Below are 59,672 nucleotides of genomic sequence, written 5' to 3' on the forward strand. Positions count from 1 at the left end.
GCAATATGACATAAAACGCACCTTTCTGCAGTGCTGCACCTCTTTGTACGTTACTGCCGTTAACCCTTCATGACAAGGGGTATTCTACACCTTAAAGACTCAAGCTTGTGTGTTTAACCATTATTATTACTCGTAAAGATCTGCAACCCCACTGCCTATATTCTGCCATTGTGAATCTGGCACCATACACATTCCTGTGTGTGGGGGGTTATACGGTGAATGCTATGCTTCCAACTTTGTGGGAATAGTTTGGGGAAGACCCTTTTCTATTCCAGCATGACTGTGCCCCAGCGCACAAAGCAAGGTCTATAAAGACATAGCTGGATGGGTTTGGTGTGGAAGAACTTGACCGGTCGGACAGATCCCTGACCACCTTTGGGATGAACTGGAATGGAGATTATCAACCAGGCCTTCTCGTTCAACATCCCTGCCTGACCTCACAAATGCTTTACTGGGTGGATGGGCACAAATTCCCACAATCATAGCTACCAACTACATATTAATGTTGATATATTTAGAATGCAATGACATAAAAGTCTCTGTTGGTGTAATGGTCAGATGTCCCAATACCCTTTGGCTATAAAGTGTATGTCTTGTCCCAAGGAATATCTAATAAATTGCCTTGCCACCTAATGCAGGTGCCTATCTCATTGTTCCTGTATTTGTAGAATGCAACTGTTTTGGGTAAGGTTAGCATAATACCAAACACCATAATTACCACTATCGCAAAGCCACATTGGTTTCAATTTTCTTTTGTTCTACCCATAAGGTCACGAATGTAATGAATGACTGCCTTAACAATTACATCATTTAGACATTCCAATTTATCCTTAAACCAATTTTAGAATCAACTGTTGCACTTATGCTCCTATTTACAACATTGTATTTCATCACTTAAGTAACTTAAGTATACAAAATTACCTCTGATATTGTCTCTTGTCCTCTGAGTAGAGCCACCAAATTACTGCTGCATCACAGGTCCCAAGCTACTGCCTCACCTTAACGTACTTGCGGTAAACGCACAGCTGTAACACTACACACTAACACAAGTCTTCTAAAGCAGTGCAGGATATGTTTAGAAACATAGAACTTGATGGCAGATAAGAACCATTCAGCCCATTATTGAAACCCCTTTTAGTCCTTGGTATAGTCCCATGGTGAGGATAGCTTCGCTGAGGTGACCACTAAGCCTCCGAAGCTCCAGTTTTAAAAGAAGACTTCTTGCCTCTTGTACTTCGTTAAATCCATTTAAGTATGTTAATGTTTCTATTACACCTCCCTTCTCTCTTCCTTCCTCCAAGCTTTACATATTAAGATCCCTTATCCTTAGGTCCTGCAAACCACATTTTGGATCCCTTCTCTCAGTTCTTATTGTGAAGTGGTTAAATGCAACAGTATTGCCAGGAGACTTTGATGCTCTTTTAATAACTGTGGGTGTATCTTAATATCTTACTATATAGTATATATGGGTGCAGCCCATCTCTGCTATAGAGTCTGTAGCCGACTGCAAATTCTGCCTAGTCCCTCCTTTCTACATGACTTTCACAACAATGCATGATCTAGCTAAGCTCCCTGGTGTGGGACGTGTTAAATGTAATTTTTCAGATCAGATATGATAGAGCTGAAAAGTACAAATCTGAGCAATTAAAACAGAACTATTGGCGTAACTGTGACTTGTTCCTGGCTCCTCTTAATGTTTCAAAATTGGATAGAAGGGCCCTTCCCACCTGGACCCCACGATGCGCTAGCAGCCGCACAGGAAGCTGCTGGAGCAATGAGAGGTAAGTGGTTGTGGGTGGGGGTATGTGTGTTTAGTTATTTCTATGTATGTATGTGAGCATGAATGTCTTAAGTGTGTGAGCATGGATGTCTAATTATGTGTTTGTGAGCATGGATATTTAATTGTGTGTGAGCATAGATGTGAAAGTGAGGTGAGATAGAATGTGTACATGTGTGTTAGTGAGTATGAGTAACTGTGTGTAAATTCTGTAAATATGATTGCATATGTGTGCCAGAGTGTATAAGGGGGAGCAAGGGGTATAGAAGGTACAGCCAAGTTGTTCGGGGGGCAATGATGGCACAAATAGGCTGTTTGGGGGATAAGATGGCACTAAAAAGCTGATTGGGGGAAGGCACTCAAGCTCTTTGGGGCAAAGGTGGCACTGTGGGGAAATTTCTGTACCAGGGCCCTGTGGTTTCTAGTTACTAGTGAACTAGTGACAGTCATAAGCAGGTAATTACAGTGCAAAGCAAGTTTTAGGCTGACATTTGTGCACTGGTGTGCTGTCCCACCACTAAACTACAAATCATAACACCAATTATTATTGAATTTAAAGGGGAAGTCAGTGGAAAATAATGTATCTCCTTCACCATAGTCCAGTGATGCATACTGTAATGTGGGTCGGCATTGAAAAAAACTGTTTTTTATTTGTTTTTTATTTCTTCCAATAAACTTCCTTTGTATGCAGGCCTAGAAGATGCCATCAGTCATGTGATATTTTGGGTGACTTTCCCTGCACAATGCTAATGAAGTCCATTTCTGTGTCCAACTGGGTGATTAAAACTGAGCAATTATATTGCATACCAAAAGCAGTATGATAAGGAGTCAGTGTGTTTGTCTAGTAGATTGGGCTAAAACTACAGAGCTAGAAGACAAACAAATGGTTAATATACAGCTGCCTGAAAACATTATTATCTGATACTAGTAATAAAATACATGGTGGGGGATCAATAAAAATTCCAATACGTGTTTTAAAAAAATCCCAGTGATTTCATCATGACATTGTTAGGGGTTCCCTCTAGTCCCTGGGGTCTAGAGACCTGTAAAACAAAAGTAAGGAAAACAGTGAAAAATATGATTACAATACCATACATACCATGCTATATTTGCATATCCTTGACTTTTGGTGTACTTGCATCTGGCTCTTCGAGTTCTAGGGCCTGAACTAAGGTAGTTTTTAATTATGGCTTTGTTTAGATGTCACAGTTCCTCGTTAAATATCTAATCTGTAATCTCAACTGCACTCATTGTAGTCCATTTAATCAGTGAAATATATCTGTTTGAACTGTTACCTACGTCTTGGGAAGTACCATCTTCCTTAAACAGGTCTGGCAGACAGATAGTTCTCAAGTTGTTATTGAGCTACTGTGATTGTAATTTAGCCTTTGGCTAGACAGAGATTTGTCTGTTTGTGCCCTTATTTTTATGAGCAACAGTCCCTCTTTGGGAACAAATCCCCCCCTTCCTTTCCCTGATTTTAACGTTCTCTCATGTCTGTACATATGGTAATTCTCCTTGTTAATTAAATGGGGATAATAAAATACATTATTTTTATAATATTTGCTGACATACACTCATGCTAACACCATGTACTAACACACACACGCACAATAAGACCATACAGTAACACACACACATGCTTATAGTACAGACTCACATATATAAAACCAAATGCGCAACACCATACATGTGACAAGATCCATATTTAAGCGTAAAGTAATCTTCTTCCTGAAATATATCAGCTCGGTAGAATAGGGCTATCCTGCTATGATCCTTTCTGAAAGTTCCCATGGTAAAAATATTTTTCTCGACAAAAAAACATCGTTTTATTTTATTTTGCGTCAACAAATTTCCATAGAACCGGAGGCTGCGACTGTTGTCAGTTATATAATATCTTGGGTGGCTTTCTCTGTTCAAACATCACTAAATGCTAATGAAATCCTGCTTTTACTATAAAAACCTTTCCGCTATAGATTTTCGATTTGTCAGATTCGTTAGCAATTAAAACTGAGCTATTCTATTGTTTGCCACAAGGCAGTGTGATAAGGGTTTGCCAGTAGGTTAGGCCAACACATACAAATCGCTAATATCCAACAGCCTGAAAACATAATATTAGCCAAAAATAGAACTGTAAACAGCAAAAAAAGCTTTGAAAACTTACTTTGATACTAGTAAAAAGAATGGTAGGAATTTCCCTTTAATATCCCCCAAATGTGATAAATAACTGCATTTAATAAAATAATGAAACTTTTATTATGGTATGACTTTAAAACAAAATGGTCTAACATACATAATTTTGTTTAGGTTTGGCAAATAACCACACACAGACAAATCCGTGCACTTGAAGATACAAATTCTCAAATGCTTATAAATAAACATATTAGAATGCAAAGTGACATTCACCCGGGCATTCAAATTTCTGTTATTGTTACGCAGTGGCCTTAACTGCGACAGTCACACCTATTAACAGTGTTTCATCAGAGTCCTACGCCTATATCACCCTGCACATGGCTTCCGAGGGACATTCTGCATGTACAGGGTGATCAGGGCAAAACCTACGCAGGTACGGGGGATGATTGACAAGTGTCTGGGGGGGGCCATCACTGCTTGATCTGCTCTGATTTTAAGATTTTGAGCCACTGCCAGAAGTCTGTTTTATTTGCATTTTCACCTATAGCCGCCATGAGGTCCAGACTAACTAGGGTATTATGCAGTCCATATTTGCAAATATGTATTGGACAAGCCTAGAGCTCAACATTAGATAACCTTATACACATACACTACTAAACAATTACACTATATATGTTGGACATATGGAAACCCAGACTTAAGGTCATATAGATACACAGCAATTCAGGACAAAGAATTAGAAAATTATCTTTCTTGACTCAAATTTGCATTCAGACTCAATGTTTCCAGCCTCTCACCATATCCAAGTTCTTCCATCTCCATTCATTTTGTGGCTGGTCTTTACTTTTTACTACTTCACAATCAGAGCCGGCCTTAGGCGTTGTGGCGCCCTGTGCGGACTACTCCTCTGGCGCCCCCCTCACTACCCCCCCCTCTGCCCCTTCAAACTACCCCTCCACTCTGCCCCTTCAAACTACCCCACCTCTGCCCCTTCAAACTACCCCCCCTCTGCCCCTTCAAACTACCCCCTCTGCCCCTTCAAACTACCCCCCTCTGCCCCTTCAAACTAAACCCCCCATGCCTCTTAAAACTTCACCCCCCTCTGCCCCTTCAAACTACACCCCCCCTATGCCCCTTCATACTACACCCCCCCTATGCCCCTTCATACTACACCCCCCTATGCCCCTTCATACTACACCCCCCCATGCCCCTTCATACAACACCCCCCCATGCCCCTTCATACTACACCCCCCCTATGCCCCTTCAAACTACACTGCCCCCCCCCCACTTACCTTGTTGCCGGAGTCCTGCGGTGAGAGCGGGAGGAATAGTCCGGCGCTCAACATGAGATGCCGGCACCGCGACGGAGTCACGGAGAGTGAGGGGCGTCGATCGGTTGCTGAGAACTTCACGAGCAACCGCTAGGCGCCCCTGCCCGGGACTTAGATTAAAGCATCGTTTTTTGTTTTTTAAACTTTATTTAACATGAATGATGTTAAATAAAGTTTTAAAAAAAAACAACAAAAAAAAACGATGTTTTAAGTTAGGTCCCGGGCAGGCGCCCCTGCTACCATGGCGCCCTGTGCGGTGGCACAGGTCGCACACCCCTAAGGCCGGCCCTGTTCACAATAAAATATGACAAAAACTGCACTGTAGAGAGATCCCCTAGAGCAGACTAGGAGGAAGGGGGCACCTGGGGAAGGTGAAAAGGAGAATATTGGGTGGGTTTGCATGGCTTACACAGCCCACGGGGTTCAGGCATTTAGGATAAAGGTTTTTAAAGGGCCCTACAAGGCAGGGCTACTTGCTTTAAAATTATTTATCCAGCAAGTTATCCTTGCCCACCATCCATGTTGTACGGAAGTTTTTATTTTTCCACAGATCAAAACACATAGCAGTGTTTCCTAAAACCCTGCAGCCTTTAAAATCCAACACTTTTCTCTGTGTGGTTATTTCGCTCCCTATTTCCGTGGTTATCAGTGCAGAAGTCATGACTTATAGGGAACTCAAACCACCCGGTCCAATATTGTTTTCAGAAAACATTATCCTCAGATTTTGTCGGATGACACAATTGGAATCCAGTGACCCGTGTGAAAAGCCACATATTGCTAAGAAGACTTATATTCAGTGATATGCGGCTTCACATCTGATGTCAGCACAAGGTAGCACCAAACCATTTATTCCTGTGATGAAAATGAGTTACTCCAGGCTGTCAACATGGAGGGAACCAGAAACTGAGGACACAAATACCTACTAAACACACATTTCTAAATATCCTACCTACAACATAACTATACCACTGATAAACAGAATGAAGAGTTTGAGAAGAGGCACGTAAATATAGTCTTCTATCAATGAATAGCCCTTCTTATATATGATACAATCTTACTGGCATCTGGCAAATTGCGCATTGCTGCACAGTTCGTTGTCTTCTATATCCCCCAAATCCACTTATAACAGAATATGCTTACTACAGAAATATACTATTTGTGTGTTGAATGTTGATTTTTGTTCCCAGCATTCTTAGCTTTGCATTAGATCTCATCTACTATTACCTTACCCAAATTACCAAAATGACCCATCTGGAGATAAGATCGTCTTCAGAATGTATTGACCTTGCAAGCCTTTCTGTCACCTGTAAGCACAAAAACAAAGCTTTTATTGACCTTTAGACAGAGCCCTGAGGGCACTATTTACTACTTTTGTTGACTTTGAACATTTTTACCACAAATCTGCTCGCTCTATTGTTTATACACCTATCAATCCAGGTACACATTGTTTCTTGTGCTCGACAGGCCATGATTTGTACAGTATCTTTTATGTAACACAATAGCAAAGAGTAGATATGAAAATAATTTTAATACGTATTCGTTAAACCAATAAAAAAATGACCTTCAGTAGAAACTGTAGCTCAAGAGCTGCAGCGCAACACTTTCTCCCTGATTCAACATTTCATGAGACTCATTTGCTTCTTGAAGAGCCTTTGGTGAGCCAGCACTGGAGCGGACTGGTGGTGAGTATATGACACGGCAAGAGATGTGTTTGCATGAATTCATTCATGCAATAAACCCTATATCTTTGACAGAGGTGTGTTAGGGTTGGGCCCTGTCCTAGGCCTGAACTAGGGCAGCATCCCCAGGACCTCCGCCCATAGCTAAGTTCCCTCTAGTAGTCACCAAGATGTAACATCAGATTCATGTGCTCCTCGTCAGACGTTTCCAAAGCATCAGAAAAACATACCATGGAGGTTGTGCCAGCGAATGATTAGATATTAACTTCTGTATCAGATATGATGGGAGCATATATCAAGAGAGAGAGCAACACTCCGGCAGGGTTTTTCCGAATACTGCTTCTGTGACCAAGTCAAATGGAGTTGTAAGTAAAAATGTGTGTAAATATGTAGTGTATGAGCTATACAATGACAGAGTATAGCATATGTTTACAGCAATTAAATCATGTAAGATATATTTATTCAGCATAATGATCCTTCTCGTTGACCCTGTTTTACCAACCCCAGCCTTCCATCTGCTTGATTTGTATCTCTCGATAAAGATAGTAGGACATCTAACATGTAACAGATTGACGTGTTTAAACAGTGGTTTTTATTTCACTGGTGTTTGATTTTCCCAACGCTAATTGGTGGATAATTTATGTATCTATAGAAACATCAAACACATTTCCTGGTTAGCGAATGTTTGATTGGTAGTTGGGTTTCTTCAAGATAAAGTGATGCGTAATATTTATAATTAGCATCTTCTAAGGAAAGACCAGTGTTGTTTTGATGAAACAAAGTACATTTAGAAAGACTTTGTGTAGCTGGAGGTGCTGTTTCTTTTAAAGTCAACTTTGTAGCTCTGCTGGAGAGCGCTGGTGAGCGCTGGTAAGGGAGGCAGGGGGACAAATGCCACATAAGCCTTTAGGAAGAAGCCTTTATGCCTGTACCAGATTTTTTTATAGCGACCAGGATGTCTACAATAGGTGTTGGCAATATTTAAACCCCAGCTGGGTTGTTTCTATGCTCCTTGAATGGGGTTATACGAAGAGCCATTTAGGAAACTCATGTCCGACAGAGAAGGATAGTGTGTGTTTGTGTGTGTTGCCTGCCAAATATACATGGGGTCTTTATATTCTAAGGCCGTTGGACGGGTTTACCAACCAAGGTGAAAACTGTAATCCCTTCCCTGAAGATCTGGCATTTTTTTGTGTTTCAAAAACACACAGATAAGAGTTAGATAAGTGGGGCAAAATGTAATATGATTAAAGAACTTCTTTTGGGCACTTCTCTGCAGATGGGCTTCAGTCAGTAATTATCATGAGGCGTAATTCCTAATGAGTTAACAAAATGCTCAATGAAAAAAAGGGTAGCAGGGAAGACTGCAGGAATTATAGGCCTGCGAGTCTTATTTTAGTAGTAGAAAAATTAAAAGAAACGCTATTGAAAGAACATAAAAAGTATTGCTTACCTAGTATTATAACTTACTCGGTGCAGCATGAATTTACTACAGGGAGATCATGTCAGACCAATGGTATTGACACTGCAATGAAAATACTAGATAAAATAAGAGTTGTTGTATATATTGATTGGAGTAAAGCATTTGACACTGTCTCACACAGTAAGTTAATTTTTAAACAATGCATGTTGTATTCTTGAGGCCTTTTCTTTTTGATGTATTAGCCAGATATACTACAGGTGGTCTTCGTGGGACGTTATGCATATATTGCAGATTTGCAAAGATTTGTGAGAGAGTTGACACCCCAGGTTAATTTAATCCAATGAGAAATGATTTAAGGACGTTAGAAGAATGGAATAATGTTTGGGTCCTAAAGCTTAATCCGGCCATGTGTGAAATAATGCTTTTAAAACAGAATACAGACTCAATGGTAGTTTGCTGACATCTACATCAGAAGAATAGGGCTTGGGAGTTGTAATTTTGGATGATGTAAAGAGGAGCGGGCAGTGTAGCGAAGCAGCAGGAAACGTAAATGGGGTACTAGGCTGTATAGGAAGAAGTATCGGTAACAGGAAAAGTGACATAATAATATATCGAGCATTGGTGGGACCTCATTTAGAATATTGTGTCAGGTTCTGAAGATCATGGCTTCAGAGGAACTTAAATAACTAGAGAAATTAGTAAAGAAGGGGAACCAAAATATTACAACAGAGGAGCTCGAGAACCAGAGGACAGGATTTGAAATTCAAAGGTCTGGAGGTAGTACAAGCTTTCTTTCTGTCTTTCTTTCTTTCTATAATTATTACTGTATTGGAAAATTGGAGAAGCATGTTGTACAAATACTAGCCAATGCTTTGCCCTGCATTTAAACGACAATCTAAGAAATCTCTCGGCCTGAGGGTTGGGAGAGGGATTATATAAACATGCCGTCTGACACGTTCTTTCTTCTATGTAAACAGAAATTAAACAAAAGACAATGCATTTCTGTTTGCGGTGAGAAGGGCTGTACCAGTATCTGCTTGATACAGTGCAAGGAGGCACTGAGGTGTGGAGACAGCGCAGATCATCTGAAACCATATTATTATAATATAATACAGTATCTTTTTAAAATTTGGATGTCAAGCTTACTCCGTAACCCTGTAGTGGGAGATTATAACTACATCTGTGCAACTGTATACTCTAAGTCAATATACTGTATATAACACCGCATGGCTGTAATCATATAAACAAGAAAGTTGAGTCTCAATAATTCAGCTTCTTTGTAAGCAACATAGCCAAGTAAAATTAGATCAGACTCGCGTAAATTGGGGTACTTTGATGTAGTGGTAGGCTAAGCAGAATGTGGCCTTATCGTGTCATATAATATATTTATCACACTATATAATAATGACTGTAGCAATTTGATATTGTGCATATCGATCTTGATCGTCGTGTAATATTGTTCGCCTGAAATAGTTTTGGTACTGGAATAAATAGAGCTCCATTATATTGTATATATTGTAACTATGTAACTATGATTGTATCAATAACACTCAAACTTTGTTAACACCTAAACACTGTTTTTAGATTTTATTACTGTGGTGATACTGATTACTTGTGACATTGAACACCTTGAGCACCAAGGACATTGCACGGCTGTAATGATACTTGTCCAGTATTTCTGTGGCCCGTTGTAAAATACTCAATCTGTAACGTGACCCTGTAACAGTACCTGTGACACCGAATATGTTAAATTGTGTCATTACCACTGTGACATTCTGTCACTGGGACACCAATACATTTAAACACACAGTAAAAGACGTGTGAGGTTTTATGGAGAACTGGCATGCAGGGCGGGACAGGTGAATTTATAAGGCCATGTAAAGTCTACACATAAAACACACACAGGGGTTGTATCATAAATATAAAACTGTGAGATTCTGTGCATTTTATTGTCATTTCTCAGTAGAGATTTGAAGTGGCTATAAACAATATAATAATATATTACGAGCAAAAGAGGACAGAGAACAACATTCCTGCCGTAAAGAGGCTGCAGACTACGCCAAGGGCTGGGAAACACCACCACTTGACCATAAAACCTTGACAGTATGGAGAAAACTATCAACGCAATCTTTTTTGGGAATTAAAGTGATAGTTAGTACTTTCATTTGCTTTTTGTGTGCGTGGAGTGGAAAATAAATAAATCACATACCTTTAGGAAACTTTAACAGGAAATCAATGGGAGCATTTTCCATGCAAGCGCTCGGGGGGGTCTCATAAATCTCCCTGAAACTCTTGCACGAGCCATAGCTGGAGCTAAGGAGCTGACTCACCGTGCGTATAGCGCGCATACGTTGATGGGCAGGAAAAAAAGAAATGCATTTGCAAGAGGGACCAGACAGTAAATTAAAGGGGACCCTCAGCTATTATATTCGTTAATTTTCATGTGATGTCTGGAAAGTCCCTTTAATTCCATTTCCTGCTTGCTCTTGTCTGTCCTTTCTTGTACCTTTCTCATTATGTCCTGTGGCTTGTGTCTGTATCTACCTGTATTTACCTATATCAGGACTGCTCCTACCATTCCAGTCAGGGGAGAGGGTGTGTCTGGAAGCAAGTGTCCCAGAGGCCTGGTTAAAGGAGAAACGAATGAAGAAAGAGGACACGGGAGAAAAGGAAGAAAAAAAAGAAGAAGAGGCTAGAGAAGAAGTGGAGCTGTGGGTAAGGAGACATTGAAAGAGAGAGTGAGATCATTAGAGAGTGAGTAAGAGTTAGAGCATCTGAGAGAGTGTGTGAGAGAGAGAGAGCATATGGGTCGACAGAGTGTGTGAGAGAGTGTGCGAATGAGAATATGAGTAAGAGTGAGTTAGTGAGACTGAGTATGAGAGAGTGAATGAGAGTGTGAAACAGCATCAGTGAGAAAATGTTAATAAAAGCAAATGAGAGAGAGCACTTATTGTAGGGGAGGTGGGCAGGGAGCAGGGCATGCCGCAACACCGATCCCATGACCTGGAGTTTCCCAGCGGAGACACGGAAACCTGGAGAAGTGTCTATTCATCCAGTGTCTCTGGTATCTCAGATATGATGATAGGAGTCATGCTGTATATTTCATCTCAATGACAAATGAGTGCGGCCCACACATACGTTTATGATGAAGTGGCCTACTGCAGAAAAAACTCGTTCGTACTCATGTTCTGCTGTCCTTGTATGTAGGTGACTATGGGACACTAAGTTGACATTGTTGGGAAATATTGTTCTGTGGAGATATTTAGTGATAATTTCAGGTTCTACAGAGTACATAGAATGCAGTGGGATTCACAATAACAGCTCTCTGCAATACACAAATCTGTATAGCAGACAAAGTAACACAGCATTCTTCTGGTACTGAGGAAAGCCTTGTTAATTGTTTAATATGCCAATATTTTGTTTTCCAATGTATGACACAAAGCAAAGAAAACACAATTGCAAAGAATCTAGGTCGCATTATAGTGCATATTAGCCATCCCATAACGCACTAATGAACAATTCAACCCTATTCTGCAACAAATAGAGAACACAAAAGGACGAATGAGTGGGCATGACCACCATATATGAAACATGGAGCCCCTATTTCCACAGAGTCTTCAACATCTTGAGAAGGTTTAAGGAAACAAAACATTATGTCCACCTGCCTAATATTTTGTAGGTCCACTTTTGCCCCCAAAACAGCCCTGACCCTTTGAGGCATAGACTCCACTAGACTTCTAAAGGAGTGCTGGGGTATCTGAAACCAATACGTTAGCAGCAGATCCTTTAAGTCCTGTAAGTTGCGAGGTGGGGCCTCCATGGATGCATACTGGTGCCATGTGTTCTCCACCTGGCCCTCCACGTGGTTTATCAGCAGGCCACCTTCTTCCATTGTCCAGTTCTTATGCTCAAGTGCCTATTGTAGGCACTTTCGGCAGTGGACAGGGCTCAGCATGGGCACCCTGACTGGTCTGCGACCCCATATGCAACAAACTGCGATGCACTGTGTGTTCTGACACCTTTCTATCAGAACCAGCATTAACATTTCCAGCAATTTAAGCTATAGTAGCTCGTCTGTTGGATTTGAACACACGGGCCAGCCTTCTCCCCCACATGCATCAGTGAGCCTTGGCCGCCCATGACCCTGTTGCCGGTTCACTGCTTTACTGCTATTCACTTCACCTGTCATTGCTCATAATGTTATGGCCGATTGGTGTGAAATGGGGGTGTTTCCCGCTGCCGTCAGGGGGAACACCCCCAATGTCAGCGGGACCGCCCGCTGACGTCAGTGTGCAGTCCTGCCCGCGTCCCGCAAGGGAAGGCTCTGGGTAGCCGGAGCCGAGAAGTTCCCGGGTATGGGTATAACAATTTAGGTAATTTAGGTAGTACCTAGGCTCTTCACTAATACCTTAGCATACACTTTTAAGTCACTGTTTAAGAGTGAAATTGGCCTGAAATTATAACAGGATTAGATCAGGGGTTTTACCTGGCTTGGGCAGGGTGACTATGAAGGCCTGTATTTTTTTTTAATAGACCCTGAAGAATTTAAATGACTGAAGAGACTGCAATGAGGGAACAAGGCAAAAGGCAATTTAATTTAAAATATACATTTGAGAGGCCATCTGGACCAGGGGCGGAATTAATTTTTAACTGGCATATCATCTGCTTAATCCCTGCACTATCAATGGGAGACTCAAGCACTGTTTGGGCCTCCATTTCAGGTTCTTAGTTTAACACCCGGACCCTTAAAGGGAACATATCATTAAAACCTTTTCATTATACCTTTAAGAGTATTTTTTGTAATAACAATTAGGCATTAAGGGATTTTTCATACTTTTATCCATGAAATACTTCAAACTTGCATATACTGTGTCTATTAAAACACCTTGCCCATTCACTCATTAAGCTCAAACTGTACTAAAGATAAGTTTCTTTAAGACAACAAGATAAAACAATATAGACTATCTGTAAATGCATGTAAAAAAGATAATTGTCCTAAATATGTAAAAGCTATAGACAAGCTTTTGGCAGAGTTCTCAACTCATGTTGTCTGTATGTGTTAATGTATATTTGTTATGTAAGTGCTAACCACCCCATTTAATTTGTACAGCATTGTGTCATTTGTTTGCACTTAATAAATAAAAGGTAGTAATAATAATAATAATAATAATAATACAAACTGTGCATGGTTCTTTTACAGGAGAAACGCTGTACTCTGCTGCCCCTGTGTGTTAAACTGTAATAATGACACTAGGGAAAAGTAATTACCTGGGCGTAACCACTCACTGCAAATGTATTTCTCATTAAGAGTAATTTTACTATTTGTTAGTGAGTTGTTATGATAATTACACTTTAGGGAAAAACCACACACAGATGATATACCCTGCAGATAAGGATGGATTCATAGAAACAAACCATCTTCCCATAAACTGCTGAGCAGTGGCAGCATCTTACATGAGCTGGTCAGCAATAAGTAAGATATATACTGGACTTGCAATGGCAAGGTGGGTTAATTAAGAGAGCAAATGAGTAAATGAATGAATGTATAAGTGTATAGGAGCAGAAATGAGAGAGGCAGGCTGTTAAGGAGGCAGAAATGGGACAGGCAGGCATGCTGTTAAGGGGCAGAGGTGGCACAGGCAGGCTACTTAAGGGCAGATGTGGCACAGGCAGGCTGTTTCAGGGGAAGAAGTGGCACAGATAGGCTGTTACAGGGGCAGAGGCGCACAGGCAGGCTGCTTAAGAGGCAGATTTGGTACAGGCAGGCTGTTTCAGGGCAGAGGTGGCACAGGCAGGCGTCTTAAGGGGCAGAGGTAGCATAGGTAAGCTACTTAAGGGGCCAAAGTGACACATGCAGGCAGTTTCAGGGGCAGAGGTGGCACAGACAGGCTGCTTCAGGGGCAGAGGTGGTACGGGTAGGCTGTTTCAGGGTCAGTGGTGGCACAGGCAGGCTTTTTCAGGGTCGGAGGTGGCACAGACAGGCTGCTTCAGAGGCAGTGGTGGTACAGGCAGGCTGTTTCAGGGGCAGTGGTGGCACAGGCAGGCTTTTTCAGGGTCGGAGGTGGCACAGACAGGCTGCTTCAGAGGCAGAGGTGGTACAGGCAGGCTGTTTCAGGGGCAGTGGTGGCACAGGCAGGCTTTTTCAGGGACAGAGGTGGCAAAGGTAGGCTGTTTTAGGAGCAGAGGTGGCACAGGCAGGTTTTTTTAGGGGTAGAGGCCTACCACATCAATGTCTGGCTTAGAATATAGTGATGGGGGTTATGCTGCACTACCGTCAATGTCTGGCGAGAGCTGGACTGAGACAGTTTATCACCTATTAACCTTTTCATAATTAATGTTTTCTTTAGCCTGAAGACCAGAGCTTTTTTGCTATGTTTGTGGAACCAAGATTCTGCATTTCCATGTTTAGGGTATCTAGACATATTATACTTTGTTTTGCAAGAAAAGTCAAATTTTGTAAACCACATGAATACATATAATGCTATATTTATTAACACTAAAACATGTTTTAAAATGCAAAAAATGTAAAAAAACAAAAAAGACTTTACGACAGCTGCTGGAAAAAAAATATTTTCAGCAACACTCCCTAAGTATAGTAGTACCCCACATACATTTTTTAATATTTCATATACTTAACTAACTTTTAGGTTAGGATCAAAGATATTTTTTTTAATTTACATTTCTAGTGGTAGGATGGCAGTAGTGGTATTTATTTAATAAAGTATGATATCCAAAATAAGAATATTGTATTTTGTTTACATCATTTAATTTGTAAAATCACTTAATGCTTTTTATACACATATTTATGAGACTTAATGACTGAAGAACACAGTGATACACTCATACCCAGCAAACATTCTGAGCTGATAGAAAAGAGGGACGTCAGGGCATGAAATCAGGTCAAAAGGAATTGGGTCCCTGACAGTGACACTTAGGATGAATGCCAAAGTATGTTATGTTATGAGTTATTAAACACTAAACAGAAAAGAGAAGATCATGAAGATGAAGGAGAAGCTAGAGAAGTGGCGGTACTGTGAGACACAGAAGTGGTTGGTATGGAGAAATTCAAAGAGTGTGAGGGAGAAAGTGAATGAAAGTGTGAGAGAGTGAGAAGGAGTGTGAGAGAGTGAGAGTGAATGTGGACGTCAGTTTTTAACGAATTTAAAAAAATAGTTTTTTTGTCAGAAACAAATTTATTGTCCAAAAACGAACCAATAAAAATTATCCTGGTCATTTTTTGCCACATTTGGTACAATTTTCTCTACAAATTAAAAAAGAAATCCCTTTAAGTAAGGATAATGAGAGAGGAGCAGCAGCAGTAGGGAACTGGGCCTTGACAGGCAGGAACTGTCAGATTATAGACACATGTAGCCCCTTGGGTAATAGAGGGTGGGTACTCTGAGTGCAGATGATGGCTGTGTCAGTGGATATCCCAAACACACATCGGCTCTGCCACACCGACACCCAAACACACACACCAGGACAGGCTCTACCACAGTGACACCCAAACACACACATGCTCTGCGACAACGACATCCAAACACACACACCAGGACAGGCTCTGCCACAAGATACCCAAACACACACACCAGGACAGGCTCCGCCACAGAGATGCCCAAACATACACACACACCAGGAAAGGCTCTGCCACACAGACACCCAAACACACACACACCAGGACAGGCTCCGCCGCACCGCCACCCAAACACGCACACCAGGACAGGCTCTGCCACACCGACACACAAACACACACATCAGGATTTTAGCACCATTACTACAAACCAGCTCAATATGGTGTTTGAGCAGGGAACGTTACCTGACAACTCACATGACTGAAAGTCTGCAGATAAACTAGGTTTATTGGAACAAAATTAAGTGAAACAGTTTTCTTCAATGGTAAACTACATTACCGTATACAGCACTGTATTTAAGGCTCAAATAAACATATCTATTTTCCATGGAACTTCTCCTTTGACCTCTAAAAATCCTAACTTAAAACCATAGAACAAAATAATATGCATTAGACATGTGCAAATGTGTCAAAAACAATTCGGACAAATATTTCTGTTCGTTTTTGGCCCATCATTTTCCACGCAATAAATTTTGTCACCTGCCCATTTGCTCCGCAACTTCCACCATAACGGCGGAGAGGACGTCACCGCAAGCACCGTCATTTTGTCATCACGTGAACTGAGAGAGTAAATGAGAATGGGAGAGTGTGGGACTGAATGTGAACCCGTAAATTTCAGATGGAAATTCTGAGCTTTTTGCTTTGTTTTCGTCTTGCTTTGGACGAATCGCAGATTTTACCAAAATGTGTTTAATTTGCAATTTGTACGAATTTGAATGCACAAGTCTATTTGGCATTATCAATCAATATTTTGTGTTTTATTCCTACTTCACACATGATGTTATTATAATAACCACTGGGTGGTGCCATACTCCCCCATGTTATCTTGAATGAACACCTACTTTTTATATAGCCAGGAACTGCATCCTGATCATAAAGCTGCATTTCATGACATCACTGATGTGGGAAACCACTTTTGGAATTCTGACACACACACAGCTGTTATTCCACTAGAAACACTGACTGTTCTCTTTTTCTTTCTTTTCATAGTGAAACACACACAAAGAGAGAGAGTGGATGTGTATGACTATGAAGAAGATCTCGGTAAAGTAGTTTGTTGATCTGGATTAAACTTTCATTAATCTAGTTTTTAATTTCATGGAAAGTCAATGAGAGGCCCAAAAAGACCCATCTATCACTTTGTAACTGAAGGGCGTCTGTATCCATCCTCTTTTCAACCCTACAGATAATTGGAGTAATATACTAAAGCATGTGTGAAAGTAGCCATCAGTTATTGCTCCATCCCATGAGTGAGCAGTGATAATCTCCTCTCGTTACCCTATAACCCATTTTATATGTATTTTATATGCTCATAGCATTTAAAGCCCAATATCAGTGCTTTCTGATAGCCTTGTTGAAATCTCAAATCTCAGTTGTAAAGTAATTTTAAAAATAAAAGCTAGCTTTAGATGGCCACAGACAACATTTTAGATGGCCTAGTGTGATTCTCTCTCACATAATATCCCTCATTTCTTGGAGCCCAGAAGTTTTTAGTTATGGTATGAGTATGTGACTTTTAAAAAGCTCAAAATCCAGATAATGTGCGTGTAAGGAGAATGAAAAACACTGTAGATTAAACTGCAAAAAAATAAAATGTTTTTTTCTAAATACATAATTAAAATTTTATAAATGTTAGTGAGTCCCAGAGTCCTCCAGGCCACAACCTGTTTGGCCATCTGAAATGTTGTGGGGGCCACTCTTATCTTTAATTAATTTAAATTCTTCCATGTTAGGTTCTTCCTGACACCAGGGGAAGGGCTTCAGTGGGTTCCCTAAAAGATTCAGCCCTCCCTTGGTCTTGAAGGGGTTGCATATCCCACTGTGTGGAATATAGACTTAGGAGAAGGAGATTGGGGGCCTGGTTGTCCCTAACCACTGTTCACCTTCTTTATCGACAAAGGAAGCATGAGGTACCTCGGGCATCGGAGAAAGAAAAAAAGTAGGATAATCTGGAATGGGACGTTTCCCCTTTAAATGCTGCCTGGAGAATAAACAGTAAAAGGAGTATTGTAGCACTTCTATGTGTGCGTGTGTACTTTGTCATACAATGTTGGATCTATGCGCAAGAGCCAATTTTTCGTTTGGTAGGCGCCCCTTGCAAATTAATTATTAATTGGGTAGTTGAGCTCTGCTAACACGGGGTGGATGTGTCCCTTGTCTTCTGTTTGGGGACAGCCAGGCATTGCAGGATGGCTCCGACAGAGCGTCAGGTCAATGGAATTAAGTCTTTTGGCTGGAGAAAAGAACAGAGGCCAGTGATAGGGATTATGGGAAAAAAAAAGAGTCACAAGGTCCTCTGCCAAATTCTTCCAAATCTGTCCTCTCAGCGGGGACAAGGCACAATTTGTGCCTGGCCTGTAACCATTTTTCTTTAAATGTAATAGTGAAAAAAAGGCAAATATCTTATTAATACGCCCGGGGCTCACATAAAGGTTGTCTACGTCACATTCTTGAGGGTCACTGAATGGGCAGTTTTGAAACTACCACACATTGAAACACTTTGCAAGAATAGCATTACCACTTAAAGCGGCCCATCACGTTCTATACAGGAGATACACATATGTAACTGTGTTTTAATGGGGCATAAGAAGAAAGGAAATTAATCAGATGATACTGGCTCTGTCAACTGCTGCTGCCTCTCTCTTGGCTCCCATGAGGTCAGCTTTTACACTAAATGCTGATTGACAAAGTTTGAAGCAAAGAATTTGGTCATGGTAAACACTTTCCTTTTAAACCGGCTGTTTTTCTGAGCAGTTGCTTTCCTTGGCATTTTTGTAGCGGGCAAATGACTGGCTCGTGGACTATCTTCCCAACCCCATTTTTACAGGACAACCCAATAAACCAGGCATCAAAGATAGCGACTTGAATGCAGATGGTTAACTTGTATGCCAATTCTGTATACGGTGACTGCTGTAGTGTGATCATCCTTTGCCTTCACAACAGCATCAATTTTTCTAGGTACAGTTGCGGTCAGGGATTTTGCAGGCATATAGGTAGGTGTATAATTAAACAATCATACCATGCAGGTGCTAATGATCATCCATTTACACACTAATGAGGTGAGGTTGCTGAAGACAGTTTAATGTCTAAAGTCATACACCATGGCAAGACTGAGCACAGCAACAAGACACAAGGTAGTTATACTCCATCAGCAAGATCTCTCCTAGACAGAAATTTCAAGACAGACAGGGGTTTCCAGATGCTCTGTCCAAGGTCTTTTGAAGAAGCACAAAGAAATGGGCGAAGCCGAGGACTGTTGTTGGCAAAGGAAACATCATGCTTATTTTCCTTCGCAATCGGAAGATGTTCATCATCACCATCAGCTCACCATTGGCAGAAAACAGTGGGACCTCAGTACACCAATCTACTGTCTGTAGAAGTCTGGTCAGAAGTTTACTTCCTACCTGTTGAGTTTGTTAAAAAAACTGAGCAAATGTGTCTAGAAGAATTGATGCTGTTTTGATGGCAAAGGGTGGTCATACCAAATATTGATTTTAATTAGATTTGTGTTCTCTTCCCTCACTTTTGTTAAATTTGTTGAAATGGCATTCACTGTGTGTGTTTGGGTTGTTTGGGTGTCGTTGTGGCAGAGCGTGTCCTGGTGTGTGTGTGTTTGGGTGTCGGTGTGGCAGAGCCTGTCCTGGTGTGTCCGGTTGTCCGGTTGGTCATCTGTTTCCTGGCAATTTACTTATAGTAGGAATAAATTGAATTATTAAATTTTTACTAATCCAGAGATAAAACGCCTCCTGAATTTGTAGTCACTTCAGAGGACAAAACTTTCTAGGCCCAGAAATCAGTGAGTGTGTTATTTACTCTATTTCAATCTGCATATTTTATTAAAAAGGATTAGTGGCGCTAAACTGTGACATCAGGTGTATGATGACTTTTTTAGTGTAGTGATGTACTCCCAATCCCATCACATAAGATTCTATTTTATACTATCCGCCCAGCTCTGATGTTCTCTTTATCCAGTACACATGGATGCCGAGGATTTAAGATTCTGTAAAGGCCCGCCAAAATCCTCAGCACCAGGCCCATGATGCTATTAATCTGGCCCTACATTAGGTAGAGAGGGCCCTGTGTAGTTAACTTTATTTTTTCCACAGGTTTAGCATTAGCTCTCACAACCCAAATTACCTTCAAAAAGTTACAAATGCAATACCCAGGATGTTTTTTTAATTACCACATGTAAATATTTATTTCATTTTCCCATATAAACAGTTCTCCAAAATAATAACTAATTAATCATAATTTAAAACAGTATTTATTCTACAAGTGAACTGCACAATCATATACCCTCCCTCTCACCCCTCTCCTTGTTTTGGAAAGAAAGGTGGGGAGAGGTTCTTACTGTCTAATATTTTTTATTACAAAGTAGTTAAAAATAGTGAAAAACAATAACACAAAAGATAAATTAGGGATTAAAACATTGTCATGGTGATGAGGTCATCGAGCGCCCAGCTTGGAAAATGGAAGCAGGGCTGTGGAGAAGAAAAACAAAAAATAATGCGCCCCCTCCCACACTTAAGCCCACCAGAACCATGTCATGTCAAGTACAAGGGATTTAACCCTTTTGTTTGTTTGTGATCTTACACACAATTTCCTTAAAGAATCTCTGACCTCAGAATGGTAAATTGACACATCTATTCTTCCTGGCAATGAAAAGGTTATGTGGGAAAGCACACTCATTTTCCCCACTTAGCTATATCAAGACAGAGACAGCCGCAAACATATTAAATGTAAAAGATCATTGTGGGATTGTCAAAATAAGACAGCAGTGAAAGGGTCAATGACTAACTTGAAAGGAGGTTCAGAACATAAATTGTACCTGGTTGATTGGATTGGAATGCTGTGTGCGTGTCCCACTATTTATTTATACTCCTACGTATACCTGTGGCCAGTCCCATCACATAGGTGACCCTAGTTCATAGGTGACACCGCCACCAGTTTTGTTGGTGGCAAGTGCAGACAGGAGGGGTCACTGGAGATCTGGTTCACTGTGAATCCTGGGAGCGATCCTGTGTACACCCATTGGTCTTCTGCTGGGGTGTGTGGAACTAAATTCATTTCTCAAAGGTGCTTCACCAATCCACTGCAACTACCAAAATGGAACTGTTTTCCCCCATTAACAGATTTTAGCAGAAAGTAGATGCCCCTGGCCCTCCTCTCTTGTCAGTCTCTAGTACGTTAACCCCCCCCCCATGGCACTCATACTTCTCCGCAGTAATGTGCAGAATCTAAATTGCATGGGACAAAAAGTTTTTGTTTGTTCTGCTGAATTTCGTTAAGAAGGTGCGTGCTTGTGTCACGCTGTCCCAATGATTCACTGAAAACGAAAGGAGGCTAAATAACAAAGCCCGCTAGGATGCTGTCACCAACAGTGGACGTGACTTGATTTAATATCTGCCAGGCATTGTTCTACATTAAATGCCCACCAGCAGCTTCTCTAACTTTTAACCCCAGCTTTTCCGTCCCTGCAGGAGTCCTTCTCCTTTTAGATTTCCTAATTTTTAAAAGTCTTTGTGCAAACAATGAGCCTCTGATATTTCCCCTAATTGAATCTGAGATCTGATCCCCTTCTCCCTTTCACACTTCTCTCCCACACTATGTGGCCAAAACATTTCATTCCCTCCTTCTGTCCTGATTTACAATGGTCTACTATTTATCCATATTTACCCCTCTGCAGAACACCCCACATGCCTGGAAAAGGAGGTGCTCAGTATTGACCCTTTCACTGTTGTTTTTTTTTGTAAGATTAGTTTATGAAATCTCTTCTGTTTAGTAAATTGCGGAACAGATATGGCGAGGGAAATGCAACATTCGCCTCTGGAGAACGGGTCCTACATATTTACTGGCTCAAGCTGCATGTTTCCACGAAAACCAAGTTTACAAAAAAGTGCTAGATCACTGAAATAACCACCCCTCACACATACCTTACGGTGTTACAATAAAGAAGAAGACACACAGATTACCCTCTTACCCACTGATTCTTAGTCTCAGCTCCTGCAAAACGAGTAGGGAACGCGTCATCCATTCCCATTGCAGGATGGCAAATGTATAAGGGATGCTGATTCCTCTATTAGGCGAATAAATATGTTACCTCTGTATTACCACATCACCAGGTGCACAGGTGTTAAAGCCACACAACTGAATTGCACATTGTAACACCTTTCCAGAGGAACATAAGAAAAACAATATCCCACATGCCGACTGTGACTGTGATGTGCCAGCAGCAAAGTCACTTAATAGTGTGAGGTCCCAGGGTAAGATAAGATGGGGGAATGGTGGTGTTGGTAGTAAGGGTTAGTGGCTACCACTGCTTTTACTGCTTCCAGTTGTCCAGTCAATGATGATAAAACTTAGACTCATGATCATGAAAAGAACTCCCAAGCCAGCGAAACAGGCAGCCTGTGAGACAAAAGGAAAATAATTAGGGACGTTGTAGGGCTTTGCCAGAGGATAGGAAGTGCTATCAAGTGGGCAAAAGGACAAAAAGGGGTATTTTTATAGAAGGAAATTGATGAGCAAATATAGTAACGGACATACCAGTATCTTTGGTGTGGACTTCATAGGCTCTCGATCCTTGGGCATGATCCTAATGTAGAAGATGGCTGGGAATATGAAGATCAAGCACGGAGCAGATGTAGCACCTGGAATGGGAACACATAGTAAGTTAACGTTTTGGGGCTACAGAGGGAAGGGAGAGAAGGACAGAAGCTAAGCAGGTACAAACATTGCAGCTAGCAAAGGTGAGACTGGCAGGGATAATACAATCGGGGTAGGAGGAAAGCCGGTGAAGGATTAGACAGGCAATAGGAGGTGCCAAACTAACCATAGCGGAAGTGCATTCTTACCTATAATCCCAAAGATTCCTAGGATGTTTGGAGCAAAGATAACGAGCAGATTAATTAATGTGAGCAGCAGAATGGCAATAAGCGTGTGTCTGACCCAGCTGAACTCCTTGTTTTGGAAGAGCATGTGATGGATGGCACGGCGCACCTAATGAAAAACAGTAATGAGATTACCATGAAGGCCATCGATTAAGGAACCATTCACATGACATGCAGCACCATTAGTTCAGAGGTATTAGTCTTACGGTAGGTGTCTGTCTCTTTGCCCTCTGCATGGCATGCCCATGGCACAATTATCAAAAGAATAGCAATTAACCTAAAAGCGGCTTTACATAGCTTTTACTGTAAAACGTGGGTTCTGGGAATAGCGGCCAATCTACTTTGATCACATCCCATGGTATTTTATATACTGGAGCTGTAGCAGAAGTAAGCATTCATACCGGGAAAAGTACGATGGGCACTGTGAGTGTGACGGCTGTGAGTACAGCCACTCGCACACAGAGAATCAGGATGTCAAAGGGATCCACGTAGCTGTACGTGTGCAGCAGCTCTGACTCCACGTGGCCTGTGGAGAACAACAAAATGGAAATTATAGTGAGTGATAGGAGTGGTAAAAACGAATGATGTCAATGATGTGCTTTTGTTTTACAATTGGGGCATCTGAGATATTTAGCTGAAAATCTATTTTTCCTCACAAAAGCCAAGGTATGTGGCTAAAGCTGGCAGAACTAGCACAGTGATGAAATATTTTTCTTGACGTGTCAATTTTCCCTTCCTACCCTAAAAAATGCAGCCAGAACAGATCAGTTGCTTAACCAGGAATAGTATTCCCATCATTCATGAGAAGGAATAATCTAAACCTAGAGAACATGGCCCCCATGGCATCCACACAAGGCGAGTATATATATATATATATATATATATATATACACATACATACTCAAACACAACCAGTCATACAGATACTAACATACCCAAAGACACATGTTCACATACTGACATACCCCCTGTGCATACACACGCAAACATACCCAGAAAAGAACATGTTCACACTATAAAATATCCCTTGCACATACACACACTCACAGACACACATGTACTAACATACCCAAACATACCCAAAGACACAAATTCACACACTAAAATACCCAAGTCACCAGAATCAGGAATCTGCACTCACTCCCCACAGGAACTCAGGTGCTTAGCTGTGCCAGGAAGGGCCAGCTCCCCAGTAAATCAAAATAGAAAAAGGCTCCAGGCACTCAAGGGTTCCATCAGGCAGATTTATTGAAAGAGACGAACAACAACGTTTCGACCTCACGATGAGGTCTTTATCAACACTAAAATACCCAAACACACTAACATACAGGCACACACACTAACATACCCAAACACACTTTCACTAACATTCCCAAAGACGCATGTTTACACACTAACATACCAAGATATACATTCACCCATTCTAACACACACTAACATCCACAGGCACACACATGCATACACTAACATACACGCGGTTCCTCGCAAAGCCTCAGCCCGGCCGCGCTACTCCTCCTGGAAGCTAGGGAGATAAAGAGGTAAGCCCATGCTTCCGTCTATCTTCTATCTAATTCCCCCCATGCACCAATGGTCTTATATGCCTCCCATTTCTGGAACATTAATACACAACCAGAAACGTACCATGAAAAGTGAGGTATCCGAAGAGCGCAGCCAGGAAGTACATGCAGTACATGACAGCGATGGAGATGTTTGACACACGTTGCATCTTCTTTTTGGTTGCACTGGAAGAAGCAGTGGATTAACCCCTTCCCGTGTCAAATATTTCATACACTACTAACAGTTCAAAGGATTGCATAAAACCACAATAACAACTATATCCATTTTTCCTATTAGCTAATCCCACACTGCACAAACCAGTCCTATTAATCAAGATAACATCAGTCAATTCCCTCACTGCTGAATAAAGTTTGCTACTTACTCTTTTAGCTCAGTGTATATGGGAAGGACCTCTGGATGGCAAACAAAGGCAAAAGCCATAATGGGGATTGTATATGCTGTCTGCATAAAGAGTGAGAAAAAAAAAAGCATTGAATATATGGACATGGGACAAAAGGGGGAGATGTAAGCATACCTGAGAACTCCCAGTGTTGCCCCATTCTCATGGTCTCAGGATGAAGAGGCAGATTCTCGGGGTTACATTGTCTGGAGCTGACTCCTTCCTATTTAACACTACTAGGACTTATTCTCCCTGTCTGAATGCACGTAAATCAATTAAGTGTATCCTTTAAATAATGTCAAGGTTTCCATGAGTACCGGTACTAGAGCCATTTGGGTAACACATTTGGAGAGTCCCTATGTAGAATCTTCACGTTGGGCTATTAGAGGCTTAATATTTCAAAAGTTTCAGGGTGAGCTCATTTTAGGTTCCCAGGTATGTATGTAGGTAATGGGCCAGAAAGATAAAGAAAATGGGGAGAGATTTAAGAAAAGCAAATAGATGGAGCAAAAGAGGGGAAAACCAAAGGAGGGGAAATATAATATGAAGAAATAAAAGGACAACCTGTCAAAGTAACAGTTTAGCAATGTGTTATAATTATTTTATTTATGGAATATATCCTACTGTGTAAAATGTAACATATCAGAATTGTAAGGTATGGGCATGACTCTTAGTGTATTGGAACATCTCTTTCTTACCTGGGAGTTTATTGTGAACATCTTTGGTGAACATTCTGTAGATTCAATCTCTGCCTCGTGGCTCTGTCCATTCTGATAGGTCAAGCCAGCCGTCAACAAGGTCATGTTGTCAGCCATAGTGTAGTTCATGTTACTCCATGGCACAGGGCAAGGGATCTGGAATTTCTTGTATATTACCTGAAAAACAGATGTAAGATGGGCACAGAGAACAAGACAATAAGCTGGCCATAAAGACTTTTTAATGAGGCTTGTCCTCTCAAGAGTGTCTTCTTCATTTGCAAAATGTTCAGCTGCCTTAAGACCGTCACCAACAATGTCTATGCAGACCTGTTTTTTATTAGAATCTACAATGAAGCTCTCCAGTTCTGCCTGAGGACCATTCTTAACTTAAAATACTAATTTGAAAGCGGGAGGAGATCAGGAGAAAGGGTGAACTTGGTAAACAGTGGAAAAGATGGACTTTAATGACAGGAGTATTCAGATGAATAGAGAATGTAGGCTAGTGGGGTACATGCATTAGTTGTTCTGTACACAGAGATATTATGAGGTAGGTTTCAGAAGGAGAAAAGAGAGACAGAACGCTAACATGTATGTATCTAGCTCCAAAGAGAGAACATCAGCTACATGGCACAGGGTTCAAGGAAACATTGATTCAGGCAGCAGGTTATAACGGGTGAATCCAGAGGGGAAATATAGGTGACACTCACTGAGCACAGAAAGAACAACATACAGCTGAGGGAGAATCCACTTGCATATCCCAGGTATCCTGTGGAGAGAACGGACACTTAAAACAGACGGCACTACAACTCCACCAAAGCTTGCTGTGAATTATGGAAGCTGCAGCTCTAATAGCTAGAGTGCTACCTACTGATTACATAAGGCCTACAGAGGTAAGGTGAGCTTTGCTAATCAAACCACCCAGAATGCTGTGTATACACTGACAACGTGCTACGTGACTGTAAACCCTGAACCTACAATTTCAAGCAAGCTGCTGTGGGTTCTGAAGCTCCTAAGTTAAGATGCATCACTGTCACTGTCTATCTGCAGTATATTCTAGACCAGAACTCCAAATCGAAGCTCCAAGACATACAGATAATTGCCAATTACACAAAATGTTGTTTGTTTTGTTGCATGCTTGAAATGTATTGTGGGTATTGTAGTAATCAGTGTACAATCCATACGGTCAAATAAAAAAAATCTAATCTAGTCTATTTGGGTTCCAAGAATTCATGATAACGTTATAATACATTCTCCTTTTGAAACACCTGTCACACTCACCAAGTTGTTTCATCAATGCCAGTGGAAGGATTACGCATGCAGACACCATTATCACTAGATAATTCCCATTCATGTACCAGTCCCTAGAAGAAAGTCACTGTTAAGTTGTGTGCTGGAGACGGTGGCAGAGAGGACTCCTGCTGTTTCACAAAATGAAAGAGGTCAAGCTGCAGGCACGCGCTGCAACAGGACTAGGGTAGAAGTGCTTGTTGTGACAATACCAAGGGGACAGACATTACGAAAGCAGGTTTATATGTTAACTATACTGGGACAGGACATTACGTGGCTACGGTTTCGGCACTGGGTTGTTGGGGTAAGGAAGGGACATTTGATGAAAACGGGGTATCGGTTTGACTAGTTTGTTAACATGGGAGGTGGAATTGCTATGAACATTACGTTCTCTATGGCGGTGGGCTACAGGCAGTGAAAAGGTAAAGAGGAGGCGCCAGTGGGATGTATGTCAACCGGCCCACTTCACCCACCCTCCACAAGTTCCTTCCAGGCTTGCTGTTTTTTTCCACTGCCTCCTTGCCTCGTGCTGCGTTATTTTTAGGTGCAGTGAGTTAGTACAGTGCTGGAAGGCCCAGCTATTTCTCAAAAAGGAGACATAGGAGTCTGGGTATAAGAGAGGCAGAAACAGTCATATATAAGCATGGAACAGTGGTTTTAAGAGGGCTGGTGGAATGAGTAAGGGATACAAATGTATAGCGTAAGGCCAATGCAGAGAAACAGAAAAACTCAAATGAGTAGGGGGTTGGGAGACTGAATTAGAGAAAACACAGTGTTGATGGGGAGGGACAGAGACATGAACGGGTTAATCGCTGCAAAATATTAGACTCCCCAGGGACAGAGAAACATAAATAGAATACAGTAGAAAATTACAACATGTAGAGGGTGAAAAAATGAGAAGACATTGGGGTTAGGGAGATAAATAGTTGGAAAAGAGAAGCATCATTCAGGAAAAAAAGAGATATTAAAGGGCAGCAGAGAGAGAGAGAATGTAAGAATGCAGGCTGTCTTGTGCATTTGTTTGCTGATACAATATTGTTGTTCTGTATTTCATAAAGTGGCCCAGTGATAATGAGAATGTGATAAAGTCCCAGGAATTGTGAGAAAGAGATTAGCAGTAGAGAACAGGAAAAAAATAAATAAAAGAGGACAGTCAGGGCATGGAGAAAGAGACTAGTCTGAAAATGTAGAGAGCGAAGAGGACAACACAACACTGAATGGAGAATGTTAGAGAGGGAGAAGAAGAGCGGAGAGAGAGTTTCAGGTCAGAGCCCCGCGTCACTTCCAATAAGGGAGCCTTTGAGAACAGGCGGACGTGCTGGGGGCTGTTTATGTTTGGGGAGGAGGGTGAACAGGAGACAGGCTCTGTTTATAGCAGCAAGATCTCTGTATCTCAGTATTCTCAGTAAAGGTGTCAGAACACAGGGCAGCCCACGAATCAGCAAAATTGACTCATTTAAGAGGGGAAAGGTGGGCAAGTCCACGCTGCTGCTTATTAAAGGTGGTCAAACCATTGGAATATTACCCCAGGAAGCTGACACTCTACTACTGAGCTGTGAACACATAGTGTTTGTGCATTATACAGCATGATTAGTGAAAAAAAATGACAAAAGGAGTAGAAAAAATATAAGCTTTATAAGTAAACCCATACATGACTTTGTGGGTATATATATATATATATATATATATATATCTCAGCCCGTGACAATGCATAAAATCAATTAAATGGTAAATGTTGTAGTCCAGGTATAATCTGTAAGTGTGTTTCTTAAATTTAGTGGGGTAGTGTGTTATTTCCCATTATCATACATGCATTATTTTTTCCATAATTTACATGCCGAGCTATACAGAACAGACTGCAGTCAAGATGCAGTTCTAGCAACTGAACTGAACGGTTCTTAGCTCTGTCTTAGTAGGATGGCAGCTGCTTAGTGGAGGCAGAAGGGATAACATTTTTAGTTTACATTTTTTTCCTTTGTTTTATAGCTTTATTATTTATATTATAGGTATTTTTTTTTTTGCAGTTTTATTCATTTAAAATTCGGGATGGCACTAGATCATAATTAAAACTAGATCATAATTAAAACTTCAGCACAAGTACAAAAGGCTGCCTGTTCATCTCCGACAAAGGTTTTATGTGGCATTGTCGTGCCGTACACTTCCTAACATCTCCATGTAACGCTTGCGATTTTTGCGGATAAGTCCTGCCAGGAGTTGCAGACAAGAAGCAGCGCAGTGGAAAATGTCATAAAATTGCTCACAGGGATGTTGCTTTAACATTGTCAACTATGTAATAGAGGAAATTATCATGGAACACGCACTAGAGACAAAGGAGGAAATATCATATAACTTACGATGTTTTCTCATTAAGGTTGAGGAATGTCTGGATGACGAGAGGCAGCTCAGACTTTACAATGTACAGATAACTGGACATGGCTGTAGGGTAAAAAAATCAGACAAAAGGGTCATAGGAAGAACCACAATTATGATACTAAGGTAACCAGTGGGACTGTCTGCTTTCCTCTTAGGTAATTGCCTAAGGCTAGGCACCTTCAATAGGATGCCTGACTACCAGCTGATAAAATATTATTTTTTTTAAAGCTGATTTTATGTGTTTTATTTTTATGGGCAAACTAGCTTCTTAAATCAATTTTTTTATGTTCAATAGTGATGCTCTTTTGGTTCATCTGGATGTAACTCTCACCTCCAATGTTCTGTAGGGTGATGGCAATGGCAGCAGCCAGTTTTCCGGGGGTTCCAAAAGCTTTGTAACCAAGCTGCTCATAGGCACGAATACCTACGTGTGATACAATATGTCAGTCACAATATAGAATGCTATGAAATGAGGTTATGGAGTCATTCCACAGGTACAAAACGGCTATTGAATTTAGGTAGTGGCTCAGTGATACATATGGAAGAAAGTTATGGAGTCTGTGCCTCTAAGTGACCCAGATAAATGACTAAGAAATTATTTTACTAACCTACAATTCCTGATGATATCAGTAGTAAGTGGATGGAATAAGTGGACAGCAAAGCCACACCAGTCAGCAGAAATCTGCAAAAGTGATAGACACATCAGTGGCAGCATCAGTGGCAGCATCTACGATACCGAATACCAAGCCAATAAATCTACGCAAGGAATGATGTAGCTGTGCGCTACAAATCCCAAGTTACACAGTTGGCCTTTTTTCTGGTTGTATAGCAGTTGTATTCTATATAAGAATGTGTTAAAGAGATATTATGCTTTAATGATATCCCCACTGCAATTTTGATTTAATAGCACAATAATAGTATGTTGGCTGTATATGCAGGCACACATATACATAAGTCATGAACACGGCATGCAAGACATGCACATGTATCACACCGAGCTGTGTTCACCACAGCAATTTACACCATGTGTAGTGTCCCTGAGCCATGAGAACAGCTGCAGCTGGGTCTGACAGGAGGAGACTGTAAGAGCAACTCTCAGCCAAGCCAGTTTACAAACCAGATGTGATATATCACAGACATACATATAAAAAAACAAAAAAACAACAGTGCCTGTCCCTTTGCCCATGCCCCCTATTCACCCTGTGAGGATACTGCTTCCTCCTCTATGTATTATTCTCTTTTCACCGCCTCCTTCCCATTTGGTGACTGGGAGAGCTGCAACTCACACCTCTCCTCTGGTTATAATTTATCCCACTTATGGGAATGCCAACCCCTCACGTCCTGCCCAGCAGTGTGCTTAGCATACGAACCATTAATCCCTACGCTGTATGAATAATCTGTGCCACACTCTGCCTGCTGAGGTTAGCCACTGACTATACTCTGATTTAGTGCAAGGTGCCCTCCTAACCTACACTCCACCACATTCTACCCCTCCACACCACATAATTACGAGTGTTCCTGCCAGCATCCCCAGTCCAGACTGGCAAAAGATTTCTCTGGCAGAACCTGTTTCTCTCTTGCAGGCACAATGCCCAATGTTACTGGGACACAGGTTACAGAGAAACTCTCTGTACACCGTTTATTAATATATCAATTCAAGTAGTTTAGATCTTCTATAGCGATAAAACCCAGGAACAGGTTTAGTGGTGCTGTGTTCAGCATGACTGAATATTGACATAATACACAGTTTTTCCCTAATGCTAATGGAATTTTAAATTGTTAAACTAATTAGGTAAGAAGTTAACAAGCAGGTGTGGAGTCATTAACTTATTATGTGCCTAACCCTCAGACATGCTAACTCTGTAGTCAGGTAGGTCATATAAGATAGGTTTCAAAAAATGATGATGATGGCGAGAAATATTAGTGCTTTGGGTACACAGAGCGAGACAGCTGCATTGATAGTATAGGGTTGGGACTTCATGGAAGTTATGATGGCTAGAGACATTTGTATCGGAGACAGAGGGGGTGAGAGGGTTAACCATATGCCTATTACATGAATAGAATGATGGATACATATTGTAAATTGAGCAGATATGAGACAACTCTTTTTCTGCAATTAATGGCTTATTATTTGAGTTGTTCATTCCATTTTTGACCATGATACCAGCAGTGATCACAGGTACTTACAGAAAGAGGAGTATTCCAGTATTAGCCATGGCATAGGCCAGTCCCAGGATGCCACTGCCCATGATGGCATTACTGAGGTTAAACACAGACATGCCAAATGACGTCTTGCCCTCAAACTGTGAACATAGGAAACCACAATCAGATCTCACATTAGAATCAGTTCATCCTTCATTTTACCCTTCACCAACATCATCGTGAATTTACAAGCTTAATGGTTTTGTCTTGGACTTTGTAACCTGGGGAATATTTGCCTTTAAAAATGTCTGCAATTCCTAATAACAAAGTGCTGTTTAATGAGAACTCAGCCTTGATCCCTGGAATGACGAACTCCCTCACTCACGTCTGTAAATCGTGGCTTCTCCTTCCCGGGTGCGTGTGGCAGAAACTCCTCCAGCTCCTGGTTCTCAGCTCCAGTAAAACTGTGGGAAATGGGTATTAGAACAGGGCATGGGCAGCCATGGGGTAAGAGGTACCACAGAGGGCAACACAGTCGCAAGTACAAAAAATACAGACTGTGAAGAATAGGAAGCTACTGGGAGGAAAGGGGGGAAATAATGAACAGTAGCAAATACCACAGGGAGCTGGGCATATGGTGCCAAGTGGGATCAGGGTGATAGTGCAGACATATAAATTAGGTATTGAATTATAAGCCAGTTAGAGAAGAGGGTTTAAGGAGAACAGACAGCCACAAAAAAGTACAAGGGATCACAAGGTAAAGAAAATACAATATAAGATCAGGATGCATATGCTCAGCATACACAAAGTGCGGTGGTATAAAGTTACAAAGAACGAACAGAAAATTCAGAATATTATACATCAGAATGCAATCTCTGCAGTATACCTTGGCTCCGGGGTCTCTGTTCCCAAAGCCTCTGCCTGTTTTCCACTGAGGCACATGTTCACCATCTCTGTCTGAGCCGGAAACTCCATCATGGGGGGTCAGACTCTCTTCACTGTAAGACACAAAAGGCAAATTATTGCCTGCCACAGACTGGCATGGGGCATCAACTACAACAGTCAAATGTAGGGTTAATGTAGGGTCTTCAAACTGTTCTAGTTTTTACATAATATATTTTTTTTCAGACAGCCTGACACTGTGACTAATGAAAGTCTATAGAAAAAAATTGATTTTTTTGCATAAGCAGGACTTGATTAGAACTGACGTAAAGAATCAGCTCATTGTGGTGTTTGAGCAGGGAAAGCCACCCAAAATATCACGTGATGGAGAACAATGGCAGCCGACGGGTCTGCAGATAAAATCAGTTTCATTAAGCTTTTGTCAATGCTGGCCAACATTATCGTGTAAGGCAGTGTATTTTATACTCAAGGAGGAAAATATATATATTTTTTCATCTGACTTAAAAGTAAAAGTCAATCCATAATCTTTTGTTCATATGCAACTATATCTGAATCATACAAACAATAGCACATAAAGCCTAAAAGTGTTCCATTAACTAATTTACTAATACATGCAAGAAGAAACTGTTCCCTTGCTAACCAAGTTTGGGTTTAATAATCTAAACTTGCAAATATTTATAAAGTATTATTTTATCAGTAAAAGTTTGTATATCCTCATTTCTTGGTGAATACAGCTTTTAACGTTCCAGAGCTTTGTTACAGTTAATATTGCAAGAATACCCAATTCAGTCAAGGTATGGAAATGTTTACATACTCAAGGCAACAAATTCTTTGGAAAACCTGTATCTTATCTTTCTTTTTAAAAAAAAAAAAAAAAAAAGCTCTAGTAAAAAAGAGGATTTCATGTTCAATCACGATGTGCCAGAGGAAGGACCAAGTTTCTAGGATGTCTATAAGGAACAAAACTTCTTTAATACAATCTTAAAGATGAACATCTCCCCGGCAGCTTCTGGGATGATGGTTTCTGAGATGAGACCAATACTGTTAAATAGAGGGCTGACGTGTCATAAGAGTTTATTATCTTTGGAGGTAGTTAAAAGGTGTAGAGAATCTAGTGATAGAACATCTGCTACATTGTACTGGTTTTCTATCTATACATTATGATACAGCATTTGAAAAGAATCAAAAGAAATGAGTTTGCTCCTCTCAAGAACTTTGGAAATCTATCCCTAAGAGAACACTTCAACTCTCCAGTTCCATGGTGCTTAAGGAGAGCCAATTATTATCTGCATTATTCAGATATATATTTGCAAGATCCGTCAAATGTATTCCTCAATTCAACACGATCACTATAATTAACCCCTCAAATTAACTACGGGTTATGCAAGGTTAGCACAACCTGTCTTGCAGGAGAAGCTCACTGAACGTTGGATCTTCATTGTGTATAGTGAAATATGTGAGTTGCAATGTTGGGGTCTTCTACAAAGTCCCAGTTCAGTAAATACACCTCTCCGACTGCCCCTATTAATAACATTTTGTACATATTATGGTGGCTTCAAGAGATGTCCCCTTTCAATGAAATGCATCATACAAGGCAATATTGATACTAACACAAGAAACATCCGAGGGTAGAATTGTTAAAAAAAACTAAAGCAAGAAAAACAACACATGTAGTACCCTAACGGCTGTTTATAAGTTTGTCCTGTCCCTTTAACGCCAATGTGTGTTTATATCTAACCTCTTTGAACCTCCTGCTCTTTCCTGCTCCCTGAAAATAAACAGATAAGTTGTGCAAACGCAAGAGAGGTTGGGAGGGAGAGGCACACACACCCATAACGAGGGAGAAGTGAACAGGTGAATGAGAGCGGTACATTTCCATGTGTTTACGCGCGTAATGTGTAGATAGGTTTGTGACCTCGAGTTTAGAATAGACAAAATTGCTTTGCATTTATTTATTTTTTTCGAAAAACAAGTCTATATTTTTTTGTACACTTAACTAGGTGTGTTTGTGTGAAAGGAGGTGGGAGCAACAGACTTTGTTCTGCTATAAAAGAAAAATGGAAAAAAACCACTTGTGCCTACTGTACAGTAGATTTTATAGTGTTCTTACCCAGGACTCATCACCTTGTAACTCAGTGGCTAGCTCAGCAATATAGTTTTTCAATGTCAATATCATGTATGCTTAAAAATGTATAGGTAACTGTGACTGCGCAGCCCACTGTGTTCAAAACACATTGGTAAATCGTTATAATCCACAAGACATTTTTAATGGCATCACTAAGAATTGGGTTTATGGTTCACTGTGAAATCAAAAAGATAGATTGTCCATCTTGATGATCTCTTGTTGGCTACACACAGTTCTTGGTTACACTGGTATATACAGGCTTTTCCAAATATACAAATACATGTAAACAGCAATGTTAGGACATGTATAATGAGAAATGGCAGGAACCCATACTCAGCTCCTTCCTTATTTAAGGTTTTAAATTATTCGAAGTAGTCTCACCGGTGAACTCGTGTCTCCAAGCCTAACAAGCTTATACACATTTAAGTGTAAGTAATATTTATCTCCATGTCAACTGCATCTGATGAAGGATTTCTGTGGCTGAGAAAGGTTCTCTGTTTGCCCCTCCACTGTTAGCCCACTTTTGTCTGATTCAGAATTCTGATTTTGCTATTTACCAGAAGGCAGTTGATAAATGGAAATTCCCGGCCTATGGCACATTATACCCCTAAGGCCTACCAGTGTGTAATGGAAGGCATGCTGGGGTTCTACTGTGGAAACATAAGGTGTTAATGCTCTATGGGATAATGTGAGGAGTTACATGGGATAAAAAGCGGCAACAGGTCTTACACAGCAGTGATTTCCGATTTTCTTTTCAATATTAACAAAAACATATCACTATTTGGCTTATATACGTGCTATATATGATGCAGTAGGAGGAATTATAAGGCTTTAATACACAGTGTAGTAGGAGTTATAAGACACTAATACTTGGAACAGCAGTCTTTATAAGACCCTACTGATGTGTTAAATGTCGAGCACAGGGGAGAGTTTCTGTTGGCCACTAAAGTATGAAAGATGTTAGTAGCCACACCATTTAGTAGTGTTCCTGCTAACGTTATTTTTATAAATCAGCAGATGACATTGTGTTCAATGCAGTCATTTTCTCCTCCTTCCCACCTATCTGATGCTGTGGTGCAAATCAGCGCACTGTGAGGGACCGCTCAGGTCCCTGAAGGAGCCCACTTTGGGGTGGGCTTGTAGAGGGCCCATTAAATATGTCCTTACATGGAGTAGTCAACAGAAAAGAGCTATAAGACACTACTACAAGCAGCAGTTGGAGGAGTTATAAGATGCTACAACACAGAGCAGGGCATGGCGTTATAAGTAGTTGGTAATGGTAGGAGTAGGTCTAAGACCAAATTTCAGTACAAATAGTTCTAGATTCAGATCACTTGAAGAAATATGGGATTTCATAGGCAGTGATTATACAAAAAACAAACAGGCAACATGGACCAATAGAAGGAATTATAGGATGAGTTGTATTGACGGTTTTCGGAAACTGTTATTTGTGTGCTAACCCATTATGTTTCAAAATGTAGTCTGAATTCTCTCTTCACTTTTTTGCAGGCATTTAGCCTTCCTAAAAGTGATGTCACAGTCAACATGAGAACGCAGTGTCCCAGAGAATGACAAAATAGTTGGGGATTGTGAAACATGGGCCCCTGAACTTAGCCTGACCCTCTCCACCCCCTAAGACCTCTTGTTTCTGTTTGCCAAGAGGAGCCAAATTATCTGATCAAAAATCCTCCTGAATCTGGAAAACCAGGCGTCATCGAGCTGGCCAGCAATGTGTGACGCTACATCACCTGACTTTCTTTGTGTTCCTGTACCTGTACGACAAACACATTACTCTCCGAAGCTATAAAAGAAGTCATGCTGTCATTTAGAATGGGATGCAGACTTGGCATTTCTATTATACGCGTGCAGTATGCATTTTTAAAATACTTTAAAGATTTAAATGTTAATCTGAGCTCTTTAATATTTATAAGTCAGTATTATTAAATAAGCCATTTGATCTCCTAACCAAATCTGTAGTAACTTTGATCAGAACACCCATAGCTCGTCTCAAAGTTGAACTGTCAAGAAAATCACACAAATATTTACATTAAATAACACAACTAACCTGAAGTCATGACAACTTTCTAAATAATCTAATGTTGGCAAAATACAAAAAGTAAAGAGGAACTTCCAGCATTTTTATATTACTAGCATCAGATTAAAAATTAGTTTGGAAAATACTGTGCTGTTTTCTTTTTCAAACCGGTTCTAGTTTTTAAATAATATAATGTTTTCAGGCAGGTGTATATTAGCCATTTGTATGAGTTCTCACTCTGTTATCTTACTCCAATCTACTAGACAAACATCCTGACTCCTTATCATACTGTACTGCCTGTGCTAAACAACAGAAATTGGCACTCTTGTTAATGAAAGCCTACAGAGAAAAAGACTTCATTAGCATTGCCATAAAGAATCAACTCAGTGTGGCGCCTGTGCAGGGAAAATAACCCAAAATATCGCGATGGACAGCAATGGCCACCTCCAGGAAGTTCACTGAAACAAAATAAGCTTAACAACATATAGCAATATATTTTATGCTCAAAGAGAAAAAACAACAGCATTTTATTATCCAAAAACTAGAATTGTTTTAAAAAACAAAGAAACAATACTTTTGAAAACTTATTTTTAAGTATGTATTATTGTTTAAGTAACAACAGCATTTGGTGGGAGTTCCCTTTTAATAATAGATTGTTATTTATAGATGTTTGCGTGTATTCTTGTAGACAGATTTTCTGTACAACCATGCAGCCTCCATCTCGCTCACAGACACTCTGACCTAATTTAACCCTGTTATGGTTGTAGGTGGGTGGGGAGTGGAATGTGAGCTCTCAGTACTGACCCCATTCTGTATTTATAGGACATAGGCCGAGGGGGGGGGGTACGTCGCCCTATCTACTGATGACGCACAGTAACCAGAGTACAGTAGCTGTAACATACAACTACAGGCAACTGTTGCGTTATGTATCTATGTATGAATATAAATATATATATAATTCAAGATCTTGTAAAACGTTTGTACAGTAAAACAAAATGTACAGAACAGTAAATAGTCTTGGTATTTCTTATTATTTTTTATGGAGATATATATTTATTTAAAAGGTGGATGGCCCTGCTAGCTGGATCTTACAATCAATCATAGATGAATTATGTGTACTGACCCACAAACATAATTTAGATTACGTGCAGACAAGTTCCAATACATGCTATAATTATAGAATTCTGCATATAAATGAAATGGTGAAAGGATATGGAAGAATGCTAAGGATTCGTCACACACATCTTTATATTTATGAAATATGCAGTAATTAAAACGTTCCTAGGGAAAGTTGCCAAAGCCAAAGCAGGTACCATGCTGGCACACGATGGACCTTTCTATTCCTGTAAGAGAGGGTTATTGAGCTCAGTTTTTAACCACTTGTTCCTGGCTAAGCTCAGTTGTCAGCTAATGAGGAGTACTTCTGTGTGTTCCAGGAAGATGACCTCTGGCTTTTTGATTAAAGTCATTCTACATAAATAACCACCAACCCCCTGGGACTCACATAATATCCACTGTTCCTCTCCAATGACCTATGGGAATACCGTGAGCTATAAGGGCAAGCTCAATTTAAATGTCAAGTATCAGCATTGGGGCTATGACAGGCCAATCATTATTCTTCTTCAGGTTTCCATTTTTCTTGTGAAATAGTTCCACCTCTGTTTCCAACCAGGATAAGCATCCACAGGCAGTCTAGCTTGTGTGGAGACCATAGATTATAGTAAGGGGAAGTCTAGAGGTTGCCTACGCTGATGATGATACCTACCCTTGATACACAGCTCTACCGCTTTACTCAATCATCTTTGTGTTATCATGTGCCACATGAACTGTGGTTGAGCACCACACATCACTATCTTATCTTCTTGGAATGACCAATGCACATTTTAGGAATTGATGGCTTGATAAGCCTACATCTTATGTTGGTCTTCTTTTTTCTCCCAGTTACTGTTGCTTGTATTGCTTTCCTAATACGACAACAATAACTAATCTTTCCTTTGTACATTCCTCAAAATGTTGCGTGTAACACTAGTTAGATTTACCTCCGTGCTGCTTTGTGTATGCTTATAATTCTCACTTCAGTCCTGTAGAAGTTACTCTTGTGGTATGTTAGGGAATGAGTTAATACCCGATGCTCCTGACATATAATGATTAATGTTCATTCTTCTACATATGGGCCTGTGAAGACTTGTTTGCACACAAGTGTGTTCCTACAGTCTACCCCTCCACAATATTCCCTCATCGAGAAATGCAATAACGTCCTATACGGCTTTCATCGCTTATATTACTACAAGTGATATCACTTGTTGAGTTTCTCATGGTCTTCATAGTAATGCTTTAAAAAATCTGTTGTTTAATACAAAGAATTCATAGTATTTATTCCTACTGCTCTATCTATTTAACTCCTCCTGTTGCCCCATATAACACCAAACAATAACTCATTAGACGCTATACAACTTCTCCATATAACATTCTTTCTCTGCCATTAGTTATTGGGTCACATAATCCCCTTTTCTAACATTCCGCTTAATAAAAATATGGATCTCAGCACCCAAGATTACCTGTTTACTACATGGTAACAAATGAGCTGCAACATAATGGGCGTTGGAAGATAAGTTGTTCACACTAACTAAGGGAAGAAAACATAGGGGAAGTATTTACAGCTGTGGAAGAGGAAAAATGGATGCTGGGGTGAGAGGGGGTGTGGGGCAGCAGATGGATTAAAACTACAGAGGTCTGTTGGGCAGAAGGGGTCAGGGGGCACAAGCAAGTAGTGGGGGAGGAAGGATTAGGCTTTGCAGTTGCCTCTCCAATTATAATAGGCTTCTCCAAGAGTGGAAACAGAGTAAGCCCTCACATACCAGCAATTATTCAAAAATGCCTGCCAGGTTTAGATCCAATAGGCCCATTATTGATGATACATAAATGATTTGCTCATTTGATTATGTGTTTGTTCTACCACGTGACAACGTTTCCATCCAACCATAGGATCTTGTTCAAGCCCGTATTTGGATCGAAACGGTGCACGTCAATTCACTTAGTTCTGAGTTATATTGTTTTATTTTAATTTTGTTGTCTTGGATCAGATGGAGTCCTGCTTGGGCACCAAGAATTTGAGTGCTGCCTGACACAAGGATTGTCTCATAAATCAGTCAAACTGTCCTAAGGAGTACACAGAATAAGCTCAACACTGAGAGAAGCATCACTAAGGGTCAATCTGCAACAAGTGAGGCAGCTGCTGCGACCACAGAATAAACTTCTCTCTTTGTTACATTTTATATTACATCTTTATAAATATTGATACTTCACATGCAGGACAATCCCTCCATTGTAAGTCGACACATTTTGAATGGTAGTACACTACTGTATTATACAGGGACATATTTAAATATTATAAGAACAGATTAAATAATAAAATGATCAAATTCATAATGTAGATGCATAATGTTAAATAATTTTTTTTCTGTAACGGTAAAGCTTGACTAATTTTGGAAAGCTGTTAGAATGAACAGCCATGTCTGTGCAATGCTTTTCAGAAAGAGATACATTCTACACCAAGCAGAACCCTTACTATGGCACAAAGGACCTTACTTTAGTCAAACTGTATTTAATTCTCATACATTTCAGTAACATGATAATTTCCCTTTAAATGAAATGTTTGTCACTTGTGACATATTGACATCCATGAAATACCTGCCTGAACAGCCTTGGATTGTGACACACAGCATGTAACTACCGGGCAAGACTTGTACACAATAGTGTGGCAAACAGCCTAAATCCTGGCCAGAGACCACATATTATCCCACTGTGCTCATCGGTACATGTGCTGTTAGGAAAACCACAGTTTTTAATCACAATATTTGTATTAAAAATAAAAATGTGGGGTGTGGGGTGAATAGGAACAGCCCCATGCGGAGAAAATATCTCTGTGATCTGGACTCATTCATGTAACTAACGGAACTACAGACCATGTTTGGATTAAAGGGACCTTACAACAATGAGAAAGAATCTCTGTGTGCCTAAATGTATTTTGAAAGACAGGAAAGTAGCTTAGTTCTGTTAAATATACTTTTGTTTTATTTCCACTACATGCGCAGAACACAATTCATTTACAACCAAACTAATTGTGTGACCTGCACCTGCCTGGTCTGTACTAAACTATACTTTGCAGCTTTGTTTCTTAAAGGGACAGCTATAATGAATTTATTTTATGGATTGGTGAAGCATACTGTGTGCCTTCCGAGCCCTTACTGTCGACACATGCAAGCAGGGCTTGCATGAGAAACTCTGCTTTGTTTGCTTACTTACCACATCTTCCTGACGTCGCAGGCCCATTAAATGTCAGGGCAGGGCCACCAGATTGGTCATTTTTTCCAGGAAACATATCATTTTTCTCATGTCGCTGACCAGCACATCTAAAGTGCTACCCCGTAGGGTGATCACCCTATGCCTGGGGCGCAGGCTGCCCCAATTATGCGTGCCTCTGGTTCCAGGGGCGTAACTAGAAACCTCAGGGCCCCGGTGCGAGAATCTGTTAAGTTCACAAACAATTTGCCATGAAGCCATTTTTGTGATCATCGTTGATTTATTTAGACTTATTTAGATGAAAATGTGAGAAATCCTCTCACACTGGAACACGTATGGAAAATGTAAGTGGCCGACTCCATTGAAATTAAAGCCCCTGTGTCCCTGGTTAAACGAGGTCAACCTAACCCAAAATACAATGCAGTTGGCAATATCTGTAGTTACGTCAGGTCAGCAAAGACTCAGTAAAGGCAATAGATGCTTTTGGAAACATCTCAATAGTCCAGTTGTCGGAGACTACAACGCCTACCATGCACAGATTGCCATGTGCCTTTTGTGCGAGCCTTGTCAGCGGCAGGGATAAAAGCAGGATGAAACAAATCACAATGCAAAAACATGTGGACAACATGAGTGGACACTAATGAATGTATAGATGCATGTATGGATCATGTAAAGTATAGTACAAATTAACCAATGCATGATCCCAACAACAAGCAGATATTTTAATCTTTCTTTGATGTTGCTCTTTCCATTGCAAATAGATATGGTTTAGGGTTACATGGGGCAGATTCATAATGTGTTTGTGCCACACGATGGAGTCGATTAATACTGCCAAACCTTTGTGAGAGGTTTTGAGTGGAGTCCTCACCTCATGTCAACCCAACTAGAGACAACCCTAAGTTACTGAGCGTTTTCTCTGAGTAAAGAAACTCTGGGAATGCTTCCAGACAGTTAGTGAATTGTCCTGAGATTAAAATTCCATCTTGGGGCTCACCCTAGGCAAAATAGGCCAGTGAAGCATTCATTTCTCTGCTTGTCTGTCTACATTTCTAGAAAAATATGGAACACCTTTCCACCTTTCTTTGCAGAGTCTTTTACCACTTTGTAAAACCATTGCTGAAACAAACCTCTAAAACAGATCAAGCTGTAGTCTCTACCAGCAGCAACAAAGAAACCATAGGTCACATAACAAGTTAGCAGGCTAGTAAAAACAAGAAAAAAGACCTATACATTTTCATGGACATTTTGTTTTTTCTCTACCATGGGCATACAGCGGTAAACATTATTCAATTCTAACTACGCTATGCTGGTTTTATTGGCCCCGGTCGGGTTAAATGCTGACTTACAAGTTATTTAGCCATTCTTACATCGCATAACTGCCCTTGTAACATGCAATATACAGCATGTCATATAACTGGTTACACATTAAACCTTTTCACACATACACAGAAGTAGTTACAGCTACCGGTTCCTTTCGCTATAAATACAACATTTTTGCTTGTATATTATTTCTTAAAAATCTGGCAACTGTTAAAGGGATTGTGTTACTGTTAATATTTCACATTGTAAAAAGGTGACTGAATCTTTCCAGCTTTATAGAAAAACACTTTTCATCATACATATCCTTTTTTGTTCTTTTTGTGTGTGTTTTTTAACCTTCAATTATTTTCTACATCACCGACCAATAAGTAAATTGTGTTTACCCCGGGCTACTTGCTCCCCACCAAAGAACCAAGCAGTTGTTTGACTACAGTACCAGTTCCGTTCTAAACATAAAAAAATATTTTGCTCTCTTTAGAAACTGTCCCCAGTACTGCTGTGTATTTTCCTGTTAAAAGAAGAAGTCCTATGGCAAAAAGGAAATAAAAATATACGCTAGAGGAAGTTTTGATAAGCAGAGATATGTTAAGGCATCAGTCCCACTGTCAGGTATATTGTGGCAAGATAATGACTTGAGATCTTTATCAACATTAGATGAGAGAGCCATACAAATAATAAAAGATAGAAGACAGAAATAACTATGACGTTTAGAAGAATAGTATGATTTCTAAAACACTGTTCACTAAAAATAGTGAACTTTTCATGAAAAAAATGTTTACAGCTGCTAAAAAACTGCTTTAGTGCCTGTGTACAAAGCTATCTCTGTAAGCAAGACCTTATCTGACTACTTTGTGGTAGAAATGCTCCAAAACGGCTACCTGATAAATGAAAGTCTACTTAAATGGACAATAAGGGCACATAGTGATATTTGAAAGCAGGGTAAGACAAAGCACAAGATAAACGAAAAAGGGGGAACACCAAGACAGCAGATAACATATGATGTAATAAACAGTGAGGTGCTGCCCTTGGTCTGAGCCAGGACAGCTCCCTCTGTGGATACCATCCTCATTGTTGAGTGCCAGGATATGTCGTCATGACCCAGTGCTGTGTCCCCCATTAACACTCAAAGCCCTATGGAGGTTGTGCCAAGAACATTCTTTCATAGTATAAAGGGGCCGGTTGGGATGATCAAAGAACCCCCTTGTAATCGGCCCACTGAGCAGAGGCAGAGAAGCTGCCCCCCCCCTCCAAACCTGGCTCTCTAGGCTTGGCCAGAATATGTCACTGGTAACAAAATAGCTGTACTGGCCCAAGAAAAGGTAGCGTCCTTAGATGAAGGAGGTAACTTTTGCCCGATGTTGGTCTGCTGGTCAAATAAAATGTATCACAAAACAGATCATACTTTTCTTTAAAGCTACAGATTGTATTCAATGCACACATCATCCTTGTGTCATGGGATTTGACTCTTAGCCAAACATGATTCTGCATTCTTTAGAAGTCTCTCACTTAAAAGTTTCCAAAATTTCACTGGCAAGTTCAAGGTTTGAAATAATCCATGAAATCACTGGAACCAACAAAAATATTTTTTGTTTTTCCAGTGTTCTCATGGCCCACAAAAGTGAGGGTCATTCATTACCAAAATATTTGCAGGACCCTACCCTTACAAAAAAGCTAAATAATCAATTTAACTTTTTGTTTTACCATGTGAGACATTTTTTATTTTCACTATAGGCACAGTGTCCCCTTCACGGCTTCCTAACGTGTAGGAATTATCATGCGAACCCTGAGAACAAGAGCTCCCATAATCATAAATGTGGCTCTCTAAGATATATATTTGTTTATTAAGTCTGTAAATAAGGAAAATATATTAACATATTGGTTTAAGACAACACAGTGTCTTTCAACGAAGGTAATGCCTGTCATATAAGCTTTCAAGACCTCGGAGCTCTTCAGGACCTGATCTGAAATATACTGTTATTGGATAACATCTGAAACATGCAAGGAAAATGTGTGCTCCTATAACAAATAGGTTGCAGCAGGGTTCCTCCTGAACTTTGGCGCTTAGGATGCGTTGTGGAGTAGACCCCACAGTCTGCCAGGAAACAGGAGGCAGCTGCCAAAGAACTAGGCGTTCCTGAAATATTGTTACTGAAAACTGCAATTGAAAGAGTGGCATCAATGAAGGAAACGATATTTGTCTGCATGGCTAGGCATTTAAAAGGACAATTTGCCAGGAAGGAATCTTTAGGCTCTTCAGAGGGTGGAAGATAGGTGGACCAGCCACCCAGCAGAAGTGGTAGAGCCTAATACAGTGATGGAACTTAAACATTCATTGGATAGGAATATGGCTCCTGAATCTAAGACAAGACCAAGGACTAATTAAGGTCTGAGTCCCTACATCACGAAACAAGACATTACATCATGGATAGACTAGATGGGCCAAATGGCTCTTATCTATGGTCAAATTCCGGGTTTCCAGGTTTCTATGTTCACATCTCAGTAAAAGACAGAAAGAAAAAAATGTCCTCATGTAGAAAAGTCTGGTTCCTCAGATTTGTCCAGCTATAGTTGTAAACCCTAAAGAAGTTCAGTGTTTCCATAAATACTTTCTGCTTTGTTCCTCAATGTATTCCAGAATCATTTGACTCTGTTTGCTTTCATTATGCATTCTATGCATTCATTTTTGATTCTAGCTAATGGCTGTAATGTATATTTCCTCATAAAAATCTGTGTGTGGGTAGTAAGAGCCACTATTGGTAATTTTTAGGGAGGTTTGCACTTAAATGGTATTAAGTATCCATAGTACATAGGTGTGGAATCTTAACGGGGCACTCCAGTCATCTTGTGCACTTTAATGTATATGACAGCTGGGTGTTCCTTTTTTAATTTTCTTGGGCCCAATTGCAAGTGTATGGAGGGGTTCATTACAAAGTAATGTAATATACATTCTTTGGTGGGGATCCTGCCTGGGACACTGGAGTGTTGTTTTAAATATTCATCACACACAATTCTCCTGATTACTGTACATCATAGAGTTTGGCAGAGTGTTTTAGGGTGCAAAGGTGGCACAGGCAGGCTGTTAAGGGGCAGAGATGGTGGGGGCAGAGGTGGCACAAGCAACTTGTTTAGAGGGCATATATAGCACAGACAGGCCTTTTAGGGATAGAAATGGAACAAGTGGGCTGTTTAGGGGCAGAGGTGGTGCAGGCAGGCTGTTTAGGGGCAGAGATGGTGGGGCAGAGGTGGCATAGGCAGGATGTTTAGAGGGCAGAGATGGCACAGTAGGCTATTTAAGTGCAGAGGTGGCACAGGCAGGATGCTTATAGGGCAGATATGGCACAGGCAGGCTGTTTAGGGCATGTGTAGCACAGTCAGGCTGTTTAGTGACAGAGGTGGCCCAGGCAGGCTGTTTAGGGGCACATGTAGCACAGGCAGGCTGTTTAGTGACAGAGGTGGCACAGGCAGGCTGTTTATGGACAAATATTGCATCATTTTTAACAGGCAGGTTGTTTAGGGGCAGGGGTGGCACGTGCGGGCTGCTTAAGGGGGGAGACATGGCACAAGCAGGCTGTTTGGGGGCACAGACAAGCATCACTGTGGGACATTATGCTTGTGAAGTTGGGGTGCCCCAGGCTAATTTTGATTTCTAGTTACACCCCTGGTGTGGTATCTGGTCACATGAGCTGGACCACACAATAACATATATGGGGCTGGTGTCCAAATATTTCCAGGACTGCTTTACAATCCCAGTCTAGCCCTGAGCAGACTAGATGGGCCGAATGTTTCTCATCTGCCGTCAGATTCTATGTTTAATCCTCTGCTGTGGTTGAAGCTGATTTGTCCGTGAGGCCTTAAAACGAAGAGCAACGAGAGGGTACATGGAGTTGAGTCAGGGAAATCATTAGTTATTAGTATTTGCCACACATACCACATAAGCTTTTACACCAAAACTATCACACTAACGAAAAAGCATAAACAATCTATAGGTAGTTTTCATCATTCTAATCATGCTATACAGCACTTTCATTCACTTTAAATACAGTTGTTTTAGACAAATGCTAGATTATCATTTTGGTTAGAAATACATGATAATCAAAGAGAGCCTGTTTCACTCTGGCAGGCTATAAATAATATTTAAACTCATGTGGTCTTGTCTTTGTTCTAGGCATTACTGTCATTTTAAGGTAGATTACATTAGAAATGGCTCGCTTCACAGCAACTAATCCACTGCAAGCAAATAATTCCTTCTTGCAGAGTTAAGAGACACAAGATATTATGTGCTTGTCTTTCTATAGCAGAGCCCAGAGGCTAAAACTTTCTGGGCCAAAATGTAAATCTTATTACATACACTACATAATAATTAATTATAGCCTAACCAGACTGTATGCTTGCTCTATATAAAACCAGATATGTTAACCCTCCATTAGCCAGAATGGACAACTACTATTTTTGACAGTCTAATAAACCTAGCAGCTGCCTGGCAAATCCATTCAACATTAATTTTGGAAAACGCTACGCCAATCATTTTTTAGCACAATCATCACTCGGTGACTAGAAACCCACTACAAATGTCCCCTCATCGCTCACTGGAGTTACAGTGGCCATTAACTGAGGTAGAAGCTGCAGCCCTGCATCTGCAGCTCCAGCCCCCATTTGTGGTGCGACAATTCTTGTCACTGATTGGCTGCTTGAAGAATGCACATTGGGAACCATTCCACGTGCAGGTGCATGGAGATGGCTTTAGCCAAAAACATCTCCTGCATGCAACTAGCTGGGGATGAGGAAAAGGGTAAAAGCATTTGGGGGGATTCTGCATTTGCAAAGTGCATATGATGGCTGGAGTGTCACTTTAAAGATATAAATAAACATATATAGGGCCGGTTAGGAGCCACAATCTAGCCCGAGTGTTTTAAGCACACCAGCCCACATGTTAACTGTTGATATGCTTACAGTCAGATCCTGTAATTCACTGGGCATTTGCCCTATACTCCCGATTGCCATTACAAGCTAAGAGAGAGCTCACTAATAAAAGCTCTAAAGTTCCATGTAGCCCACTGGCTACCACTGAATTCTACACATTGAATAGGGGTGCTTACATCTATAAGCGACCCGTATTAAAAAAATGCAATATTGTTAACCTACAAAATGACATATTTTCAATTTATTCTATAGTATGTTTTCAAATATTTTGTATATTGGAGACCCCTGGTCTAAACAATTATTTAGGTGTGATGAACATTATTTGCTGTATTCTGTTGTATTTTTGGTTCTCTATCTATATAGTATCAAGAATATATAGCAACTGTTTTACATCTGAAATGGAACTTATTTTATGAAGTACAAACATGCTTCTAAATGACATGTAATGTCAACCATATTACATAGCGTCATGTGTGTGGTATTAAGGATTTATTGTTTTTGTACAGTTTTGGATTTCCATTTCATTTGTTAAAAGAATAGTAAATTATATAATCTACATCGTTGTCCTAAATCAAGTCCATTGTTAAAAATAACTGTGGGTTAGAATACACACGTGCCAGAACATTGCATGTAAAGGAAAACACGATGTAAAGCTCAACTGTTCCTTTATTACTAACGTGTCCAATACGGAGTCTTTTTTTGTCTAAACTGGATTATACTGCGAAAGAAGGGCATCCAACACCAAAGCATCACATGTTTGACCCCCATAATCTCAAATTTAAAACAAATGAAGGTATATGGACAGAAACATTTACAAACTTAACTGCTCCTTATATTGAGTATCAATAGATAGATATATACTGATAGATAGATAGATAGATAGATAGATAGATAGATAGATAGACAGACAGATAGAAATATAGATACTGATAGATACATAGATAGATAAATAGATAGATAGATAGATACTGATAGATAGATAGATGGATAGATAGATAGATAGATACTGATAGATAGATAGATAGATAGATAGATAGATAGATAGATAGATAGATAGATAGATAGATAGATAGATACTGATAGACGGGCAGACAGACAGATATAGAGAAAGAAAGATAGATAGATAGATAGATAGATAGATAGATAGATAGATAGATAGATAGATAGATAGATACTGATAGACGGGCAGACAGACAGATATAGAGAAAGAAAGATAGATAGATAGATAGATAGATAGATAGATAGATAGATAGATAGATACTGCTCAGCAGTACTGTTACAGTATTTGTATTATGTAAGTTTGCGTGCAGAGCCCTCTTTACACAATGTATCATTTTATAACGAATTCTAGTTTTGGCATATCTTTGAACGTATTGACTGCAATAATAATAATAATAATAATAATAACTTGTATATTTTTTAGCTACAAACAAAATACATGGGGTAGAAAATAGAAGAAACACTTCTAGTAATTCACTCTTAATGACAGACTTACCATACTGTATAGTTCAGCACTGCACAGAGTATTAGACATTTCAGTTGATCAATTTTTCCTCCTCTTCCTGGTATTTTTAAGCTGACATACCTACTACCACCAGATACGTATAGTATAAATCATTCATGGGAACAGACCAATATTTTTAAGGATGGCTCTGTCACTGGAACATGATGTCTAGTTCTTGTTCCAAATATTAATCCAGGATTTAACCCAGAAACCTGAATAAGCATATATAAATTTATACGAAAAACATTTAGAAGCAAAAGGTAACCTAGACTTTTAGCCTTCTTCGCACTCACTGTGTAAAATATATATATCCCCACCAATTTATATCTTTAGCGTCGATGATACACAAATCACGTTACTTATTTTTTTAGCAAAAGGTTACTTTTTTAGCACTATAAATATTATGATTTCTAGAATATAAGCTTCACTTTTTTCTCCCAACTCCATCAATCATAAAATAAATATTCAGCCTGTAATCAGACCTTAACCAGACTTGAAAACCACACTGTTATTATTATTATTATTATTTACATTGTTATATTTAAATTGTTATATATATATTATATTTACATAGATCCAAACATGGTGTGGGGGGGCTATAATTGGGATGGCACATATCCATTTGCAGCAACAAAGGGTTAAACAGCTAAAAGAATAGGAAAAGAGCTAGAGTACCCGGTAAATAAAAAGTTAATAAAATAGTTTCTAAAAATGCCATCTACTGAGGCAGATTTTGTGAACGGGAATGTATCGGTTTGTCTGTGAATTCTAGTTTTGTCATATTCTTTGAATTGAAGGACTGTAAGAAAAGCTGTTTAATTGTTGGCACTATATAAATAAAAGATAATAATAATAATAATAATAATAATAATAAACTATATAAATACTAGTTTCTTGGCAATTAATGGTATATATTTCACTCGTATCCATCAATTTAATTACAAAACATACTGCTTCTAGATATATATAGGTATATATATATATATATATATATATATATATATATATATATATATGTTAGTACTAGTATATATATATATATATATATATATATATATATATTACTACAAATAGCTTCTTTATTTTGAAAGTGCTGAACACAGTATTAATAAATATAATAGTAGAATATAATATTGTATTTTGAGTATATCAATAATTAAGTGTAAATTGAGGCACATTTAGTGTAGGAATTATGAGGCTTTAAGTTACAGAATATTGAGGGTACATAGAATATACCAACAGACTGCACATACGGGGGGACTGGGGGCATACAGAGGGGGTTACACTTACCTTTGGGTGATTTACCCCAGTCTGAGGTATAAAGGCGCGTATTGGGAAGGGCACTCAGACGGGAAGTTTTGCCTTTGCGGAAGAGAGCAGCCGCCTCATGGCAGGCGAGTAACACCATGTGCACTCAGGAACACATGTACACTTCACATACATGACTGCACTCACATGCCAGGCTTTAGCCATTAGTACACACTGACACACAGGAATGTACAGCCCGAATACATCTCAAGGCGCTACACAGAGTGCACGAGCGGTGATTTTAAATGGAATAACCATACATATATATATATATGTACATGAGCACGATGGTTATCATAAAGTATACTATATAGAGTATACTGTAGCATATAGTATCGGATCAATGACATTAATAATTACTTACCGGAGCTTGGGCTCTTCTTTACGCGGCTGCAGGGAGCCGTACCTTCCGCACACCGAGTGTCTGGAGGGGCAGATGTGGAGGCTTCGGGGTATGTAGAGTTTGCAGGCTTAGGTGAGCAGCAGGAGCTGAGAGAGGGCAGCAGCCTTTTGTATGTTGAATGGGGTTAGGGAACTCGGACAGTACGCTTGGGTTTAGTGGGGCAGCTGGGGTAGATCGTGCACTGAAGCAGGGGTATATAGATATGTCAGTTAGGGGCAGATAGCAAGCATTGGACAGTGCACGGTGGCAGCGGCTGCTGGATCTGGTCCCTCCGTGTAATCCAAGTGGCTTTAAAGCTCCAACAGTGTCCTGATCCCATTGGGTGTTAATGATTATTGGTACCTCCCCTTGTTTGGGGGAGGAAAAAATGAGCCAAGGGATCCCAGACCTCACATTCTGAGAGAGAAGGGGGAGTGCAGAGGGAGAGGGGTCCGGAGAATGAGGAATGAAAGCTCCACTTTGTTATAACTTTCCCTCTCCGCAGTAATGTACGTGCTCCCCTCTCACTCTATCCTGCCTCTCCCTGCTGGGAAGTTTTCTTCTCCATCTTCTGGGTTTTTTCTTTTTCTCTCTTTTTTTTCTCCATGCCTCTCTTTTCTATTTTTCTCTCTTTTTTTTCTCCATGCCTCTCTTTTCTATTTTTCTCTCTTTTTTCCTCCATGCCTCTCTTTTCTCTTTATCTCTTTTTTCCTGTCTTGATTTCAATACCAACAGTTATGGAAAAATCCTCAAGCCCTCTCAAATAACCAGTATTTCTTGACTTCTTGATGGTGACTTATATAGGTGTCTTTTCACAAAATTCTACAGTCTTTGCAGTCACTAATCTGTCTTGGGTTTAGTGCATAGCACATGATTACAAAAGTAAAGACACATGTTTAAATAGGGGAAAAAATCTAAAAATTAATCAGTGACACAGTCGATGTATTTAAAATATTGTTTTTAATCCAAGTTTACAATAGCTATACTTTTAATAATCTCAGCCCTAAATAAGATTTTTTTTCACCAGTAAAAGATATTGGCTCGGGGATGACTCGGTGATGACTTATGCATGTATAACTTCAAAATAATAGTAAAAGTGTAATTAGACAAGATTATGGGCAAACTGCAGGTTTACAAGGAACAATTCTTAATTAAGATGGAGTAATGAGAAGGAATGCTCTATTAGCTCCCAGGGTCATAACGCTATATCTACCGCTTTTCACCAAATTGATCATTGTCAGTTTTAGTTATTAGTGGACAATATTTTTATTGTGAGAGCAGCTGTCGTGATCAGCCTGACGTAAAGAGCTGTTGGAATCTGATGTGATATTGTGGTGTAGGCCACCCCATACATGATCTAAGATAGATATGTTTGGAGGACAAAATAAATATTGCCTAAAGATATCCATCAGGTTCATCCTTATTTTAAGAAAAGTCTGGGAACTTTTGTCATATGGTCCGTATATAAAGTAATGGAAGCAAATGTTACCTCGTCCAAATAGCTGAAACTTGCACTAATTGTTCTCTCTCTCATACAATGCCCATCCTGGCTGAAGTCATATAAGCAACTCTATCTTTTAGAAGTCACTGATTGAATCTAGTATATTCAAATACATATATTTATATCATGTAAATCAATGAAATAAATGATTTGTATATTTCAGATTATATTAACAGTAATGGAGTAAATTTAATTATAAATGATCAGCATATCCATTTAGTCCCACAAAACAATCTGAATTTTCCACCAATCACATGACAACATTCAGACCATGATTAACTACCCCTAGCTATGTCTAACAAGGGTCAATTCATTGATAAAAAGGCTTGTAAGCACCTTTTGTAAGCATTTGTTTATTCTGCCTGGGGACAAACGTCTCCAACCCCTGTCCCATAAAGGCCAAGGCTGCTGCCCCTGATCTTATCATTGTCATGTTTCACCTCCTATCTCATCATTCAATCTATGAAGAATAGATTATTTTGATTCAGCTTGTTTAGAATTTTATTCACAGCCTTTGTTTGAAGCAGACGCAGATTAAGGTGTAAATGATGTCTTCATCACAGTTGGCCAAAAGGCAGACATCATGGTACTAGTTGGATGTCTGGAAGTGGGAGGCCTGTATAAATCTACTGTAAGGCAACTAGCCTTAAAAACAAATAACATTTTATTAATCAATCCAAAATATTGATAAACCATAATCAAAACATAAAATTAGAAATGCTTAAAACACATCCTAATTTGCAATGTGTGTTTGTAGTACGCTAACCACATTTTGATTGAGCAAGTCATTTAATGTTCTCATTGAGGCTTTCTCCATAGGGGGGAATTCGAGACCCCCAGCCTACATTAGTGGGATCAGATATCCTCTTTAATTTACTAGACTGTTTTATAACAATACTATCCCGCACTATGTGTCTATATTTTGCTTAGCCTTTTTATAAGTTGTATTCCCTAAATCTACAGTACTTGTGTACTGCCTTTTCTAAAAATAAAAGATAAATAGCATACAAGGTGAAAGATGGCATTAAAAAGAGGTGGCACTTTTCATATAATTATACAAACTATATTCAATTTAAACTACAAGCTAATTTTCAAGTGTACAAGTGATATGAGAATTGGAGAACTGCAGACAACGATTCTTGTCTTTACTTACTAAGATTTCTCTTTAATAGTAATCGATTTGTAAATCCAGTCTCTAAAAGGAAAGAATCTTAGGATAAACCATTGAGATTGTATGATAATTCTCTACCCCTTCATATTTTGCATGCATGGATAACATAGGACCATATCTTAATACATTTCTGACTTCAAGATTATACTATTGACACTTTTAAAGTTGTGAACAAAGCACAGACAGCCTTGTCCTGGAACACATAAATAAACACACTCTATATACAACTAAACAGGACAAGAGGTAGGGCATTTGTCATTTTACTGATGGTATTTAATTAAGAGAGGGTTGGTACCTTCTGGCTCAGGGTGCAGGCAAAGCCAAGTGCACCCATCGCCTCTTGAACATCCCCCGTAAACGATATATACACACTGGCACACATTATTCACACTTACACAGACTTAAACACTCAAATACACATGCACGCTAACACACACATATACTCTCACATTAACATACTTACACAATCAATTTTTATACATAACCCGCTTGTTAAATAATTACAGGAGAATAATATATTATGCATATAATTAAACATTCAAGTGTGCAAAACTCTTATACAAACTTATACAAAACACTTGTTTTGTTCTTTTAGCAAACAAGATGACCACCACTCCGAAGGCTCTTCTGTGACATCAGGTGTAATGGTCCATATAGAAACTAAAGGTAAAGATATCGTAACTAAAAGATAAGTAAGTTGTATTCAAGGAGAGGTTTCACCTGTGATGTACTGGTACTGCGCTTGAATGCTACCAAGTGCCTATTCATGTTGAGAATCTTTAGAAATCACTTTTATTTTTATGCGTTTTGGGGTTTATTTATATGTGTTTTGGGGTTTATAACTACTGCACAGAAAATGAGGAGTAACATTGGTAAGACACAGTGAAACTATGAGCTATAACCTCTACTAAACGATAAAAAAAAAAAAGATCAGGAAACATTGATATGGTGAATAAAGTATTACCTATAATTTTGAGCCGTCAGTGCAACTTTTCATTTCTGGGCAATATATATATATATAGTAAGAGCTGCCTTGATGTATGTTTTTCTGTATCCTCACAGCAACCCTGGAATGACCCTTTGTCATCTTACTCCGCTGAAATGAAATTGTCAGTATGACAGGGAACACTATGGAAATATTTACATTTGGTAAGGGGGTTGTAAGTATCCATGGAAAATATGCTTGAATGAAAGACTAGTGTTGGAACAAAAAGTTGTGCTGAGAAGCTGCTATGGTTGGTTAGGATCAAGCTCTGCATGACAATTACTTCATTATAATTATTTTACTTAATTTGTGCTAGAATATAAGCTTGCGAGCAGAGCCCTCTTTTCTTATCGGTTACTCTTAGTCTGTGTGTTCTAGCTTTGAATGTATGTCCTGTAAGAAGCGCTGCATACATTGTTGGCTATCCACGCGTATGTGGCTGACAGGTTCACTTAACAGCGGCGGAGGCCTCGGTAGATTTGGTCCTGTGATAAAGTCTAAGTCCACAGTGAATGTGACGTGTGATCGTGTTTTGAGTCTCATAAGAACTGGCTGGGACCATCTTGTCAGTTCTACCTAAACCTGGTTTTTGACCTTGTCTTTATTGAGAGTGACAAGAAACGATCTTTGTGACATTTAACCTGTCTTTTTCATTTTTTTTTTTACCTAATTGTTATATTTTAGGCCATTTTTCAATTCTGTATTTGCTGCTAATTTCTCTGTATGGGTTTTTTGGTTGTCTTCTTGATCACTTTTCTTCCCTGCGTTTGTACTTGCATTGATCCTCTGTGTCTTTCAGATGCTGTCACTCAGCGTCAGCTTCCACTCTCATACCTATATACTCTGCTTTACTGTCCTTCAATTCTCAGCCTCCCGCCGTCTCGCATTCATGTACTCTCTAGAACCTCCTATCTCTAATGCTGACTCTCCCTCTCACCAACCTCTCTGCCATTCTGTTTAATCCTTTATTCAATGACTGATTATTCCTGGCTGTCATCTGCATTAGGATTGATGCAATATCTCTGTATTAAGAAATGTCCTAGAACACTATATGAACACAAATTTTCCATCAGAAAATAACCGGTACGCAGTTGCATGATGTCCCTTAACTTTAACTTTGGTTATAAGCCAAATGTTGGAAATGTCACCTTCTACCAGGGAAGGGGGGGGGTGTCCAACACTTCTTCTTCTCTTGATTTGCCTGGAACTAATTTTATTCTTCAACTCTTCTCTTGGTATCGGGTCATAGTACATTTATTCTTGGGGGTGGGCATTACACTTTGCTAGTTTTGTATGACTGGTTAGGATTGGTTAAAACCCTATATACTAGGTTAATTACATTTTATTTCTGCCCTGCAGGGGCACAGTGCAGAGGGGATGATATTACACTAGCAGGTGTATATTATATATATCTCACATATACACTAATCAACATACGCACACATCATCACATACACATAAAATACATTTTATACTGTATAAATTATCAGGAAGCCTTGGTAACCATGTTAATTTCTGATTTAATATGATTATTTTATAAGATACATAAAGTCATTACCAGACATGGGCAGTTTCAGACAATTAAGCCTTTTTTACCAGACATAAGCAGTTTCAAATAATTAACCCCTCTATGACCCAACATGAGCAGTTTAAGAAAATTAACACTTCTATTACCAGACATGATAAGTTTCGGGAAGTGAATGCCTCTATTACCAGACATTACACACACACAGTCACAAACATAATCACACACACACAGTGTGCTTTTTACCTGGTGCTGGCTGCAGCTTGCACTGAAAGCCGTGTGAAGGAGGGGCTTTTGAACTCTCAGCCAATCAGCTCGATTGACTGAGACCTCCTTCACTACATCTGTCTGACTGAGGTGGTCTGGGGCCCCTACATAATGTCCCACTGTCCTGGGCAATCTGAGTGATCACTCAACCATATACCTGCTGAACCATTCCACACTCTGCCCTTGACTTTGAACTTTAATGAAGATGGCAGGGGATGGCATTTAGTCTGCTATAAACACAACTCAAATAAAAAAAAAACCCATATTGTATTCTGGTTGTGAGTTATGGGAATTGTAGTCCCGCAACACTTGCCCAGAGGCATGCGGAGAGACTCAAAATTAAAAATTGCACTTTACCAATACATGCTGTAATGATTGCACATACATGGAAAACAGAAGCGCTGTAGCTATACTAATCATATATCTTGTAAAATGGTGTGTATGTGTGTGTCTGTGAGGGCAAGGCCGGTGTTGACACTGTTTGTATGTTCAGGTTCTGTGCAAACATGTCACTGTAGTAGTGTATAAAGAGTAGGGGACGAGTAATCACCGCTGTGCATGAATTTCATGTTGTGGCTATTTGCATGTAATGTAGTTGCTGGAATGGTACTTTTTTTGCCCCTTCTTGAGTTGTGACTATTTTGTGCACAGATGTTACAGTATGTGTAATGCTTGCATTGCTGCTTTATCCTATGCAGAAGATGCCTTATATTGAGAATGAGAATGATCCTTTGTTGACAGCCAGGAAAGATGGACGGGGTGTCAAAGGGAGCTGGATGGACTCAGTGTGTCTATAATAATCCATTCCTGTGAAACCACTTCATTCCTGAAAGCCTCTTATCTGCCTTGTAAACCTGGACCCATTCCCCTCTAATCCTAGGATTACAGTGCAATGAGGCACTCATTCAGATCCAGAGAAAGACATTAAACAAACAGAAACAATTCTGCTTTTAATGTATCATTGCTGTTCATATAATTACCAAGTAGGCAAGTAGAGCAAAAGTGAATTACACAATTCAGTTCTGATGTTTCACAGAAATCCAATTTCTCTGCTGGGGCCTGGTTGAGCTGGTAGCCATCTTCATGTTCTATTGCCACATGTTCTATTGTTGGGTCATGACATTGCTCCAGCTGACTTAATAACCATACGAAGCCTATCCACCTATCTGGTAGATAAGTAAAACAGCCTCCCTGTAGAATTGATATAGGGGAACACAGAAAGGGGGTTTAAACATTTATGTGATAAGTGTAAAGCTGTCCTGAATAGACTAAATTGGCCAAAGGTGCTTATCTTATCATATTAGTTTCTATGTTTTTACGTTTCTATCAAATTAATCCTCCCTTATGTAATAAGTTAAGCAGCCTTGCAGAACTTTTTATAAACATCTTTGAATGGCCAGTTGTGGGTGCCCAGACCCTGCCAAATAAAGAAACCAGCCCATTCAGGTAGACTCCTGGCTCGGTGGGTTATATGGTTCATTCTACCTAAGGGTTGCTTCACAAACCATATAGTTCCAACTGCCAAGGTTCATCGGGTTTCTGGCACATCGAGTTATTCTTTAGAGAGAGTTAGCAGTGCTTAGTAAACATTTCTGAAAATACAGGCTAAACAGTTATTAGCTTTAATGAAAGGTTTATTTTTAATTATAGATCATGAGCTGTTTCTCGTATGTTATGAGTGAGCGTGTATACACCTGACCGGGCAGCTAAAGTCTGAGCATGTGTATACATGTCTAGTGAAAACACGTTTACTAGTGTGTCTATGCTAATCATCAGAAGTGTCCTTATAGATGGCTAAATATATTAACACATTCTAATGGAAACAAATAGTAGATACTGTCTGTGTGCTAGGCTTAAAATAACCCAAATGATAAAAAGAGAAAAAAAACAAATACATGTTTAAGTAGCAGGTCATGCAAACTGGGTGATTTACAAACTTATATAAATAACAACAAATAGCACTTCTTTTGGTCGACTTTTATCAACAGTGGTAAACATCAGTGGTATGAAATGATATGTTGTTTGTAACGCTGTAGTTTCGTTTGGGAAGGAATAAAGCCTACAGATCAGCCTGTGACTGATCAGCAGCATCACTGTGAGTATGAAAAAGTTTTTGATCAGCCCATGCAGGAGGTAGCCTAATAAGTGTTTTTTTTTTAAGTTAATGTTGTAGCATGCTGGTAGGTGATCTAGTGTGGCCAGCTGAGCCATCATGCTGGAAAACAAGCCTGAATTATTTTAACAGGCAGAGATCAGCGATTGTGACCTTAGGAGTGTCCCACACTGAGCCCCCATAAATCCCAAAATAATACAAAATACACTTAAAATAATTTAAATGGATTCACAAGCTAATGACATGGGTGGTTAAGGTTGTAGCCCTCAAAAGCAGGTGCACCAGGTGTCCGAAAGTGTTCAATAGTTTTCATTTGTATTTTTACCAATATTTGATTTTTACCACGGTTACAGAATGTACCCTTCTTGCCCTGCAATAGGTTGTGTAAGGGTCTACATGTACACAAAGAGAGGTTTGTGTAGGTGGGGGAATATTGGTGGATTTTCTTTTTGTTTTTTTTTCCCTTATTTTTACTATTATAATGATGGTATCCATCAATAAAGTGTTTATATTGTTATCTCCTAAATATAACAAAACTAACAAAACTATTGAAATTAGTCTGGGGTCCCAAGACCATCCACTGGCACTGGTTTAAACTAAATACCACTAGAACAAATGCCCTGTTTGACAAGCAAAATAGCACAAGCGATATAGGATTTGAATAAATTAATTTAATTATACCAAGATCCTCTTTAAGATAGATGGTCCAATGTTCTAGTTTTTGTGTAGTATAATCTGCCAAGCAGCCACATATAAGCAGTGTTTATGTGTTCTAGCTCTTAGTCCAATCGACTAGGCATAAATCAGATTCTTTATCATACTGCTTTATGATATACAATAGAATGTGTCCGTTTTAATTACCTAGACACTGAGTAATGAAATGTTGTGGAGAAAAGGATTTAATTGGACAAGACTTCATTAGCATTGCCATAAAGAATGAGCTCAGTCAGGATCAAATGTGGAGTATATGGAACCAGGGACGGACCCCTGATTTGACACCTCCCACTACATTATAATGTAAAAACACCTACAAAAATGTAATGTTTATAACAATGTTTATTGCATAAAGTTATAAACTGGTTTATCCCAGCTTTTCTCCATCCATTTTGGACTTGTTTACATGTTCCCTGGTACACCACTTACCTGTAGGAGTAGTGTATCTCTCTTTATCTGTGCTGTGTGCTCACCCAAGTACACCACTAAGCTCAGTGTGGTTTTTGAGTATAGAAAGTCACCCAAAATGTAACATGGCTGACCATAATGGCAGCACATAAATGGTTAAGGTTTTTCAGCATCTATAGCAATGATTTCTCAATGTCTGCTTATTATTAGATAAAAATTAAGGGTTCCCAGGCAAAAGTATGAACGAGGCAAAGATTTATATAATAATAAAATATTTTGTGCTGCATTTAGTTGTGATAAATTCAGCCGATGGAACAGCACATTCAACTCAATGGATGTTTTTTTTCCTGTAATCATAAATTACTTTAATTGAAAGAAAACTGCCAGAGCTCTTGGGATGGGGTGAAGTCTACTTTACATGCAGTGGGCATTGGTTTCTTCTTGAAATGCTGTTTGGCCAGAAAAATGTCTCGCAGTAAGTTTAACGTGTTGAGAAGTGCCACACACTGGTAACGCTACATTATCTTGCTAGTTTTCTATATCTGTTTGTGATGGGATCGTGGGGGAAGCAGGAATGAGGATACTTTTTGACAGCTGTGGAATTGGGTTTTGAGAGGTCCTAAGCAAATATATTTAGGTGTAGAAGGGGATCTCCAGTACATACAATGAGATTCAGAAACTGTTGGGCTTTATAAATATGATCTTATGTTTGCTTAAAATAAAAACTATACTCCATAACGGATAAAGACATAGAGATTGTCATTACCACCTGTCCCTCTAAATATTTAACTTATTCTGGTAGAGGAACATGGCAAAGCATGTCTGTTATTGTCCAATACAGTTGCCATTTCGGGGTAATAACAAAACGT

The 59,672-nt window shown here is 39.7% G+C and overlaps 1 protein-coding gene across 1 annotated transcript; it reads right to left on the reverse strand.

Annotated features, from left to right (window-relative positions):
- Positions 1–21,465: 21,465 nt before the first annotated feature.
- SLC38A3 (solute carrier family 38 member 3) lies at positions 21,466–50,432 on the reverse strand. Its single transcript, XM_053469243.1, has 16 exons — positions 50,102–50,432; positions 32,207–32,318; positions 31,706–31,784; positions 31,366–31,481; positions 29,787–29,860; positions 29,510–29,602; positions 29,160–29,241; positions 26,797–26,879; positions 26,226–26,284; positions 25,519–25,695; positions 24,803–24,882; positions 24,505–24,605; positions 23,265–23,389; positions 22,828–22,972; positions 22,520–22,623; positions 21,466–22,381 (listed from the first exon to the last, which is right to left on the reverse strand). Exons 2-16 carry the CDS (start codon positions 32,296–32,298, stop codon positions 22,277–22,279), a joined length of 1,515 nt encoding a protein of 504 aa, XP_053325218.1. The 5' UTR covers positions 32,299–32,318; positions 50,102–50,432; the 3' UTR covers positions 21,466–22,276.
- Positions 50,433–59,672: the final 9,240 nt, after the last annotated feature.

This window comes from Spea bombifrons, chromosome 6 (assembly GCF_027358695.1).
Source record: "Spea bombifrons isolate aSpeBom1 chromosome 6, aSpeBom1.2.pri, whole genome shotgun sequence".
In the NCBI taxonomy this organism is placed as follows: domain Eukaryota; kingdom Metazoa; phylum Chordata; class Amphibia; order Anura; family Pelobatidae; genus Spea; species Spea bombifrons.

What these genes read in the sequence shown, in the direction of transcription:
- SLC38A3 (XM_053469243.1), bottom strand. Translation starts at nt 32,298, where the DNA reads ATGATGGAGTTTCCGGCTCAGACAGAGATGGTGAACATGTGCCTCAGT. An exon ending in GATATCATCAGGAATTGTAG is followed by an intron (nt 29,603 to 29,786) that starts GTTAGTAAAATA and finishes TATCACACGTAG; the next exon opens with GTATTCGTGCCTATGAGCAG. An exon ending in AACCTTAATGAGAAAACATC is followed by an intron (nt 26,880 to 29,159) that starts GTAAGTTATATG and finishes ACTTTCTTCTAG; the next exon opens with GGACTGGTACATGAATGGGA.